We start from the raw sequence: 72,089 nt of genomic DNA, 5'->3' as shown, positions 1-72,089 counted from the left end.
TGGGTTCTGTTTAATTTTTTCTTCAAATGGATGCCTAGTTTTGACAGTGCCATTTGTTAAGTAGACCCATTTCTTCTCTGTTGAATGGACTTTGACCCCTTGTCAAAAATCAGTTATCCATAGATGGATGGATTTATTTCTGGGTTCTCAATTCTATTCCACTAGTCAGTATGCTTATCATTGAACCAGTACCAGGCCATTTTGATTACTGTGGCTATATAGTAAGTTTTGAGGTCGGAGAGTATGAGGCCTCCCACTTTGTTATTCAGTATTGCTTTGGGTATCTGGGGCCTCTTACCTTTCCCTATAAAGCTGGTGACTAGTCTTTCCATTTCAGTAAAAAATGTTGAAATTCAGACTGAGATTGCATTGTATCTCCAGAGCACTTTAGATAGTATTGACAGTTTCACAATGTTAAGTCTACCAATCTGTAAGCATGGGATGTTCTTCCATTTACGTAGGTTTCTTTTAGTCTCTTATAGTAGTGTTTTACAGTTTTCACTGTATAGTCATTGATTGTTTTTGATCACAAAATAATCACCCCCGAGGCCCTGAGCTCAGACCTGCTCACACTAGTTTTGATGGTAATGACAGCAAAGCTGAAGAAAAGTGATTCTAAAGTGTTAGCACCTTGTTCTTTGCTCTTCCCTAAGTAAGAAAGATAACAAGAACTGAAGCAATTACTTTAAATATATATATATATATGTATATATGGAATTAGGCAATGTATGCTTTTTCCTTTCAAATATACCAATGAATAAAAGAAGTTTGGAAGTCCACTGTGCTTCTTCTTAAGAAACTAAAGCAATGTAGATGCAAATGATGGCACTGAGACATTTCTCAACCAGTATAAAAGCAGATTTAGACTATTAAATACTAAAATCGAAGAAATGGTTTTAAACATTCCTTTTCATTAAACATTTGAGATTAGATTATATTAAGTTAATGTTTAACTCACTAGTTGCCATGGAGTCGATTCCTGCTCATGAAGACGACACTATGTATATCATAGTAGCACTGTTCTCCATGGGGTTTTCAGGGGTTGATTTTTCAGAAGTAGATCACCAGGCCTTTCTTCCAAGATGCCTCTGGGTGAACTCGATCTTTTTATTTAGCAGAAGAACACATTGACACCTCTTAGAGGCTCCAGATTAAAGTTCATGTGTTGTTAGGAGCTGTTGAGTCAGTTCTGACTCATAAAGTCCCATGTGAAACAAAACAAAACATTTCCAGGTCCTGTGCCATCCTCACAATACTAGGTATGTTCAAGGCCATTGTTGTAGTTATTGTGTCAATCCATCCAGTTGAAGATCTTCCTCTTTTTCACTGACACTCTAGCAAGCCAGATGTCCTTCTCCAGGAATTGGACCCACCTGATGATAGGTCCAAAGTATGTGAGATGAAGTCTCACCATCCTTGCTTCTAAGGATTCTTCTGACTGTACTTCTTCCAAGACAGATTTGTTCTTTCTTCTCAGTGTCCATGGTATATTTAATATTCTTTGCCAACACTAATTCAGTTGAATCAATTCTTATTTGGTCTTCCTTTTTCATTTCCCTGCTTTTGCATGTTTAAAGTTTAAAGTGACTAGAGATGACATTTCCTCTTAACTTGCTTTTTTTTTCCTAAAATAATTTTGATTTTCTTATATTTTTCTCCCATTTGAACTGAATCATACATCTTTCATCCTTATTTCTGTCTTATTTCTTATGCTTCCAATCTTTCTTCATACATTCCTTTCTTCTCTCATTTAGGCTTTCTTTCCTTTTGTTTCTTCCTTCAATTCCAAAATCATAAGGCATTAACCAGCTAACCAGCCATAGACCACTGTTTAGTCTGAAGATCAATCTATGTTCATAGGAACATGCTATAGAAACTCTTCAGGAAACCTGACCTCGCCAATACTTTCCATTAACTATATTCTTTTGAGTTGTAGTGATTGAATGGATTGAATGTAGTTATCACAATTCTTCTTTTATCTCCTCTAAGTTCAAGTCTGGGTCATCCCAACAGACTTCTCTTCTTAGTTCCTACTTATCCACGGGCTTTGTGTCCTCCTCACAGGCTTCTTTATTCTTTGTGGATAGAGGGGGTGGTGGGTGGTCTAGAGGTATTTCAGCCCTTAAAATCCCATCCCCATGCTTTCCAGTATCCAGGCAATAACCCTGTCATCACTCACCACACTCTTTCCCCAGCATGTTATTTTTCAGGTACACATTAATGATATCCTCTTATGGCAGACTCAGCTAATCCTTTATAAACTAAATGCTAGGGCATCATTTGCCATCGATATTCCTATCTTGCTTGATTATGGAATTTTATGCCACATGTCAATGATTTTTTCCCTCTAGGCTTTTCAATTTTGAGATTTATAAAACGTAGATCAACATCGGGCTGACAGATGGATTGATTTAATTTCTTCATTATAGGCATTTCTCCCTTATTATGCAAAATCCATATCAAATGGGTATGTTCTACCAAAAAAAATAAAATAAAACTCAAACCCACTGACTTTGAGTTGGTTTTGACTCGTAGCAAACCTATAGGACTGAGCAGAACTGCCCCATAGGGTTTCCAAGGCTGTAATCTTTATGGAAGCAGACTGCCACATCTTTGTTCTGTGGAGTGGCTAGTGAGATCGAACAGAAGAAAGAAAATATTTGTGAGAAAGGCAGATGGTTCTAAAATAAAAAAGAAAAAAGCATACAAACTTTTCAGAAATCATCCATCATGAAACTTAATATTCCCAGTCAGAATTGCTTTCATGGGGGAAGATAAGAAAGGAAAATGAAAATCTTTTATGGGGCTTACTTCATGGTTGAAAGGATGCCTCAGAAACAAAAAATTTCAAGGAGCTAAGCAGCATTTTAGAGGATAAATATATTCAACAGGTAGTAACAATTTAAGATTGCATTTTGAAATTAAAGGGCTACACAGACCTTAACTGTGCCTTTAAAATTTCACAGCCAGAATATTGGAGAGTCTTCAAGGTTTCAGTCAGTAGTTTTTAGCTAAGACCTAGGAGCCTGGATGAGCCTAAACGGTTTATATGGGTCATAAAGTGTTTTATGAATGAATGGCCTGATCCACTAGAAGACTAGGTCATGTTCACTGTTGTATATTTTGCCTATTTATCTTTTTTTTTTAATAAGTTTTTAGACACTAAATCTTGGTGTTAAAAGATGTGAGTTATGGAAGGTTATAAAGTTACCCAGCTGTTCTCAGAAATGTTTTATGTTTAGCGGGTATTTGTTTCTTTAATCATGTAGAAAGAGTTGTCATTGTACAGGTCAAACAGCTTTTCTTTGTCTTTCTTATGACAGGCTATTTAACTGCTGAAGACTGTAAGATGCATAAGCATTTATTTTTATTACTTGATGAGCAATACTAGAAGTTAGTGTCTGAAAAATATAGTCATATACACTTAATACATCCTCTTGTAACAATTTTACTACTAACTTTGCAACCTGTAAACTGCTTCATATTTATTCACTAAGTTTCCATATATAAAATTGTAGCCCAATTCTTTTTTTGCCCTTAATCACATGTAAGACAAAGTAGCATTTTCTATCAAACCGTGTAAAACAATGATTGTATAACACTCCTATTTTCTCTACTTTCCAAATAGAAGGCGCCTTTCTTTTCTATTAATACATTCTCCTCTCAAAATCTTTGTTTGCTTCCTTTAAATAAGCATTTGTTCTCTAACTTTTGTTTAATAATTTTTTTAAGACCTGAAATTCAACGAAAGCTCTAATTTAGAGTAAAGGGAATAGAGAATATATGATGTATTATCCTTTAGTAAACCGAGTCCTCCAAATCTAGTTTGAAGTAGACAATTTTAAACATAGAACAACACATTTCTGAAACTAGAATTTATATTTCCTTTTTCAACACAGAGGTTGTAAAGAAAAGTAGAATAATTAAATTAGAAATTCTTTAGGGGGGAAAAAATAACCTGAATACTGTCATCAATGAAACCATAAAACTGCAAGGAGCAAAGACCATAGGAGGTCAAGGGAAATGGAGTATGGGTCATGGAGAGAAAATTCCCCAAAGAATCATATTTCAGACAACAACTGTTTGGATAAAACCACTTTTGAGGACATGCTTGAAGTTAAGCTCTACTCTCTGTTTCATATTAGATCCAGGACTCAGGAGGCTGCAGAAGGTGATAATAGTACTATTGCTTCCATTAGATGGAATTTTATTATTTTAAGAACATTTCTCTAGCCATTAGTACCTTGATGCCAAACCGTTGAAAAATACTCAGAAATATTGTGCAGATCCTGCCACATTCTTCAGAAGGGAATGTGTATTTTTGTTTTCTCGTTTTACAAATAGGGAAATTAAGGCCCAATTGAATGTAATGGAGCCAAAAGGAGAAGCCGGTGAAACGACTCCCTGCACAGAGCACAGGTGGTGTATCAGCGCTCTCTCTTCTGAGCTGGTGCTCTCTTTCCTGGGCTGTCTGAATGCCCATGGACCTCAAGGGCTGTTGTCTTCCTGAAGTATGCTTTGCAGGGTAGAATCATTCTAATTAAAATGATTTTGCCAGGCATTCTGGTCTGCTTGTTGGCAGAATTACATCGGGAATTTGTAATAAGATGATTGCCAAAATGGTTATTACTGTATTGCTTTTCTGACCTCAGACGGGTATTATACACAGAGGGGATTATTACAAAAATACTGCGTGAGGGAGAATGAATTGGGAGGCACTGGAAAGGAATGTGGCGTTACAACAAAAGCACTTTCAGCGTCCCTCACTGCCTTCTGTCCTGAAATCGCTTTTCAGTGGCTTCCAGACAGCTGCAGGAGGCCCCAGGAGTTTTACTGAGTGGCTGTGACATGTGTGAGTAGATTCCATGTAATTTCGCATATGAAATGTGTGCTTGCCCCATGCTCAAATGAAGGATACACTTCTGTTTTGGAATACTGGTGATTGTGTATGTTTGGCTTTCATAAATTTAGAAAAAGCTGCTGATAGAGTTTATACCACCTTTAAATCTTGTAGAACTCTATACAGTAAGATTACTTACTGGATATTCTTTATTATTAACTGAATTAAACTCGTTGTTGTTAGGTGTTATCAAGTCAGTTATAATTCATAGTGACCCCATGTACAATAGAACAAAACACTGCCCAATCCTGTGCCATACCCACAATGTTTTGTACATTTGAGCCCATTGTTGCAGCCACTGTGTCAATCCATCTTGTTGGGGATCGTCCTCGTTTTCGCTGACCCTCTAATTTACCAAGCATAATGTTCTTTCCAGGGACTGGTCCCTCCTGATAACATGTCCAAAGTATGTGAGACAAAGTCTCACCATCCTCGTTTCTAAGGAATATTCTGACTGTATTTCTTCCAAGACAGATTTGTTCCTTCTTCTGGCATTCCATGGTATGTTCAATATTCTTTGCCAACACCATAGTTCAAAGGCATCAATTCTTCTTTGGTATTCCTAATTCATTGTCCAGGATTTGTATGCATACGAGGTGATTGAATATACCATGGATGGGTCAGGCACACCTTAGTCCTCAAGGTAACATCTTTTGCTTTTTAACACTTTAAAGAGGTCTTTTGCAACAGATTTGCCCAATGCAATATGTTTGATTCCTAGACTGTTGCTTTCTTTGGTGTTGATTGTAGATCCAAGTAAAATAAAATCCTTGACAACTTCAATATTTTCTCCTTTTATCATTTTATCGTGATGATGCTTACTGGTCGAGTTGTGAGGGTTTTTATCTTCTTTATGTTGTGGTGTAATCCACATTGAAGGCTGTAGTTTTTGATCTTCATTGATAAGTACTTCAAGTTCTCTTCACTTCTAGCAAGCAAGTTTGTGTCATCTGCATATCATGGTTTTTAATGAGTCTTCTTCCAATCCTGATGCTCCATTCTTCTTCATATAGGCCAGATTCTTTGACTTTTTGCTCAGGATACAAATTGAATAACTATGGTGAAAGGACACAACCCGAAGCACACATTTCCTGACTTTAAAACATGCAGTATCCCCTTGTTCTCTTCGAACAACTACCTCTTGATCTAGGTAAAAGTTCCTCATGAGCACAATTCAGTGTTCTGTAATTCCCATTCTTTACAATGTTATTTATAATTTGTTATGATCCATACAGTTGAATGCCTTTGCATAGTCAGTAAAACACAGGTAGACATCTTTCTGGTATTCTCTGCTTTCGGCCAAGATCTATCTGACATCAGCAATGATATTCCTCGTTCTACCTTCTATTCTGAATCTGGCTTGAATTTCTGGGAGTTCTTTTTTGATGTATTGCTGCAAGTGTTTTTGAATTATCTTCAAAAAATTTTACTTGCTTGTGATAGTAATGGTATTGTTCAATAACTTCTGCATTCTGTTGGACCACCTTTGTTTGGAATGAGCGCAAATATGAATCTCTTCCAGTTGGTTGGTCAGGTAGCTGTCTTCCAAATTTTTTGACATAGGCAAGTGGGCACTTTCAGCATTACATCTGTTTCTCGGAACATCTCAGTTGGTATTCCATCAGTTACTGGAGGCTTGCTTTTCACCAATGTCTTCATTGCAGCTTTGACTTCTTCCTTCAGTACGATCCATTCTTGATCATATTCTACCTCCTGAAATAGTTGAACATTGGACCAATTCTTTTTGGTATAGTAACTTTGTGTATTCCTTCCATCTCCTTTTGATGCTTCATGCATCATTCAATATTTTGGCCACAGAATCTTTGAAAATTGCAACTGGAGGCAAATTTTTTCTTTAGTTTTTTCAGCTTGAGAAAGGAACATATATAACCAGAATTTGGCGTTATGGCAGTGTTTACAAAATTGTATTGTATTTTAATAGATGGAATGGAAGTTATAAACTTTAAAACACTTGACAATTACAGGGATGTCCTGCTAACATTTCCTTTCTGGGTTAAGTTACTGGCTTCATAAATATCAAGCTTTTTTGGCTCCTTGTAGTAATTTTAAAATAAGCCAAATAAATACATTATCATGGTTTTTATACAATAGGTATGTATAAACACGTTGTGTATAATAGAAGAATTTTTTTTTTACCCTGAATTTCTTTGTGTTTAGCAGTTATTAAGTTATTCAAAGTCACCTGAGGAAATCTGTAAAAATATAAAGTGTAAGTAGTCTATTGTCAAAACCTTTGGCATAATGGTATAATTCCTTCAATTCAATTTTTTTATAGTCGTTGTTTTATGGTGGTTATTATGGTAAATATTTATTTTCATATGTACATTTTTTACATTACATGTACTTTTGAATAGAATTAAAATTTTTTTTGTAAATATGTTCTATAGTGGTTATATAATAGCGCACCACTGAGATGTTCAATTAATCTAAACACAGATTAAAATGGAAAACTGGGGTGTGTGTTGTTAGCCTTAATGTGTCATAAAGCTGTACAGCATAATGGCTCGCAGGAAGACTTGGAGTTGGACAGTCCTGAGTTTGAATCCAAGTTCTGCCACTCTGTTAACGTGGCAATTTTTTCTATGTCTCCTGAATGCTGATTATTCAGTCTGAAGGGTGGCAATAACCTTGGGTCCACTTCACTGGTTTGTTCTGAAGATTCAAATAATAATAATACAGTAACCCACCCAGCAGCACCATGGAAGAAAAACCTGGTAATCTGCATCCATAAAAAATCACAGACAACTGTGCAACAGTTCTACTCTGTAGCACATGCAACTGTCATGAGTCAGAATCAGTCCAATGGCAAAAGGTTTGATTTCTTGTAGAAGCAAAAGTTTTATGGGTGTAAACATAAGGTTTAATTTTCTCCGTTCTCTGTTCCAGCTGTGCTAGGCTGAATTGTTCTTTCTGTCTCTTTAACATTTGGGGTAGTGACCCTAGTCTGTGGCCATTTTCAGCTATTAAAATGTCAGTACAATTTAGTTTAAAACCTTAATCTTAACTTTCTCCCCCCAAGCTCCAGGCTTGCAAATAATGAGGAATGGCCTACATTTCTACTAATTCAGTTTGGGAGCAGGGAGGAAGGATTAGTCAAAGAACAAAAATTACTTTACTTATTTTGGCTTTGTAACCATCTTCCCATTTTACTTTCTCAGGCTGAGAAGGTTGACCACCATCCATGTCCTCAGTGACAGTAATTCAAACACTTGCTGTCTCAATGGGCACTCATGCACGTTCTCAATGCACAGTCAGGGTTTTCCCACTGCGTATTTTCTCTGACATCAGTTCAACCTCTTTCACCCCTCTTTAGCTCCCATGAATGGGTGATTCTTGGTAGTTTCTTGCTATTGGGATTCCCTTTCCTATTGGGAAAGACTCTAAGAAGAAAGGGATTGAGGAGACTTACTTCTGTGGTATTCCTTGATCAAAGTTATCCCCCAAATGATATTGCTATCGGGTCTCCTGGTGGATAGCAATGTCACAAAACTTGCAAAGGAGTGCAAATGAAAGAGAAGCCTCTACTGTTCCATTTGCAGATGGAAACTTCCAAGGAAGACAGACTGAAAACACTTGGGGTTTGTAATCTATCATATCTGACCTTCCACCCTAGTCTTTCCACTTCTACAAACCCTCTGGCAATCAATTTCCTGGACTCCTTAACCAGAACATGTGAATAAGGAGGCAAAGGGGTTAGTATAAGGATTAAATGATATATGGTATTCCAGTAAATGCCTGTTCCTTTCTTTTTCTTCTGTGAATTCTACAAAATGGCATGCAACTTAAGTTTTTCCCTTCTCTTCTTTTCTCTGTCATTATTATTATTGGGGAGAAAAAAACAGAGAGGTATTTGGCTATGGTAAATGGTATGAGTGGGGGATGCCAGAAGGAGAGTGCGAATGTCACTGTGCTGTAAAGTCAATCATACATATTTTATGGGCCCGAGACACAAAACTTGTCATGCCTTGACAAGAGTCTAGAGCTATATGGGTTTTTCATTTTGATGGGTTTTAATGACTGGGGAGATATGCAGAAAGGAGGGTTCATTACATTTAATCTGTCAGGATGTAGTTGCAAAATTAAAGGAAAAGGTGGCACAGACTCAGGAGAGAGGAGTATAGAATCCATATAAATAAATTCATAGATAGTCATTTAGTTTTCAAGTAATTCTTAAAGCAGCTTGAAATCTCCCTGTTTATCCACAATGATATGAAATTCAGAATCTTATGTTCACTCACTTTAATATTTATAAGAAATATGTATGGGAGGATTTTGAAAATAAAGAGCAAGAATTGAACCCTCGATAGTCTTAGAGTCACACTGAAGCTTTTATTAGCTGCCTCCACAATCCAGTTCTGATAGAAAAATCCAAGATGAAAGGTTTTTTTAAGTTGTCAAAATAACTGTAGAGGCAGTACATTTTAGCATCGTTTCCCCCAAGGGAAAAATATGCTGAGTTGATTTGGTATAATTTTGTATTGAGAAATTGAGAGGCATGAAGGTGGGGGTAGAGGAGGATAAAAAGAAGGGGGAAGGGATGATAAGCAGAAGAGTGAATTAACACGTAGCAGAAGCATTGAAGCTTTAACTTAAATACAGATGATTTTCAGACTGTGTTCTAGAATACAAGGGTGATAGTCATAATTGCCCAGCTGTTGTGTGGAGAGTTCAGCAGCTGCACATAAGTGAATACACAAATACAGAGTTTTTTTTGTCTTTTCTTCAATTCTTATGTCACGCTGAGGAGTGGGGGATATTATTTTACCCCTGAATGGAGGGAGGAAAAACCATGTTTTTCTAAGAGATTTAGACAAACTAAAGAAATAAAAGAATTCAATTCTATCTTGACATCATTTTGTTGAAGTATTGATTTGAAAAGCAATTAATTATACCTGACTCGGTAACACCATTTAGAGTATACTAAGTTTTTTAATGGCCTTAAGAGAATACTCTGTTGTGAGTGCTTTTTTTGTCTCCAGTGACCGACTGAAATGGAAATGTAGAAAGCTTATTTTATTTTCTTTATTTAAAGCAATCAGTACTTTATATCCTGCAGTCTATGTAGTATTAAAAATTAATATGTTGAATGGTGGGCTGCTTTACTTCATACAAGAATTCAATGGAAATTGTGAAGTAAGCCTCATGTCTGAATTTTTGAGTGACATGTTAGGCGTATATCATGGGCTAAGTTTACAAGGAAATGTAATGATTAATGTTGAGAGCTGATTTGTAGCAGAAACTCTAATATCTCTATAGTCCAATGATTAGAAAGCCTTAAAATACCATCTGGTTATATTCTGAGATCCTTATTCACTTAACCATTTTTTTGGGTTTATTTCTTTATAATTTTCTTTAATTCTTTAGTTGGAACCAAACCCACTCTGATTCTTTTCTTCTAGCAGCTTTCTGTGTCTAACTAGTAGTTTGATACCAGCTCAGAATTAGCTCTATGTTTTTCTTTTCCTCAGTCTGCAAAAAGCTTCATCTCTTTACTGATTCTTAAAAGTGATTTTATTACTTAAAAAAGGTAATTTAGGGTGCATCTACTGTTTTGCTGTTAAAATTATTAACATTTTTTGCAGTGAAACTTATAACACTCAGTTGTCGAGCACTTCCTCTGTGTTGGAGATGGTGCTATGGTCTTTATGTATAGTTTTCTCCAACAATCTTCCAACTCAAGTTTGAAGCTGTTATTATGATTATTCCCATTTTACAGATGAGAAAACTGAGGAATAGAGATGCTAACTTGCATGAATTCGTAGAGCTAGAAGTTGCACAACTGGGATGCAGACTCTTACTTTCTTCCTCTGGTTAATATCACATGTTGGGGTGCCCTATGATTCAGTTCTGGCCCTCTCTATTCTCTACCCTCCCTGTGTCCTTGGTAATAACCCTCTGATTCCTTGCTCTAAATATTAATTATGTGATTCCAAACTGTAATTCTGTACACCTGACCTCTCCTTACACTTCAATATTGTCTTAGGCTGGATTCTCTAGAGAAGCAAAACAAGTATCGCATATAAATATCTGTATAGAAAAATTTATATAAATGAAATGGCTCACACAGTTGTAAAGGTTGGAACATGCCAAGTCTGTGAGTCAGGATAGAGGCTTCTCCTGATTCACTTAGCCACAGGGGCTGGTGAACCCAAGATTGGCAGATCAGAGAACAGGACTCTTGTTCATAGGGTGTGAAGACCAACAGATTCCAAGACTGACAGGCAAGACTGCACGTAAGCTGCTAGCTCAAGTCCCAAGAACTGGAGGTCAGATGAACAGGAGCCAGCTGCAGGACACAGAGCAAGCAAAGTCCCACAAGCCTTGCCAGAATGTCCACTTCTATTTGATGCAGGCCAAACCCTCAAGGAAATTCCCTTTCAACTGACTGGCTACTCACAGAAGTTCCCATCATGGAGGTGATCATATTAGATCTCATCGTGGAAGTGATCACATCATCATATGACTGCCAAACTACATCATGACCTCCAAACCACTGAGAATCATGGCCCAGCCAAGTTGACACACAACCCTAATGATCATAGTCTACCCCTTGTCAACTTGGCACCTGTATGTATTTCCTTAGACCATACATAATCTCAGAATGAAGACAATTATAAAGTCATACTTGTGCCTAACATGATACAACAAACACACATACAACTGAAAATGCACTAGTCCTGTTTACATCTTATATTTTATAGGTGAAGAAAACAAAAATATTTGATGCACACATACAAGGCAAAAATACTCATAAGAATTACAGTCTTCATTTCTGCAACTGGCCGTGTGGTTGTAACTAGTATTTAGAACTACCTTTTTCCATCACCAATTCCGTTTTCCCTTTGCCCTGAGCAAACATCTCAGCTGGTCATTGTTCTTTGTGTAGTGGGGTGACCCAGATCTTCATTCCTGAAGGGCCTTAGCCATTAGTAGTCATGTCAGAATTGGGTTGCTATAGTTTCCCACTGAGTTTAATCACAGGGCATGGAGGTACTAAGAGATGCCCTAAGGGATCTCCTGCATTCCAGACATACTCTTCTTTACCTCCATTATGTAACATCAATCTGATTTCTTCTTGGTAATCAGGATGCATCACACCAGCCAGTGTGGTAACTCTCTTCTTTGTCTGTTGATCCAGAGGCATAAGGAGTCCAAAGCAGCCAGGTGGCATTTGTAACTGCCAGTTCAATGGAATCAGTGATGTGACTCCAGGTGGGAGCATTCCACCCTTTGGAACTAAAATTTTGTGAGTGGGCCACTAGGGGTAATAGTGAGTGGTGCCACTCCCATTTCCACTCCTTTATTCCTGGACCCATGAATCCTGACTATGGGAGAAACAGTACCACATACTGGATGCTGGTTTAGAGGGTATACAGCCTCTTGGAGTACATTGTACCAACCCTGCAAGGTACTGAGACCTAGCTGGTGCTGCAATTGTGTCCTTAGAAGGCCGTTTCATCATTCTATCAAGCCAGCTGCTTCAGGATTATGGAAACATGGAAGGCTATTGAATCCCATGAGCATGGGCCCCCTACCACACTTCTTTGCTGTGAAGTGAGTCCCTTAATCTGAGGTGATGCTGTGTGGGATGCTGTGATGGTGGATAAGGCATTCTTCAAGTCCACTGATTATAGTTTTAGGAGAAGAATTGCAAGCAAGGAAGGCAAATCTGTATCCAGACTCAGCGTCAAGTCCAGTAAGAACAAAACACTGCCCTTTCCATGATGGAAGTGGTCCAATGTAATCAACTTGCCACCAGGTTGCTGGCTGATTACCTTGAGGAGTGGTGCCATGTCAGAGACTCAGTGTTGGTCTCTGCTGCTGGCAGATTGGGCATTCAGTGGTGGCTGTTGCACAGTTGACCTTGGTGAGTGGGTCTATGTTGCTGAGCCCATGCATAACCGCCATCCTTGCCACCATGACCACTTTGTTCATGAGCCCATTGATCAATGATGAGAGTGGCTGGGAAAGGAGGATGAGTGATTTCCACAGAATGTGTCATCCTATCCACTTGATTGTTAAAATCCTCTGCTGAGGTCACCCTTTGGTGAACATTCATGTGGACACAAATATCTTTACTTCTTTTACCCATTCAGAGAGGTCTATCTATATACCTCTTCCACATACCACTTTGTCTCCAATTTTCCAATCATGTTCCTTCCTAGTCCCTGACCATCCAGCCAAATCATTGGCCACGGCCCATGTATCGGTATACAGCCACACATCTGCCCATTTCTCCTTCCAAACAAAGTGAAGAACCAGGTGCAGTGCTCGAAGTTCTGCCCATTGGGAGGATTGCCCTTCACCACTGTCCTTCAGGGAGGTCCCAGAAATGGGCTGTAGTACTGCTGCTGTCCACTTTGGAGTGTTGCCTGCATATTACACAGAACCATCTGTAAACCAGGCATGAGTTTCTCTTCCTCAGTCAACTGATCATAAGGAATTCCCCATGAGGACATAGGTTCAGACTGGGAGATGGAAGTTAATCTGACAGGAGTTGAGACCATGGGCATTTGAGCCCTTACTTATTCAACTTACTTGTGCCTTCAGGTCCTTCTTTGGCCAGATCTCATATATACCACTTCCATTTAATGATGGAGTGCTGCTGTGCATATCCAACTCTATGGCTCTGTGTGTCAGACAACACCCTGTTCAAAATGGGCAGCTCAGGCCACATGGTGACCTGGTGTCCCAAGGCTAAGTGTTCAGTCTCTACTAAGCCCCAGTAGCAAGCCAAAAGCTGTTTCTCAAAAGGAGAGTAGTTACTTGCAGAGGATGTCAGGGCTTTGCTCCAAAACCCTAAAGCTCTGTGCCATGATTCACCAATAAGCGCCCGCCAAAGACTCCAACAGCATCTCTGTCTGCCACTGACACTTCAAACACCACTGGATCAGCTGGATCATATAGCTTAAGGGGCAGAGCAGCTTGCACAGCAGCCTGAACCTGTTGCAGAGCCTTCTCTTGTTCTGGGCCCCACTCAAAATTAACAGCTTTTCAAGTCACTTAATAAATAGGCCCGAGTAGTACACCAAATGAAGAAGAAAGCCTACTAGGCATTGTGCCTCCTTTTTTATTGTGGGAGGGGCAAGATATAGTAACTTATCCCTCACTTGGGAAGTAATACCTCGACATGCCCCATATTACTGGACCTGTAGAAATTTCATTGAGGCAGAAGATGCCTGAATTTTTGTGAAATTAATTGCCCACCCTCTAACACACAAAAGCTTTACCTATAAGTTCAGAGTCTTTGACAGTTCTTCCTTCCTAGGTAAAATCAGTATGATGTCATCAATGCAATGGATCAGTGTGAAGTCTTGTGGAAGGGAAAGGCAATCAATCAAGGTCCCTGTGGATTAAATTATGATATAGGGCTGGAGAATTGATAAAGCCCTGAGATAGGTAACTGAAGTTGTGTTGCTGGCCTTGCCAGCTGAAGGCAAACTGCTTCTGGTGGTCTTTCAAAACAAGTATGGAGAAAAAGGCATTAGCCAGATCAGAGAGACAAGGGGACCTCACACCACCCAGAAAGAAGAACCGGGAGCACAGCATGTCCCTTGGACCTGGGATCCCTGTGCCGAGAAGCTGCTCGACCAGGAGAAGATTAGTGACAAAGACCTTCCTCCAGAGCGGACAGAGAAAGAAAGCCTTCACTTAGAGAAAAAAAAAAAATTTTTTTTTTTTTTTTCAGGATGCCCTGAATTCAGACTTCTAGCCTACTAGACTGTGAGAGAATAAACTTCTCTTTGTTAAAGCCATCCATGTGTGGCATTTCTGTTATAGCAGCACTAGATAATTAAGACAATATTTGCCCACAGAAAACTTTTTGAGGAGCAGTTCAACTGCACATATTTTGGGGAACCTGATATTTCATTGATCTCTCTGTCTGTTCCTGGACCAGTACCATAATCTTTTACCTTTATAAAATAAGGAGCCCTCATGGTTCAGTGGTTAAAATGACTGACTGCTAACTGAAAAGTGGGTGGTTTGAAACCACCGGCTCCACAGGAGAAAGGTGCGGCAGCCTGGTTCCATAGAGATTTACAGGCTTGGAAACTCCATGGGGTCGGTATGAGTTGGAATCAACCCCATGGTAGTGGGTTTGGTTTGGTTTTATAATGTATTGTATCCTTTGATAAAGTAAGTTTCTTCTCATTTTTTTTTTTTTTTTGGTCGGTATATCAGGGACTTCTTAAGCAGTTTACATACAGGACAGAGTATTTTACTTCAGTTATGCAAAAAAATAAGTCACAGGAATTTTTATGTTTCTGTGGGACAGACCTTGTCTGATGTTTTTCTTTCTTATTTGTTTCTTTTTCATTTCTTTCTCTTTGTTTAAGATTAGAGAAAGCAAGATCTTGGACAACAAGAAGGCTTTCCAAAGACTCACTAAGGCTAATCTGAGATTAGTCCAGATAACCCATTTAAAAGAAACAGAAATCCTCTGAGACTGAGAAAGAGCAGCTGATCAATAAGAGATGAACATATGGGACAATTTGACAACCTCAATTCTGAATATTGACTATGAGCTACAGGATTTAAGTTGAATAATAATAAATAATGGTTAGTGAAGCACATGTCACAAGGTATATCTTAAGTCATTTTTCCTTTTCAAAGTTGTTCTAAAAATATCTTTAAAGTCACACTGAATTTAATACATTTTAAAGAAAATTAAAGTCTTGGCTTAAGTAAAAGGTAGAAAGTTGATGTGGAGACTAGGCAGTCTTAGCTAGGCAGAGCTCAGCTATCTGACAGGTTAGGAAAAAATTACACCTATAGTTTAAAATCTTTGTATGCTGTATAGCATTGGAAGAATTAAGACATCTTTTTATTCGCTACAAATAGAACAACTTCCAAACTAGAACCAAGAAAACATGGGTTTGATGTTGATACTATCACTAGTTTTGTGACGGAATAAGTCACTAGCCTCTCTGCCTCTCTGACCTTCCTATCTCTAAAACAGTTGTATGTTGGAGCCAGCTCTCAAAAGAACTGATGGTGACAATCTTTTCCAAACTCCTTTTTTAGTGATGCAATGGCAGTATCTTGAAATTGGCTGTGGTTGGAGTTTTAACTCCAGTCAAATTAGCAAATAGTACATGTCAGGTATTTTATTTTGTTGCTTTGCAAATAGGCTATTTAGCAACACAACAGGGTCTGAATCCATACTGATTTCAAAGAATTGTTGGGGAAATCAAATGATTCAATAAATATGAAAACATAGTGTTAACTACTGTGTTTTTACGCAAATAACTTGCACCTTCTACATTTAGTTTGCCAACCTGCCAACCGCTGCCTCTCCCCATGAGATATTTCTGTAAGCACAGCTATGTTAACTTTTTTTTTTTTTTTACTGTTGCTGTAAAAATTTAGCATAGTGCATTTATGAAAATACCGTTTAGGGGAGGGAGAAGTTGGCAAATAAATGTAGAAGACATGTATTATTTGCATAAAAACATGACAATAACCTTACCCAACTGAAGGCACTGCATTTAACTTGATGATTATCTCGGAGTACCCCTCAGCATTATCTCAGATTGTCTCAGCAGTACATCTCAGATTATCTGATTATCCCTCAGATTATGTGATTATCGCTCAGATTATTTTAGGAGCATATCAACAGGGAGCTGCCAAAAATTCAAAGCAGATTCAGAAGAGGATGTGGAATGAGGGATACCACTGCTGATGTCAGATGGGTCTTGGTTGAAAGCAGAGAATACTGGAAAAAGAGTTTACCTGTATTTTATTGTCTATGCAAGGGCATTCAACAGTGTGAATCATAACAAGTTATAGTTAACGTTGCAAGTAATGGGGATTCAGAACACTTAATTGAGCTCATGTAGAACCTGTACATAGACCAAGAGGAAGTTGTTTGAACTGGACAAGGGGATACTGCATGGCTTAAAATCAGGAAAGATGTGTGTCAAGGGTTGTATCCTTTCACCGTACTTATTCAATCCGTATGACACAGTGGCTGCAACAATGGGCTCAAACATACCAAAGATTGTGATGATGGCCCAGGACTGGACAGTGTTTCGTTCTATTGTCCATACGGTTGCTATGAGTTGGAAGTGACTCTACAGTACCTAACAATAAAAACAAGAACCTTTTGAAGGTAGTAACTAAGAAGCTATGGATTTCTAAACAGAGCAAATTTTATAGCACACAACCATCAATCATTCATCGTGTGCTAATTTAAAAATATTTTAAGTACTTGCATATAGATGGTATTTTAGACATGTTTGTTTTTACATTGAAGTGAAAAAAATGGATTATTTTATACAGCATACTTCTGAAAATTTCACCTAACTGCTGTAGTTCAGGCATGGAAAACTGATTAGAAAAGTAAATCTGATGCTAAGAAAGCTCACATAGTGCTTTCCAAAATCTGGTGCCATTTTGCATTTTATATTTTTCACTCTATCTGATTATGGGCTATGTGATGTCACCCTTTTGCCACTCAAAAAGCTTTGGATCATATTTCCAAATACTTTCTGACTTTGGCCACCCTAGTTACATTAATGGGAAACCAAGCATCAGCTCTGGTCAAGGATACCGAATTCTGTCTGCTATAGTGGAAAGTACATTAAATTCAGAGCCAGGAATGCTGTTTTATAGTCCTTACTAAAGAGGGTGGGGAGGAAAAGTTGCTTTGAGGGGAGTTTCACCTCTACTTCAAATAGCATCCTTTCCCTAGTAATATTATACAAAGTGTTATCCTCTTCTTCTCTCCCCATTGTCCCCCCAAACCAATCTCCTGGCATGTCACTTCTCAAGATGCTTGAACATACTTTGTGAGTTGAGTGTTGGATTAGTAATATGCTTGACAAGCATTTAAGGAAATAAAGAAATTTATGAGAGATCTTTACAGTGAAAAGGTGGAGGCCACTCTGAGATCAACTAGTTCAGACAGCAAGGTGTGGTATCACCATACTAATTATATATATCAATTTGAGGATAATACGATTGATTCCAGAAGTTCTTTCTTGAGGTTTTAGATTGGGATTTGCTCTAGCTTCATTAAGGTAAAAACAAACAAGAAATGAACCCATTGCCATCGAGTCAATTCTGACTTATGGCGACCCCATGTGTTACACAGTATAAATACTCCATAGGATTTTCTTGACTATAATCTTTATGGAAGCAGATAGCCAGGACTTTTTTCCGTGGAGCCACTGGGTGAGTTCAAATCTCCAACTTTTAGGTTAGCAGCCAAATTAGTCTTTATCAATACTTTTTTTTAATTCAACCTCATATCTTATAAAAGGGAAGTTGGTATCTATTGCATAATACATTTATTTAAGTATGGCTGATAATGTAAATATTCTCAGTATGTACAGATGGGAACTTTAATCTGATTAGATCACCCTGTTTAAGACAAGTCTATTTCATTGCCCTCTAGTGGCATCAGATGGGTTAAATGTGTTTTTGATGTGTTAAATGTGTTTTTGATGTGTTAGATGGCCTTTTTAAGAATTGTCTTTTATTAACATCATAAAGTTCTTCAAATTATTGATAGGGTCAGAATCCTTAACTACAGTTAACGAAAGTCAAATTTCTTCTCTTCTCTTTCTTCTTTCTGTCTCTTTCTCTTCTTTGGCTGCAGTTGGTTTTGTTTAAGAATTTGACCCTTAGCCAGACTGATGTTTTGGCTTAAGCAGGAGATATTAGTAAGGGGCCACTAGACTAACGAAAGAGAGAGAAGGAGAATCCAAAATGGCCAACCGAAAAACGCCCTGACTTCTGTAGTCAGCGAACATGCAAAGATTAATGATATTGACAAATCTCTAAGTAATCAGGTAACAGAGACTTATTATGAAATCTCCATCTACTTACTTTGATGAAATTCTACAATGTTCTTAATTTTACACATAAATAAAATTTACTTTGATATTAGCAGTGGTTAAAGAGCCGGGTTATGATTTAAAATATGGACTCTTTGAAAATCTAGTCAGTTTAGGAAGCCTCATGCTTGTAAATAAATCTTTAGTTTCAGAAAATTCAGCCCATAAAAAAGAAAAAAAAAAAAAACCTCTTTGCAGCTGAGCCCATATAGGTTACTTTTATTCTGATACTCAAACTCAGCATTATTTTACTTTGACACATAAAATCGATGTTAAAATAATATAAAAACTATTTTTTTCTTTCCTTCAACGTTGCTGTTAGAATACTCAGAACATACCTGATCAGGATGCAGGAAGTACCAGAAACCCACCCAGAGACTGGTTTCTCTGAGACTGAAGGTCAACAGGGTTTTAATGCTATTGTGTAAGTGCTGTGATATTGGAGGAAATACAGAATTTCATCTCACCTAATTTGCTGACCACAGAGAAATATTTTAAGTACAAGAGTGATGTCATTTTTATAACTTAGCAAAAAAAGGTGGATGTTTTCGTGGCTAAAATGTTAAAATTTTACTTCACGTCTTTTCATATCTACAAGTATCAGTTGCTGTTGAGTTGATTGTGACTCATCTCAACCCCATGTGTGTCAGAGTAGAACTGTGCTCCATGGGGTTTTCAATGGCTGATATTTTGGAAGTAGATCACCAGGGTTTTCTCTGAGGTGTTTCTGGGTGACTTAGACATTCAGCCTTTCAGTTAGCAGCTGAGTGTATTAGCCTTTTGCTATCTACTCATCCTTTAGTTCAATTCTCATCTCAACTCTCCATATTCACTTCCAGGAGAGAACCTTTTCTCCCGTTGTCCCCATCATTGGCAGCATCTTTGTCACTTCTTTCCACTTGTCTATATCCTATCCATTTTTGGCTTCAAGTCCCCATGTGACGTTTCTTGACCATTCCAGCTCATATTGCAATTTCCCACCTCTCAATATGTTTATGAAGTACAGTCTATATTACTTATCTCACCATGAAATTATCATGAGTTTTTGGGGTTTTTTTTAATACTATTTTATTGAGTTTTGGTGGAAGTTTACACAGCAAGTTAGGGTCCCATTTGACAATGTCTGCACAAAGTTTTCAGTGACAGTACTTACATTTATCATTATGTGTCTACATTCTCTTTGCGTTCTGTTTTTTTCATTTGCAGTGCTCTAGTTTCCCTGCCTCCTTATCTTACCATTTTTGTGTTTGAGTAATTGTTGATCTTTTGATCTGACGCAGATGGTTTTTAAATAAAACACTGAGCTTAGTGGTAATATCCTTTATTTGTGTGCCACTCTGCTGTTTCGCTAAAAGGTGGTCTCAGGGAATAGGTTCAGTTCTAGGTTTAAAGAGTGTCTCAGGGCTCATAGTCTCAGGGAGTCCTCTGTTCCCTATTGTTCCAGCTTGCCTGGCCTTTTTTTGTTTTTTGAGAATTTGAGTTCTACTCCACATTTTTCTCCCATTCTACCTAGGACAATCTATTGTGACCCAGTTAGAATGGTCAGTGGGGGTAGCTGGGCAGAACCTAGTTCCTCTGGTCTCAGGTTAGATGAGGTTGTGGCTCATGCAGACTTATTTCTTCTCTGAGCTTTTGGCTGCCTTGTTACTGTTTTGCTCCTGGTGAGTAAAGACCTGTACTTATGCCTTAGATGGTCACTTGCAAGCTTTTAAGAGCCCAAACACTTATCAATTCACTAGGATGAAGATCATGATTTTTGTGAACTATGTTGTGTCAATTAACTGCGTAGTCCCATGAGACTACAGTCCTAAACTTTCAAACCCAGAAAACCAATCTTGGAAGGTGTTTACGTCTAAGAAGTATCCATATTTGTATCTTCAATGAATATATGTGCCTGCACCCACGTATTTGTATTTACATGTACCTATTTTTTTTTTTTTATAGATACTCCTGTTCTCACCCATGTACCCACGTGTACCTACCTGTATACCAATATGTCTAGACCCATCCATATGTGCTCAGACATTCATTTTGATTTGGTTGTGCTGTGCTCATTACCCCCATATTAAGTTCCACTTTTCCCATCACCAAAAATAACAAGTCTCTACAATCTAAAGTGTACTTTCCTCTGACACTCCCCACCTGCTTTAACCACTAGTGAATATTGGTCTGTCTGTGCATATCCTTGTCTTCTTCTAAGAGAGGGATCATATATTATCTGTCCTTATATACTTGACTTGGAAACCCAGGTGGCTTAGTGGTTAAGAGCTACAGCTGCTAACCAAAATATCAGCAGTTCAAATCTACCCGGCGCTCCTTGGAAACCCTATGGGACAGTTCTACTATATCCTTTAGGGTCGCTATGAGTTGGAATCGACTTGACAGCAACAGGCTTGGTTCCTTGTGGTTATGCTTGACTTATTTCACTTAGCATTATGCCTTCCAGGTCCATCAAATCAATGTTGTAATATGTTTCACCAACTCATGTTATATTAGTCTGTTCTATATGTTTGCACTGTCTGCACGTACCACCATTTGCTTATCCATTCATTTGTTGATGGAATGTCTTTTCATTTTTGCAGGTCTCTTTTAGTCTTTTGTAGTAGTGTTTTATAATTTTCATTGTAAAAGTCTTTTTATGTTACTGGTTAGGTTAATTCCTAGGTATTTTATAGATTCGTGGGCTATTGTGAATAATACTCTTTTCTTGATTTCTTTTTCCAAGTAGTCTTTGTTAGTTTAGAGGAACCCAACTGATTTTTGTGTGTTGATCTTACACCCTGCAACATTGCTAAATTCTTTGGTTTAAGCAGTTTTCTTGTGTAATATTTGGGGTCTTCTATGTATAGTATTATGTCATCTGCAGATACAGATAGTTTTACTTCTTCCTTTCCAATTTGAATGCCTTTTATTTCTTTTTCTTGCCTTATTTTGTGGCTAGGATTTCCAGTATAATGTTGAATAAGAGTGGCAATAATGGGCATTCTTGTCTCATTTCTGTTCTCAAAGGGAAGACTCTTAGCCTTTCTCCATTGAATATAACACTGGCTGTTTGTTTTGCCTCACCCACCCAAACCCAGTGCCTTAATTACATTGAGAAATTTCCCTTCTATTCCTATTTTGCTGAGAATTTTTATCAGAAAAGGGTGTTGAATTTTATCAAGAGCCTTTAATGCATCAATTGATATGATTGTATGGTTCCTTTGTTTTATTTATGTGGTGGCTTACATTGCTTTATTTTCTAACGTTGAAACACCCTTGTAATGCTTTTATGAACCCCACTTGATCACGGTCTAAGGTATTTTTGATATGTTGTTGAAGTCTGTTGGCTAGAATTTTGTTGAAAATTATTACATCTATGTTCATAAGGAATATTGGTCTGTAATATATTTTTTCGTGGTGTCTTTGCCTGGTTTAGGTATCAGGATTAATCTTGCTTTAGAGAAAGAGTTTGGTAGTGTTTCTTTGCCCTTTATGTTTTTGAAGAGATTGAGTAGGATTGGTGTCAACTCTTCTCTGAATATTTGATAAAATTCTCCAGTGTAGCCATCTGGTCCTGGGTTTTTTTTTTTTTTTTTTTTGCCAGTTTTTTGACCACAGCTTCAGTCTCTTGTAATGGGTCTGTTTAAATTTTCTTCTTCTGTTTACATTAGTTTGGGTAAATAGTGTGTTTCTAGGAACTTGTCCATTCATCTAGGTTTTCAAATTTGTTGAAGCATAATTTTTCATAGTAATCAGTTATTATCTTCTTTATCTCTGTTGGATTGGTTATAATGTTACCAATTTCATTTCCTGATTTTGTTATTTGAATCGTCTATTTTTTTTTTTTTTTCTTTTGTCAATCTAGCCAATTGTTTGTCTAGTCCACTGATCCTTTCAAAGAACCATCTTTGGTTTTGTTGATTCTTTTTATTGTTTTCTATTTTGTTTATTTCTGTCCTGATCTGTATTCTTTTCTTTTCTTTCTTTTTTTTTCTGCTAGCTTTTGACTTCTTTTACTTTTCCTTTCCTATTTCTTCAAGTTGCCACTTTAAGTTAATGATTTTGCATCTTCCTCCTTTTTTAAATGTAGGCATTTATTGCTATGAATTTCTATCTGAGTACTGCTTTTGCTGTGTTCCAAAGGTTTTGCTATGTTGTATTTTCATTTTTGTTTGATTCTAGGACTTTTTTAAAATTTCACTTCTGATTTCTTCTCTTTTGATTCTAGGACTTTTTTTTTATTTCGCTTTTAATTTCTTCTATGCCATGGTAGTTTTATAGTAGTATATTATTTAGTTTCCATGTATTTATTTAATTCTCCTGTTGTTGATTTCTAGCTTCATGCCATTATGATCAGAGAAGAGCTTTGTATGATTTGAAACTTTTTAGATTTGTTGAGATTTGTTTTGTGCCCTAGCGTATGATCTTTTCTGGAAAATGAACCACGTGCACTGCAGAAGAATGTGTTTGTTCTGATGCTGGGTGGAGTATTCTATATATGTTTGTTATACAAATGGCTTATGGTTTTATTTACATTCTCAGTGTCTTTAGTGATTTTCATTTTAGATGTTCTGTTTATAATTGAAAGTCGTATGTTGAAATCCCCAACTGTTATTGTGGAGTTGTTTATTTCTTCTTTCATATTAGTCAGTATTTGTTTCATGTATTTTGAAGCATTGCTCTTAAGTGCATATATATTTATAATTGCTATGTCTTATGGAAACCATGGTAGCGTAGTGGTTAAGTGCTATGGCTGCTAACCAAAGGGTCGGCAGTTCGAATCCTCCAGGCGCCCCTTGGAAACTCTATGAGGCAGTTCTACTCTGTCCTATAGAGTCGCCATGATTCAACGGCACTGGGTTTCTGGGTATGTCTTCTTACTGGACTGACCCTTTTATTATTATATTATGTCCTTCTTTATCTCTTGTAATAGACTTTGATTTAAAGGTTATTTTATCTGATATCAGTATGGCTACCCCTGTTCTTTTTTGTTTGCTGGTTGCATGGAATATTTTTTTCTCCATCCTTGCATTTTCAGTCCGTCTGTGTTCTTACATCTAGGGTGTGTTCTTGTAGACAGCAATATGATGGATCCTGGTTTTTTAAACACTCTGCCACTCTCTGCCTCTTGCATGGGGCTGTTTAGACCATTTACATGTACAGTTATTACTGAAATCAAAATGTTTACCTCACTCATTTTGCTATTTGCTTTTTGAATGTTTTGTATCTTTTTTTTAATTCTGATTTTTCTATTTTTGTTTATATTTGACTGCTTGCTTGTGATGAGCCATTTTACTTTCTTCCATCTTTTCTTCTGAATGTTTCTTCTTGGTGATTTTTTAATAATTACTACAAATATTACATTACACAAATAACAATTGCAACAGTGTTTGACATATGAACAACAGTTAACACACAATCTTAACATAATAGATCTATTCCTGATATGTTCCTCTGTCCCTCATTTCTGTTGGCCTGTCTTCATAAACATCATATATACAGCCTATATTAGATAATTTACTTGTACTTATTGCTTACAAGCTTGCCGTTGTATTATTTGCGAGATTTAATTATTGAGTTTATTCCCTGAAAATACCATAAACTATGTTCTTCTGATTGCCCATGTTGTTGCATTTTTTGGAAAGCCCTCTGTCTCTTATTTATTAATTTATTTTTCCTGTATATAGATATGCAGTGGGTTTTTGGATAGATAAGAGTATTTATTTAATGCTTTTGCCTTTCCATCTGTAGTACTCACTTGCGTAATACTCGCAAAGCTGGTCTTGTAGTGGCAAATTCCTAGAACTTTGTTTGGGAATGTCTTGATTTCCCCCTCATTTTTGAATGACAGCTTTGCTAGGTAAAGAATTTTTGATTGGTGGATTGAACTGTGTTCCCCAAAAATGTGTATCAACATGGATAGGCCATGATTCCCAGTATCGTGTGATTGTCCACCATTTTGTGATCTGATGTGATTATCCTATTTGTTGTAGTCCTAGCCTTTACAGCATTATTGAGGCAGGATTAGAGGAAGTTATGCTAACGAGGCAGGACTAAATCTAAAGGATTAAACTGTATCTTAAGTCATTTTCTTCTGAGGTACAAAAGGGAGATACAAGCAAAGAGGAGAGATACCTCATGCTACCAAGAAAGGAGAAACAGGAGTAGAACGTATCCTTTGGACCCAGAGTCCCTGCACTGAGGAGATGCTAGACCAAGGGAGGATTTATGACAAGGACCTTCCACCAGAACTGTCAGAAAAAGAAAGCCTTCCCCTGGAGCTGGAGCTATGAATTTGGACTTCTAGCCTCCTAAACTGTGAGAGAATAAACTCTTGTTTGTTAAAGCAATCCACTTGTGGTATTTCTGTTATAGCAGCATTAGATAACTGAGACAGTTGCAAATGTTTTTGTTCAGTATTTTACCTTTGTTGCTCCATTGTCTTCTGGCCTCCAGAGTGCCTGGGATGAAACCTGCATTGATTCTTATAAAAGACCCATGGTAGAGTATATTGCATTTTTCTCTTGCTGCTTTCAGTATTATTTTCTTGTTTTTGATTTTCAACAATTTTATTAGGATATAGCATGGAGTTGATCTTTTCATGTATGGGGTTCATGTAGCTTCTTGTATATGCAGGTTTGGTTCTCTGTTCAGGTCTGTGATATTCTCTGTGATTATCTCTTGGAAAGATGTTTCTATGCCTTTATTGTTGTCATGGCACTCTGGGGATTTCTACTGTAACAGTAATTCTACTGTTAGATTTCTTAGTTGAATGTCATATTTCCATTTGGGTTTCTTTGCTTTTCTTTGTTCTTTTCCCTTGTTCCTCTTGAGATTTGATAAGTTCAGTTATTTTGTCCTCTATTTCATTTATTCTATATTTTGTGTGTTCTACTCTATTGTTGAGTGTTTCTCTTCTTTTTCTAATTCAGTTCCTTTATTTTTCAGTTCCAGAAGTTCTTTTTTTTCTTTCTTTCTTTCTTTTTCTTTTTTTTTTTTTGAGGCTTTGAATTTCCTTGTTGAACCTCTCATTTTGTTTCTCTGTTTTCTGATCTCTGTCGGTTTGTTTCCTGTGATCTTTTTGCTTCCTTTAAAGATATTTATCACAGTAGTTTGAAAATTATTAATTCTTTCCATTAGTCTGGCCTCCTTAAGAGAAATTTCCTCTTCTTCATGTTTTGCTTTTGATTGGTCCTTCTTCTCTCATAAATTTGAGTATTTTACTATTTTGTTGTTGTTGTTGTTGAACGGGTTATTTTGTTATCTTTTTTAACTTTAATTTTTTTCTTGGTTTTCATGGAAAATTTTTCTGATTGCATGCCCTGGTGGTGCAGTGGCCAAGTGCCAAGTTGCCAACTGAAAGGCTGGGGTCTGCACCCACCAGCTGCTTCATGGGAGAAAGATGTGGCAGCCCACTTCTGCAAAGACTCACAGCCTGGGAAATTCCACAGGGAAACTCCAGTCTGCCTCATAGGGTCACTATGAATTAGAATTTTCCTAGCAGTAGTGGGCTTTGGTATCTTCTGAGAACCTCTAGAGGGCTCTCGTATCATTACGTTTTCTTCAGTGCTGATTCAGGAGTTCTGGATGCTTGGTTTCTGAAATTCAAAACACATGCACAAGGGGAGGGTATTTAAGCTTGTCACAGACACTGATATGACCCATGATGAAGATGGGAGGGCTCTCTATGTCTTTCCCTGATGGACATCCCTGCAGAGGCTCTCCCATGGTGTCCCACTGTAGGCAGGGATATAACCATTTCTCTCTGAGTTGCCTATCAGTCTGAAGTATTCCCAGTGCTCTGCTGCCCTTGCAATTTCTCCTGGTACTAGTGCCTTTCCGTCTCAGGCCTCGATGAGATTCAACAGCACTCTCTTTCAGTGCCACAGCTTCCCTTTCCCTCTTCCCCCCTTCCAATTTTTACCCCCTCCCAATTGCGTGGCCTGCAAACTCTTACAGTCAATCTGCGTCACCTTAAAAAATGGGCTACAGCTTCCTCACATTAGCTCCCTTTCTGTGTTCCCTGTTTGGGATATTGCCCAGCCCCATCCCAAAATGGCTATGATGAGTGAGCGCTCCAGTTGTTAGTGGGTACATTCTCCTAGCTTCTTTGCCATCTCTCCTTTTCCTCTTCTCTGCTTCTGGGCTCACAATGACTGTCCAACACCTCAGCTACCTTCCGGAGTTCTGAGATCTCAGTCTATGCGTATTTTTATTCATTGTTCAGTGTTTTAGTTGCTGGAGGAGTAAATGGGAGCATCCATTCATTTTGCCATTTTGCTCCACCCACTAATCATGAGGTTTTATAGTATTCTTAAAATGTTTTAAAAGCCTAACTTATGTTTACTCTCTCCTTAAAAGACAAGGATTTAAATACATGTTGAAACAACTTTGATAATTGCAATATGTATATTCATAGCAAATTTATGAAGTTTTTTTGTTCCAAGGATTTTCCTTTAAATCTAGTCATTCATTCTTTCACCCATTTGACATAAATTTATAAACTGTATATCTTTTAGATCACCATTATCATAAGCAGGGAAATATAATGGTGAATAGACATCTAATTCTATATTCTTGTTTATATGGAGAGATGTATATCAAAAAATAAATTAGAAAAATAATTACAGCTATGACAAGAGCTGTGAATGGAAGGAAATAAGCAAAATAATAGATTACAAGCAGAAGGTGGGGGATTATTTTTCTTTTTCTTCATTTTACACATAAGAACACTGAAGCAGAGAATAGTTAACCATATTTTTAAGGCCCCTGCCAGCTGGGATCAGCCCCAGACTGTTAGAGTCTAAAGCCCTTATATATCCTTCTATTACATGCTGCTACTGAAAAAAAATCAGTGAATAATTATTCTGGCACTAACAATTTTAACCTGGAGAATTTGGACTAAAGCAGTTTTTCAAACCTTCAGGTTATTATTTAGAAAAGTCATTAGCTGATACATTATTTTGCAACAAATGTTATCTGTGTTATTAACACATAGAGCAATATATTAATAAAACAGAAGACAGAATCCAGAAACAAGCAAATAATGAGAGCTTGGTATATAGCAGAGGTGCCTTTATAAAGCAATGGCAAAAAAGGCTATTAAGTAAATGGAATTTAGACAATTAGTTATCTATATGGAATACAATAAAATTTGATCTCTACGTGACCCTCTACTTACAAAATAATTTCCAAAAGTAATAGCAATATAGATGTACAAAACATAACTGTAAAATATTCAGAGGAAATACAAGCTTTCTTTATGGTGTTGGGATAACAAGGGATTGTTAAGTCAAAAAAGTAAAAGCACAAATGATGAAAATACTGATAATGTAACTATGTTGAAAAGAAAAATCAAGCCATGGACTTGGGGAAAATATTTGTAAAACATTCTGTTGAACAAAGATATAAATTACAAAGTTATTAAAGAATTTATATAAACATGAAAAGTAGAAACAACATGTTGAAATATGGCCATAGGGTAATGGAAGAGGTAATTCACAGAAGAACAATAACAGCCAATAACACATGCAAAGATGCTCAGCTTCATTAGTAATCAGGGAAATGAAAATTAAACTAGAGTGAAATATGTATTCTCATTCATCAAATTTGCAAAAAATGAGACAGACACTATGAAGATTGTAAGAATGTGTAGAAACATAAAGTGTCATGTGTTCTATCCAAGAAAGCATGAATTTTGCAAGAATTTTGGATGACAATTTGGTAATATCTTGTAAAATTGACCATGCATCAGCAATGATGCAACAACCCCACTTCTAGGTAGAACTCTTGCACAGGGACTCAAAAATAAGTGTATGTGGATGTTTTTGCAGTAGTGAATGTATTGGTGAAAAGTTAGAAATAATCAAAGTCCATAAGTTGTTCTTAGGTGCTGTCATTCTGTTCTAACTCATAGTGGCCCTATGTACAACAGAATGAAACACTGCCTGGTCCTGTGCCATCCTCACAATAATTGCTATGTTTGAGCCCATTGTTGCAGCCACTGTGTCATTCCATCTTACTGAAGGTCTTCCTCTTTTTTGCTGACCCTCTGCTTTACCAAGCATGATGTCCTTTTCCAGGGACTGGTTCCTCCTGATAACATGTCCAGAATATGTGAGATGAAGTCTCGCCATTCTCACTTCTAAGAAGCATTTCGGCTGTACTTCTTCTAAGACAAATTTGTTCGTTCTTTTGGCAGTCCATGGTATGTGTATTCAACATTCTTCTCCTAAACTGTGACTTATTTAAATAATGGATAGCTAGATTACATGTGTCAGCATGAATTCATATCAAACACAGTATTTAGGGAACAATGCAGGAGAGCAAGTTGCAATATGATTCCATACATAAATAAAAGGACTCACTATATACATGGGTATTAGATACACACTTTTGCAGTAAAAATATAAAATAGAAAGATGGACCCAATTTCAGCAAGTAACTAATCTAGAAATGGGGGAGAGCTACAAAAGGGGATTCAAGTATAGTGGAAACTCTATTAGTTTATTTAAAAATTTCAAATAAATATATAATGTAGACATTTGTTAAATTTAAATGGTGAGTAAATATGTTTTATTTTCTGTATTTATCTGTACATTTGAAATATTTTATAACAAAAGTAGTCATGATTTCACAATTCCCCTTGACATGTATTTTCTCACATCAGTCAGATACTGTGGTATTCATCATTTAGTCTTTTATATTCATCATTTAGTCTTTTATCTCTATACCTTCTACTTTTTTTTTTGTCTCATTCCATCATACACCGTGTAATGGTTTCAGAAAGAGAATTTGGAATTTTTCAAGCAAGGAAAAGTAAATACACACACACATATTCATTGTTTGTTGCTGTAAAGTTGACTCCAATTCATGTTGAACCCATGTACAACAGAGCAAAATGCTGCCTGGTCCTGGGGCCATGTCATAGTTGCTGACATGTTCGAGTCCATCGTTGTAGCATTTGTGCCAATCCACCTCACTGAGGGTCTCTCTCACCCTCGTGGGTCCTCTACTTTACCAAACATGACATCCCCCTCCAGCGACTGGTCTTTTCCAACGATGTATCCAGATAGTAAAGTTGGACAATGTTCTGTTGTGATCATTTTCTAATTTTTTTTGTCGTTGTTGCTGTTAGCTAATTTTTGGAAGTAGGTTTCTAGGCTTTTCTTCCAAGTCTGTCTTAATCTGGAAGCTCCACTGAAACCTATCCACCATTGGTGACCTTGCTTGTGTTTGAAGTATTGGTGGCATGGTTTCCAGGATCATAGCAACACATAAGCCACCACTGTACAACAGGGTATATATATACATATATGTATATATACATATGTAATATATATGTGTATATATGTCAGTGTATATATGTATATATATTAGTATATATAGCTAGTATATATACTCATACTGTTGTATACTTACACTGACTTTTATTTAGTAAAGAGCTATAAAATAAAACATCATTGGTGAAAATTCAGGCTGTTATAGACCAGGAATGCTTAAGATATAGTCCCAAAGTGACTATAAAAATTAATGGTGAATATGATTCTTTTCTCTGCATAAAGAAGAGGTAATTTTATGACAACCTTCCTTCTCTGTCCTCATGAGTGAAGTTGCCAATGTAGATGTTTTGCCTGTGTGAGTAGCAGTCTGGCTGTAGAGCCACAGCTGATGTTGAGGCAGTAGACAAGAAGACAGTGGAAACAATTCCCTTAGATTTTCCATGCCTCCTCCCCATAGGCCTGCTCTCCATTTTTTCCATTTTTGATGTACTAGTGCCCTGATGCTAACCAACTACAAGCTCTTTAATGTGGCTTTCATGAGCTGCCCTGTGTCTCACCCTTCAGTTTCAACTCCTGCTTCTTCATTCTATTGCTCAATACACATCATACTGTATTATACTCCCATGTCTGTGATTGTGTTACTCCCCCTGCTTAGGAAGCCTTCTGCTCTCTCTGACCCTCTCTTCCTTTGGGCAATTCTGATTGTTTTTTAAGACCTCCTACAAACATTATCTTCTACATTTGTTCTTGAACCCTTCATTGAACCTGCATTGCAAATTGTTCTTATGGTGGCACCAAGACTACAAGAAGATACAAGCTGTGTGCTTTTATCACTATAGACTGAGTTCAACAGAGAGAGTTTCATCAAATTCCTGGATCCAGTGAAGCATTGGAAACCCTGGTGGCATAGTGGTTAAGAGCTACAGCTCCTAACCAAAAGGTCTGCAGTTTGAATCTACCATGCTCCTTGTAAACCCTATGGGGCAGTTGTATTCTGTCCTATAGTGTTGCTGTGAGTAGGAATTGCCTCGACAGCAATGCGTTTTTTTTTTTTTTTTTTTTAAGTGAAGTATTGGAGGAAAGAATGTGGCCCCTGCACTGAGAAGTAGCAGAGAAAGCCACAGGACCCAGAAGTGCTCTGTGGACAGAAGAAAATAAGGAAGTATGTGCCCCATACGCTGTCCACTGCCCATACCTTGGTACATCAAAAACCTCCCAGATATTTGATACAAGCCCGGAGAAAGTGGAGAGTACTCAAAATACACTGATCTCTGCTATTTGAGGTAATGGGGCATGAAAAAGAAATCAGGTATTAATAGAGCAATTTCTAAAGTTCTATTTCTTTAACACTTGATTGTGAGAACAGATATTCTACCTCCAAAATTCTTGTTTGGTTGTGGAGACTGAGTTGCCCTCAGAGCTGTCTGCTTTCTTCCTCCCCACTTCCTCCCTTCTTCCATTTAATTCTTCTGTTGGGCTGATGTTGACATTAGAATTTGTTGGATTTATTTTCTTCTTTATTTTGATTTTCAGAGGTTTGAGTGATTCCATTTAGGAAGAAGTCTTTAATATTCAAATGTAGGGATCTTCCTCTTTATTAAATTTTATTTCTTCTCAGTTCTGCCTCCCAACTGTAAACCCATGCACTAGTCTATGCCATAACAGATAAGTACCTGGAATGCCAACATGAGTATACTTTGCTTTCCTGGGCAGGCATGGTCTCACTTTACACCATCTTGCTCAGAACACCTTCTTACTAACATTATCAAATGATTCCAGGAGCTCAGAACTCCTCGTCACTAATGTTACAAGTGATTTAGGCAATAAGTGACACATTGAAGCTAGAACTAAAGGCAGATCTTGAAATCAGAATGAGAGGTCATGCCTTTATCAGTTCTCTCTAATATGTCACAAAGATTACTCCACTGGGTAAAATTCACCTCTTTTAAAAGCTACTACCAAGCATTTTGACACAAGGTTATATGAATGAACGTATTAGACCAGAAATTTATACTTTGTCTTTTGAGTTATTCCAAGTTCAAAATGTTAAGTGCAAAATAGAAAGTCATAAACACCTGTCAATCAAGTGGCCTAGTTATTGACAACCATCCTTTGAGAATTCATTGAGCTCTATTTATAGCAGAAGAGCTAGAGTTGTGTTTCTGTAACTCATTATCATCACACCACAAGGTACAGGATGAAGACTGGATAAAATGCTAAAGAATCTAACTTGGCCCCAAATTATCTTTGAAGTAGTACAATTACATGGAAACATTACTGAACCATCTTTGGGGCAATTTTGGATTTTATGTAATACTGGGCTTTTAAACATTATTTGAAATATAATATTTTTCCCTTTACAGTGAAGAGGTATGTTCAGAAATAATTTCCACAGGCTTTATTTGGGTCATAGGGCTGACTTTATAGCATAACACATTTCATTTGGAAATGGTGGTCTGGCAGAATAATCGTGTCCTAAAAGAAACTGGGTAATACCATGAGATCACCCTTTCAAAATCTAATAGACTTTTTTCCTAATTCTCTGTGCCTGTACTTCTGACTGTACCCACTATTGTTTAGTCAGATTGCCTGCCAGACCAACACTTTTAAAAATGAACATTTTAGAAACTACAATTATTAAAATTACTTCTTTGGAAGAGTCATTTTTAACAGAAATTAGAAAATCTGAAAATATTTCTGACATTGTGTTTGAATTTAGTGTTATTGTGCTTCAGGTCTCCCAGGAGGAATCAGTCTCTTAAATTTTCTTCTCTTTCTTATGATAAGAGTTAGGATTATGACATTGATCACTGCATCTGCATAGTTTCTTTTATTTCCAGTCTTTGAATCTGGGTTAAACTAAGTGTGCATGTAGATCTCTTCAGTGAATACATTTTAAATTATGATATCCCATTAGTTTTACTAGATCTGTGACTTTGATCAATACATCCAGAATCTGGGTTGCAAGTAGATATTGTTCTGTGTCCATTCTTCTCCATATCACCTATATATTTCAGGGATCTTTTATGAAGAACTGTCCAAATGTTATTTGAAGTTTATCTCTTAAAGATATCACTAGGCTATATTTGTCACCAGGGGTGAAATTACTGCTGTAAGCCAATGACTGTACTTTTTTTCGGGTCTAGAAAAGGGTAAGTTCTCTCTCTCATAGCCCATCTTCACGCAAGGACTTCTGCTTTACTCTGAATTTACTGATTCATTTATATGCATAGGCTAACCTTTCCTTCACACATATAGAGACATATAGGTGATTATAGAGAAAAGGCGAAGAAAAACATAAATTGTGTAAAAGGCTCACAGTTTAAGTTGTCCAGATCTGCTGATTGTATGTAGCATTGAACTTTTATTTCAACCTGTACCCTATAATGCCTATCTTCTACCTAACATGCTGTTTGTATGTTTAAAAGGATAGGTCATGGCCCTCTTCTGCCTCTCTTTTAACAAAGTAATTAAAAAAAAAAAAAAAGTTACTGAGAAAACACTGGTACCTAGTGTTGTAGCCCTATCTTGCCTACTGAATTAAAGGAACATGAATTTGAGCTAAAATCATATTATAAATGATTGCCCTAAGAATACCAGCAAACATTTTTCTATTTCTTTTGAAACTTTAAATTTTTTGTTAAATCAGCCATGCTTTGATATGTTGACAACATAATGTGGTTAATACAGTATTCGTATTTACATTTCTAATAATAAAGAAAATCTCCAGAGTGGATGAGACAAAATACGATCATAGCCACTTGCTTCTGGGACCCATTTATCTTGTCTCCTGGGAATATAGTGCATACAACAACTGTTACTTTAAATTTATACAGTATTCTGAAAGAAACTCCCCTATATTCCCAGTAGGTCATCTCTAACGTGATATTTCAACTATGTCCTTAAGAGGTCATTCTAAAACTCTGTTAGATAGCAGTTTCTGGATTGTGTGGTATGTAGTAGGACCAGTAGATTCTATGGTTATGTACCTACTGTTGCACCTCCTTTGCAATAAAGTGGGCCCCTTGGGCCAAGGTGAGATTATGCATGATTGTCAGCAAATCAGATAATCTGTGAGCCCTTGGATATGGTACATGCCAAGCAACTGTGGTCAGGAAAGGCAATCTCTATCCTTTGTCAATCCTGATAAAGAAAAAAATTAGTTTTTGGTTTGTTATTCAGAAGGGGAGGTTGGAGCAGATCTTGAAGAGAATAGCACTTTTCTGTAAGGTGTCTGCCTGGATTGAGGCATCTGTATAATCTTTAAGAAAGTGGGGTGGGGGGATGGTGCTCTGTCCTTTAATAAGTTCAGAAGCTTCAGGTGAATCTGTGGATAATAGGTTCTCATATTCTTCTACCAGATATTCATATCCCAAATCTTAGGCTCCCAATATTTCCCTATCAGTTTCCTGATTTAGCAGTAAGAGACTTAGTGGTAGGCAGATTGTACACTCATTCTCTAAAGTTGTGCCACTTTACAGTTAAGTCCTATGCCAGCCATCAGTTTGGTCTCTCTTCCAGCTGCAGGTAATTTTTCTTTGAATGATGCTTTGGGGACTCTCTGATTTTGCCTTAAGTTGATAATTGACTAACCTTAGTCTTGTATTTCCTCTCTTCAGTATATCAATACCACTTAGCAAGAACCACCTAATTTCAGGCTTTATAAGTACTTTTTCCCTCATACCTCTCAAGTGCCAAAGATATTGCACAAGCTATTGCATACTCTTCCCCTGTACCTGTTCCTAAGTTCCTGAGAGGTACCTAGACAACAGCAATGTTTCTGCAGCCTATCAGTAACATTGGCCTATGAATGTTCCATGATATCTGGCCTGCAGAAGAACCAACTCTAGAATCCCATCCATTGCTTCTACTACCTAGAGCCACTTCATGTACCAAGTGCCTTAAGTTAGTTTCCTAGAAGCATATCCTGAGCCAAGGATTGGAGTAAAAGTGATTTATCAAACAAGTGCTCCCAGGAGAGCGCAATAAGAGAGTGGGAGAATTAGGATATGGAAGAAGAAGAAAATAAGGCATGGTGCAATTTCAGTTGAAATTCTAGGTTCAGCCTAATCCCAGGGTCATAAATATTTTGCATTAAAGTTAGTTTCCTCTGGATACAAGGGAACTAGGCTCTTGTACTCCTTAACTGGTCAGCATTGTTGGGTACTAAACATGCAAGACAATTGTAAACTTTCAGGCACTTCTGGCTCCCCATAGGGACAGCCCTCTGAAGTACAAATATTAGCAGAGGGCAGCAAGGCACACAAGAGCTGGGGGACAGGTTCAGTGGTAAAGGGGATCTGAAAGAATCCAAGTAGGGTACCAAGAGTATCCAATGCAGGAGAGTCTCTGACTTTGAGAGGTTTGCAGTAGCGCAGGGAAGGAAGCAAAGAATAAGCATATGATGTTTTTAGATTCCCCCAAGCCAATCTGGATGTCCCTAGGATTTCCTCAACACTTGATGTTCAACTCTGAGTTTGGAGAGAGACCAGAGTCAGACAAAATCATTCACATCAAACCCTTTGACCTATTCTTACTCTTTTTTCCAGGTTTTGCTCCCAGGGCCAGAAGGACTTTTCCATTTCTTTTCAGTAAACTGTCCTTATATCTTTCTTCTTCCTTGTTCTATGACTTACAGAAGAAATTCTATGATCTTAATCCCCCAAGGCATGACAACATTTATTATAAACCTATACCTGTATTTAAAAAACAAAAAAAAAACAATGCCTGTTTCAACCTGATGCCTTGTATTGGCTTTAAAAATTCTATTTTGAAACTTCAAGCCAACCAATGACTCATGATTTTGGCCAGGGGGCAACTGGAATTAGCAAAATGTTGCTTTGCTAGCTCAATAATATCATCCCTGTCAAATAAATTATTGAGCATTCATGATTTTTCGGTGGTATTATATTCTTATAATTTGGCTCATGCTGTTTAGATTTTCCTTCTTCTGCTCAGTCAGGCAGAGTTGTCTTTTCTTTCCACCCTCTCTCTCTCTTTCCTTCCACTTCCAGTAGTCCTTCTTAGTCCTCCCACTTCCCCAACCTAGTTTGTTGCTTCTAATTTGCTTTGAGTTGGGAAACCAGATACCTAAGCATGTTAGAATTATATGTTTAAGCTTTCAAAAATTTGGCTAAGCGCCTAAGTCTTCTCCCAAGACCTCACATGAATGACCTCCTTGTGAGACCTCATGACCTCCAGGTACTCAGAGGTGTGTGTGTTTTAATTTCTTCTAGTAACTTTTTAAATAGATTATTACATTGAGGTTGCTGGAAATATGATCTTTCATAAGTGGGAAGATTCTATTCTCAACAATATATTATCAACTATTCATCAAGTCTCCTCTATTTTTCACACACTAAAGAAACTTAAATATGGAAAATCCTGGAAATTTTCAGGCCAGTCTTTATACAACAACCCAGCTCACTGTGGGTCCTATGGATTTACATGACCCTTGAGATGGAAACCGTAGTGGCATAGTGGTTAAGAGTTAGGCTGTTAACCAAAAGGTTGGCAGTTCAAATTCACCAGCTGCTCCTTGGGAACCCTATGGGGCACTTCTATTCTGTCCTATAGGGTCGCTGTGGGTCAGAATTGACTTGAGATAGAAAAAATGATCTGGTATAACTGATGGAAGAGAGGCAAAATTAGGGTGAAGAAAAAAAGAAATACAGAAGACTCTGGGAATTAGAGAGGGTAAACCAGTAGGACATCAAATTAACAGGCCATGTGTGAGGCTGATTGTACATGGAGTGTCTATGGCTTTCAATTAACCAGACCACACTAAGACATCTGGTGCTCCCAGTGTGTTACATCATTACCAATGGTTTCCAAACTGGAGAACTCTATTTTCTCCAGTTTTTCTTTGAAAAAATGTTGTTTATATTATTCATTGGAAAGAATAATATCCAAGGTTATATCATGAGCCCACTGTTCCACCCCCACTCATATAAGGGAAATTACTGATATTATGTTGAATTAATTCCATTGATACTGCATTCCTGATACATATACAGGTTCTGACAAAATCAGAGTAAATTTAGATAGTTTTATGGCTAAAAATGTCATGCTCCTGGTTTTTGAGCAGAAGAAATAGAGGTCATTTTGAAGGTACAAGGGAGAGGAAAGGAGACTTTTGCTGCTATGGATCACAGCTCACAGACATTATAGGTAAGACAGTTTCACAAAAAAAAAAAAAAATTTTTTTTTTTTTTTTTATGGTAGGAATCCCTCCAAATGTATTCCTGACTGACAGGCATGCCTCTGCTTTAACCCTTCTAGTGGTGAATTCCATTGCCACCTCCCCCCACCCACACAAGCTGCTTATTTCACAGTTGGATGGCCATGGTTGTCAGAAAACTTCTTTCTACGGTGAGGCAAAATCAGTCCCTGTCTTAGTTACTTAGTGCTGCCATAAATACCTCAAGTGGATGGCTTTAAAGAACAGAAATTCATTTTCTTATAATTCTGGGGGCTAAAAGTGTTGATTCCTTCTGCAAGCCTCTCTCTTAGTTTCTGGTGTCTGCTGGCTATCCTTGGCATTCCTTAGTGTTCCTTGGCATCTCTTGGTGTCTCTTGGCATTTCTTGGTGTCTGTCTTCCCCCTGTGTGTGCCTCTGTGTCTATTCTGGTCTTTTTATAGCTCAGAAGTGATTACCTTTAGAATTCACTTTACACTGGTATGACCTCATTAACATAACAAAAGAAAAGCCCTATATCCAAACAGGATCACATCCACAGGTACAAGGAACAGGAATTCAATGCATATTTTGGATGGGATACAATTAAATCTCTAAAAGTCCCTTTACCTAACCCACCTCCTTTATTTCTCATATTCTTTCCCAGTTCTGGGCTGGAACAGCAGAGGATCAGCCTTCTCTCCTCAATCTTTCAATTAGTTAATAATGTCTATGATCTCCTTGTTTGTTATATATATATCTCAAAATATGAAACATGCAACAAGTCTAGCTTAGTTTGTTTCTTTTGAGATCTTGCGAGTGATTTGTTCGGTTTTGTAATGCTGGGCTATACTGCAAAGATTCAAGGCCAGGTTAACGAGTAGATACTCTGTGCCAAGAAAGACTGTTTGTAAAGACCTACTTGCCTTTTGTCATTTACTTTGGCCTAGACACCCCCTTTCTCATCTTAATCCTTTTTGCAGACATGGACCCCAGGCCCCAAAGAGAAGGTGGTACGAGCTTCAATTTCCTCTTACATTATTTACAGTTACCCATAGCGCTGGAAGCTGTGCAGGAAGAAGGGAATATTGATGTTCCTAGAAAGTTTTTCATGGCTCAGCTCAGAATCTTGCAAAACAAAATTAGGGGATTAGATACATTTAATGGAAAAGCTTAGCGTTCAACTATGAGAGATGGTTGAGACTGATAGTCTGGGATGTTAATATGTGAACATTAACCAAGGTGTTTATTTTGGTTATATTTCAAAACGAAGGAATGTTTCACGGTTATTCATTTAAAGAAGCATACTTGCTTAGGAAATACTTTATTTTTAGAGAAGGATCCGGGCAGTGATAAAGTACCTGCCTATTAGATTACTGAAAGGAAGTACAGATTAGTAGAATTCCGTCCCTTCATAACTTCTGTTTACTTTAACGGATCAGAAACAACAGTTAAATGAGTCATACAAGCTACTCTAGACATGTTGGGATCTGAAAGTATTAAATATAAGTACAGAGTATGACAACATTAGTTGTATGCACCCTTGGGACTTGGAATTGATTATCATGTCACAGACTTGAACCTGATATGTGTAGGTTAAGCTGATGAGACCTGTAAGGACCAGTATAAATGCTACAACCCCAAGAAGACAGTTGGATCCATCTACTGACTTTGGTTAGGACAGATATATGAATGCATATAACATTTTGTTTGCCAAAAGAGCCAAACTCTCTTCTGTTGCTTGACAGATCCATGCAGTTTAAAGTTAACAAACAACTTCAAATATTTTTGAATTGTACCAGTCTTGAGGTTCCTCTTGCCAGGTTTTTTTTTTTTTTTTTTAATGTATATATATTTTTCTCTATAATTACTAACTTCTTCTTCTTCTTTATCTCACTGATTTTAAGAGCTCCCCTTGTGGTTTCTTCTCAGAAAAGATGTTTATATTGGGGATCAAAGGAATCTTAGTTCTTCTAAATGGATGCCAATATATGTGTCTGATTTACCTAATCATGAGGCATGCCCAGAGAGGAAACTAGAACACCCATATTTTATGATGCATGGGTAAAAAAGATGCATGGGTAGATATGTCAAATTGCCTGGCAAACAATTAGAGTAAGTGTTCTAGGAGTCAAGGAAGAATTCTGTTCATTAGTTTTCCTCTAGTGCTTTTGAGGAAAAAGAAATATTCATTCATACGCATGTTATCGGAAGAGTAACCCAGGGACTGTCTCCACCTCGTTCCTTGTCTCCAAATGGGGATAATTTTTTGGAGTGAGAAGGAATCTTCCGTCTGTTGTACAGTCGCAAGGCCTGGATGCCACCTTTTTCTTTAGATTGTCTTCCTAGGTTATTCGCCATTAGTTTAAATTTTTTAGCTATCTCTGAATAGAATTGGCTCTCACATGTGTGTGGCTCTCTCCTTCGGATCTACGGGTCTCTTGAAATCTCCTGGGCTCCGGAGCTCACCCGCCTGCATCTGAGCTGATGCACTTCACAGTACTCTTGCTGTTGCTTCTCTGAGCTTGACAGTGCCCTCTGGGGCCCATCTGAGCCATTTCAACTGGGCAACTAGTGAAAAATAAATGCCACTTAAGGAGTAGTAAAAAGATTTGCTTTCTGAGTTTTTGGAGCTTAGATTGGAAGAAAAGGATTTATTATAGGGGTAATAAGGTGTGGAGATGCCCTTTAGGTGGAGCAATCAAACAGTAGGTAGGCCTAGATTTGCTTGTGAAACATGCTAACTATACATGAGGACAACAAAGATGGCTTAAAGGACAGTTCCAACCTCTGGAAAGCATCTTTCTTGTTATTGAAAGAAACATTTCCAGAATGCTAGCTTGTTAAAAATAGCATTGCAGGGAGGAGGTCGATATAGGTTGTAAATACTCTTCAGCCTTCACAGCTGCAATTGGGACAGGTACTTTCTCTGGCTCAGAAGGAGAGGGCTATGGGATCAAGCCTGCCAAGACAATTAAATCTTCAGTAAGGCTATGATCTGTTAGATAAACAATTTTCCTTCTGCTCTCCATTCCATAAATCCCGTGCTGACTTTGACTTATTTTTGTGTGTCTCTCAGAATATAAAATCTTTTATTAGCCATAAAGCGATGGAACATACTCATCTAATTGATCGCCCCATCCATAGTGCAAATATCTAAAGCAGTAAGGTAATGAACGGACGCAGAGCTGAGAAAGATTAGCAGAGCTGTTTAATTTGTTGAAATCAGTGAATAAGATGGTGGCTTTTTAAAGTAACATGCACTATTAGATTAAAAAAAAATGGTAGAATGGTTGATATTAAAGGTTTTCTTCACAATAACTCATTGCTTTTTTTTTTGAATTCTGAAAGGTACCATATTTTCCCCTTCCTAGGGTTTTTTCAGCATACTTATCTGTACCTGAGAGAGAGAGATAGAAGTACAGTACCTGGCGTGCATTAATGTGGAATGTTCTTCTTTAGGGTTTTATGTTTGCATTAAAAAAAAAAAAATTGCCAAGTTGATTTGACTCATAGTGTCCCTGTAGGACAGAGTAGAACTGCCCTATAGGATTTCCAAAGAGTGGCTGGTGGATTTGAACTGTCGACCTTTAGATTAGCAGCTGAGTTCTTAACCACTGGTCCACCAGGGCTCCGCTATATTTGGATAGACACAATTTATTGTAGTATTTTATAGCTATAAGAAGGCAGGTAAATGAAGTCTGTTTGCATAAAGAATGTCTTGGGAAGATTTAGCTGTGATGCTCACTGCTCATCTCCGATGCCTCCTCACGTCCTAAAAAATCAACTAATAAAATGAGACTTCTTTAGTCGGTGAAGCATTCCCACTAGCATTGCTACTGAAAATGAAAGATATTCAACTTAGACTCAATTTGCTGTCTTAAATGAGTAAAGAACAAAAGAAGAGTTTACCTAATTTCATTTTAGATTTTTGACATCTTTGTGAATATTTCCAAAATAAATAGATACTACAGGGCTTTTTTGTTTGTTTGATTTTAATACTCAAAGAATCCGGAAATTGTTAAATCTGCCTGCATATTTACGTTCTCCTACTGACATTCTTGGAAACCTGGTGACTTAGTAGTTAAGAGCTATAGCTGCTAACCAAAAGGTCAGCAGTTCGAATCCACCAGGTGCTCCTTGGAAACCCTGTGAGGCAGTTCTACTCTGCCCTTTAGGGTTGCAATGAGTCGATGGCAATGGGTTTGGTTTGTTTACTGACATTCTTTGGAGTCCTGGTGGTGCAGTGGTTGAGAGCTGTGGCTGCTAACCAAAAGTTAAGCAGTTTAAATCCGCCAGCCCCACTCCTTGGTAAATGTATGGGGCAGTTCTACTCTGTCTACATAGTTGCTATGAGTTGGCATTGACTAGACAGTTCTGGGTTTATTGACATTCTTCAGGCCAACAGAATACCACTGTTTTAAGATCTTTGAAACCCTAGTCACCTTTCAGTTTGCAGGCCACTTAGCCAGGTGTAAAATGAGTTGAAAGCCCAGCTATAAACTGTCTACCAAATAGGGAATATACTTACTAGACTCATAGTTACACCAAATAAATCTTCGTTTCTCTCTCTTTATTCTAAAGGGAGGGAAATGGCATATTTATGTTTTTTTAAGGCATGTGATTTCTATTTTCTTTAAATTAAAGTGTATCAAGTGAAAGAAAATGAAAATACCTACTTTATCAAAATAGGAATGTGAGATTAAGACTTGATTTTACAAGGAAGTGTTAAGAGAGATAGGGTGTGCTCAGCTAAATTTTGAATGTGTAATAATAGTATTTAAGTACAAGTTGACAAATGCCATGGAAATACATGGAAAATATTTGGTGAAAACTTTTGCTGAAAAAAACATCTTGCTTGGTTCTGTACTTCTGATTTTTTTCAGTCTTGTTGCATGTCCATATCCTTTCTGTGAGTCATGCCCTTTAATAGGATATTTTAAGATTAATTTCCTACACAACTCAACTTCAATCTCTGCCTCCTATACTTATTTGATTGTCTTCTGATTTCCAATTGCCCTTTTCTACATGTCGTACATGATATTAGACAGCATCAATAACTAAGTGTCTACTGTATGTTAGGCATTCTTTAGGCTCCCAGAGCCTCGCTTTTAGTGATGGGGAATAGATTTAAAAAAAAAGCTGGGGATGGGGGCTTTAGTTGAGGCTAGAGTCATAGTAGACATTTGTTCATGAAGGCAATATCATGTCATCTTGTGTTTTTCCTATAACCGTAAGCATTAACACCTAGTAGGTGGTCATTCTGTTTTTGTTCCAGAATTAACTTGGTGGCTAATGGTTTCTATAAACAAGAAAAGAGTTTAGCTTGTTATGTAAATTATAGTAGTGAAGAGTAGAGGTAGACCCAAAATGAAGTTGGCACAAATAATGTGGCCCATTATTTATTTCAAGAGTACATTTAGTTCTATTCTTCCTGTTCTAAATTAGTCCTTTTATTTATTATTAATCAATATTTATTAACCCTACTATGTGCTCTGCACAGTCCTTGAGATAGTGGGACACCCCCTTCTCCGCACACACATGCATGTAGTGTTTTACGTCCACTTGGGTAAAGAAGTTAAATAAGTAAATAATAGAGGGATGATAGAATAAAAGCTGGACCCCTGGTGGCACAGTGGTTAAGAGCTTGGTTGCTAATGAAAGGTTGGCATTTTGAATTCACCAGCCACTTCTTGGAAATCCTATGGGGCAGTTCTATTCTGTCCTATAGGGTTGCTATGAGTTGGAATTGACTTGAAGGCAACAGGCATAATAAAAACCAAAAGGCTTATAATTAAGAACTGCCTCAGTGGTACAGACAACATATTCTTTGAGTTTGTAGTAACAGGTAATCACTGATTGAATGGGCAGGAAAAATTTTATGGAAGTTATGAAGCTTGATGTGGGTCTCAAAACATAAGTGGAATGAGGAGGCCAATTATAATATCATCTGTGTATATAGTTATTTAGAGCTTACAGGTATTTTTAAAGGCAGTGACTGTTTTAATCCCCTCCTGTGTGCTGTGAGGTGGGTACTCTCACCTCACTTTTACCTATAAAAACACTCTCACCAGAGTTAAGGTAACTTTCCCCAAGATATACAGGAACCTGAATCTGCAACCCAAGACTTCTGACATAAACTTCTTTCCTTCTCCCCAGTTGCTTCCAGACATAAGGATGACATAGCGAAGAAACACATACTGTACCAACTTAATTTTGGGTCTACGCTTCACTATTACAATTTACATAATAAGCGAACCCCTTTTCTTGTTTATAGAAACCATTATCCTCCAGGTTAATTCCGAAACAAAAACAGATTGAGCACCTACTAAGTGCTAGTGTTTAGTGATGAAATAAGGGGCAGGGGAGTTGACATGGAGAAAGGTCCAGTGATTGGTTTGCATAAACTCTTGTAGTCATATAAGTCTAAATATAATGTGGAGATCAAAGCACTTAATAACGGATCTTTTATACAGACAAATTCTGTGATAAAAAACTAATTTAATTCCTTAATATAATGGAGTAAGTAGATGATCTCTAGAGCACACTAGCATAGAGCGTGGACTTTGAAGCCTGACCAAGTCAGGTTTAAAGACTGGTTGTACTTCCTAATTATAAGTTCATTTTCCAAGTTTGATGGAAGTGCATCCTTTTCCTCTTTAACTTTTCTTCACTTCTGTATGCAGAAACACTTGCTGTCTCATCAGTTTTCCTACTATAGATTTAATTAATAATACATATATACATATATACATATATATATATTTGGAAACCCTGGTGGCGTAGTAGTTAAGTGCTATGGCTGCTAAACAAAGTGTTAGCAGTTCGAATCTGCCAGGTGCTCCTTGGAAACTCTATAGGGCAGTTCTACTCTGTCGTATAGGGTCACTATGAGTTGGAATCAACTCAATGGCACCGGGTTTGGTTTTTTTTTTTTTGGTTTATGTGAGTGTATGGGTGCGTATGTATTCATGGATATATGTATATGTATATCTATACATGTATATATATGTATGTACATACAGAGAGAGATATAGATATACATATGAATATAGATATTCATGTTGTTGTTGTTAGGTGCTGTCAAGTAGGTTCTGATTCATGGTGACCCTATGTTCTACAGAACAAAACACTGCCTGGTCCTGTGCCATCCTCACAATCTTTGCTATGCTTGAGCTCATTTTTTGTAGTCACTGTGTCAATCCATCTTGCTGAAGGTCTTCCTCTTTTTCACTGATGTTGCACTTTACCAAGCACAATGTCCTTTTCCAGGGACTGGTCCCTCTTGATAACAAGTCCAAAGTACATGGGACGAAGTCTCGCCATCCTTACTTCTAAGGAGCATTCTGGCTGTACTTCTTCCAAGACAGATGTTTTTGTTCTGGCAGTCCATTTTATATCCAGCATTCTTCACCAACACCATAATTCAAAGGCATCAATTCTTCTTCTATCTTCCTTATTCATTGTCCAGCTTTTGCATGAATACGAGGTGATTGAAAATACCATGGCTTGGGTCAGGCGAAACTTAGTCCTCAAAGTGACATCCTTGCTTTTCAACACTTCAAAGATTTGCCCAATACATATATATTCATATATATATATATGTATTTTTTTATAGTGCTTCATGTGTCATGTGTCAGACCCTGTTCTAAATACCTTACAAATTGTTCACTCATTTAATTCTTGCAATAATTTTATAAGGTAGGTTACTTTATACCACCATTTACTGATGAAACAAAGCACAGAAAGACTAGGTAACCTGACCAAGGTCATTTAGTGTCATGGCTTAAATTTTATCCCCCCAAAAATGTGTTTATCAGTTTGGCTGGGCCATGATTCCCGGTACCCTGTGATTTTCCTGTACCTTGTAAATCCTGCCTTTATGATGTTAATGAGGGTGGATGGGCAGCAGTTGTTTTAGTGAGACAGGACTCAATCTACAAGATTGGATTGTGTCTTGAGGCAATCTCTTGTGATATAAAAGAAAGAAGCCAGTAGAGAGACGGGGGACCTCATACCACCAACAAAGCAGTACTGGGAGCAGTGTGCATCCTTTGGATGCAGCGTGCCTGTGCAGAGAAGCTCCTAGTCCAGGGGAAGACTGATGAAGGCTGACAGAGACAGAAAGCCTTCCTCTGAAGCTGACACCCTAAATTTGGACTGGTACTCTACTGTGAAGAAAAAAGCTTCTCTTTGTTAAAGCCATCCATTTGTGGTATTTCTGTTAATAGCAGCACTAGATAACTAAGACACTTAGCTAAGTGACAGCACCAGAATTCAAATACAATCTCATTTCATAATCCATGATTTAAATCACTATCCTATGTTGGTTCTCAAATTGTCTCTTTATGTTATGATTAGTTGAGTAATTTTTCCCAGCTATACTGTAAGCTTATAAATTTTTTGTCTTTTTCATGCTTATATGCTCAAAATCTGGTAGAGTATATGGAATACGGAAAAGGTACAATTTAATGGGCAAAAACATGGAGTGGATATTGCCTGCCTGAGAAGGGCAGGTGCCCTCCAATGTGATTCTGAAATGGAATTTCCAGAAGGTTGGGGTAGAAATGAATATGAACAAAGGGAAATAAAGGAAAGTATGCAGGTTGGTACTGTGAAGACTTTTTCTTCTTTTTGTGGAAAAAAGAAATGCTTGGAGATTTTCAGTAAAAAAATGTAATATTTCAGAGAAATAACTGAACAGTACATCTGAAAAAGGAAAAAAAGACTGGATGGTGGGTAATCAATGGGTATATTTTCACAATATTTCTGGAAGGAGATATTAAAAACTAGGGCAGAGGCAGTGAAGACGGAGAAGAAGCTACAGAGTTGAGGGCCATTTAGGAGATGGAATCAGCATAAGTTGATATTGTATTAGAAGAAAAGGAAAGAATTAGGATACCTCAGGAAATAGCTGTATTTCTACAGCTAAATAGGAGATATATCAAATTGGTTGGGCAGTAAAGAAGTTCTAACTTAGACATATTTAGATTGATGTACTTTAAGGAATTAGAAAATTATATAAAACTTTATGTATGGTGCTATGACATTTAGGAGAAAGATCTGAAATAAAAGTAAAATTTGAAAAATGTAATTTCTTGAGCTATAATTGAAGCTATAATTATGGAAGAAAGTTTACCTATAAAACTCATTGCCAGCAAGTCAATTACAACTTATAGTGACCCTATAGGACAGAGTAGTCCTGCCCCATAAGATTCCCAAAGAGTGGCTAGTGGATTAGAAATGCTGACTTTTTCGTTAGCAGTCAAGCTCTAAACCACTGTGCCATCAGAGCTCCAAAGAAAAGTTTATTCCTCAGAAAAGAAGTAGCTCAAGGAAAACTTCCTTTAAAAATATCAGCATTTATGGAGCAGATGAAAGAAGACCTACTAAGGGAACCTGGACTTTCATGTTTTTGGCCACCCCCTAAAAAACTAAAAAACACAGGAAAAATATCTGTTCAATTAAATATTCTAGACCAGAAGTCAGCAAACTACAACCAGTGAACTAAATCTAGCTAGCCACCTGTTTTTGTAAATACAATTTTATTGGAACATAGACATGCCCATTCATTAATGTATTGTCTGTGGCTGTTTTTGCACTAAAATGGCAGAGTAGACTAATTGTCTCTGTCCAAATACCCTGTATGGAGACCTGATGGTACAGTGGTTAAAGTGCTGGGCTTCTAACCAAGAGGCCCGTGGTTCAAACCCACCAGTTGCTCCACAGGAAGGACATAGCAGTCAGCCTTGGAAACACTGTACGACACTTCTGCTCTGTCACATAGGGTCACTATGGGTACTTGTTGGCCATAAAAAAAGAAACAAACCCGCTGCTGTTGAGTTGATTTTGACTCATAGCAGCCGTGTAGGGCAGAGTAGAACTGCCCCACAGAGTTTACAAGGAGCGCCTGGCGGATTCGAACTGCTGACCTTTTGGTTAGCAGCCATAGCTTTTACTCGCTATGCCATCAGTGTTTCCTTGCTGGCAATAGGTTTGGTTTATTTATTTATATTTTTGAGACCATATAGCTGTAAAGTCTAAAATACTTACCATTTGGCTCTTTACAGAAAAAAATAAATTGTCGAGTCTTGTTCTAGACATAAAACAACAGAAAAAACAAATATTAGATAAACCTTCATTCTTAAATTTTCAGAATTATTCTCTATAATACTTTTATAAATAAAGATTTCTATAATAAAAGTCTGCTACTTCACATAGTAAAGCAACAATAACAACAAAAACAAAATATATATAATCCTGCAGCATCGTCTTCGAAAATAGGAGGGAGGCTAAAGCATTTCAGATTTACTCTGTGAGTGAGGCGCTGCTGAATTAAAGAGGAGGGGACAAGGTCAGATGGCTCCCTCCACAAGAAAAGTTGAGTTTTATTATCTATCCATGTCAGATTCTTGAAATTTGCACTTGTTCTTGGCTCCTTTCTTGTAAAGACACTGCTTCATTCAGTTTCATAAATCACACTAGGAAAATACAGTCAAGAGAAAGGTTTGCATTATGGACTCATTCAATTAAACATTCTGGAGGGCATGATTATTTTAGGCCTGAAAATAGAACTACATCTCAGTAGAAATTAAAAACATAAAAGAGTGTGTTCAGGTAATTGCTTATTAAATTTTCAAACCCCAATGACGATAACAAGTTTAAATTGATTGCTCAATATGTTTAAACTAGATGATGCTGCATGTACAGCCAGGCTCCACCAGTGAGGCCTAACAGTGAACCTTACTGAACTGGTAAGTGCAGCCATACCTTTTTGCCTCTGGGAGCTTGGAACGAATTTGACAAGGCTGACTGAGGCAGTCCAAATTAAATCGGTTAGTAGCAAGTGCAACTAGTTGTAGTGTGTAGTGATCCCTTAGCTTGGAAGGTTTTCAAATCAGCTGTGGGCCTTAACCATAGAAAACAAAGACACTAATATTCTTGCTCTGGAGTACACTTTCAGTGTCATTTATTGTCCTCTTCAGAAGTCTCTCCTAAGTGCTCCCTTTCTTCACCTCACCACTGACCTATGCATTGAAAGTCTACAGTAGTTTAATTATGTAATGAATTTGTCTGGACTCTGAAATGCCTAATCAGCATACGTGTTGGCTTTAGCAGGAGACTTGTAAGTCATTATTAGGAATAGTTCCGTAAATACTCCTATTAGCCTGCATTTTGGGAATGCATTTCCTCTTAGTATCTAAAAGAACTCTCTCAACTTTAATTCAAGATAACCTCATTTGACTTTTTAAAATTAAGGCTCTCTCATAATCAGATTTTTGTTATAGACTCTACATGCTCTCTAATTTGTAAATTATAAATAATAACCCTTTGCTGTTGAGTCAATTCTGACTCACAGTGGCCCTATAGGACAGAGTAGAATTGCCCCATAGGGTTTCAAAGGAACTAATAGTGGATTCAAACTGCTGACATTTTGGTTAGCAGTCAATCTCTTAACCACTGCACCACCAGGGTTCGTAACAACTTAATGTCTGATATTTCGTCTTGACTCTTCCAGGAGTAAATACATATTTAGATAACTTTTTACACCACTTCAATCTCTAGCTATAGTACCATGCACTATTTAATGATACCAACAGTGGTGATCTATGGCAGTTCTAGCCAGAGCAATAAGGGTAGATAAAGAAATAAAGGGCATCCAGATTGGCAAGGAAGAAGTCAAAGTATCTCTGTTTGCAGATGACATGATCTTATACACGGAAAACCCTAAGGAATCCTCCAGAAAACTACTGAAACTACTAGAAGAGTTCAGCAGAGTAGTAGGATACAAGATAAACATACAAAAATCAGTTGGGTTCCTCTACACCAACAAAAAGAACATCAAAGAGGAAAACACCAAATCAATGCCATTTGCACCCCCCAAGAAGATAAAATACTTAGGAATAAATCTTACCAGAGATGTAAAAGACTTATACAAGAAAAACTACAGTACACTTCTGCAAGAAACCAAAAGAAACTTAGGTAAGTGGAAGAGCATACCTTGCTCATGGTTAGGAAGACAACATTTAAAAATGTGTATTCTACCAAAAACAATCTACATATTTAATGCAATTCCAATCCAAATCCCAAGGACATTCTTTAATGAGATGGGGAAACAAATCACTAATTTCATATGGAAGGGAAAGAGGCCCCGGATAAATAAGGCGTTACCAAAAAAGAAGAACAAAGCGGGAGGCCTTACTTTACCTGATTTTAGAAACTATTATACCGCCACAGTAGTCAAAACAGCCTGGTACTGGTACAACAACAGATACATGGAGCAATGGAAGAGAACTGAGAATCCAGACATAAATCCATCCACATATGAGCAGTTGATATTTGGCAAAGGCCCCAAAACAGTTAAATGGGGAAAAGACAGTCTTTTTAACAAATGGTGCTGGCATAACTGGATATCCATCTCCAAAAAAATAAAACAAGACCCATACCTCACTCCTTGCACAAAAACTAACTCAAAATGGATCAAAGACCTAAATATAAAATCTAAAACGATAAAGACCATGGAAGAAAAAATAGGGACGTTAGGAGCCCTAATACACAGCATAAACAGTATGCAAATCATTATAAAGAATGTAGAAGAAAAACTAGATAACTGGGAGCTCCTAAAAATCAAACACCTATGCTCACCCAAAGACTTCACCAAAAGAGTAAAAAGACTACCTACAGACTGGGAAGAAGTTTTTAGCTTTGACATTTCTGATCAGCACCTGATCTCTAAAATCTACATGATACTGCAAAAACTCAACTGAAAAAAGACAAATAACCCGATTAGAAAATGGGTGAAAGATATGAATAGACACTTCACTAAAGAAGACATTCAGGTAGCTAACAGATATATGAGGAAATGTTCATGATCATTAGCCATTAGAGAAATGAAAATCAAAACTACAATGAGATTTCATCTCACTCCAACGAGGCTGGCATTAATCCAAAAAACACAAAATAATAAATGTTGGAGAGGCTGTGGAGAGGTTGGAACACTTCTGCGCTGCTGGTGGGAATGTCAAATGGTACAACCACTTTGGAAATTGATTTGGCACTTCCTTAAAAAGCTAGAAATAGAACTACATACGATCCAGCAATCCCACTCCTTGGAATATATCCTAGAGAAATAAGAGCCTTTACGTGAACAGATATATGCATGCCCATGTTTATCGCAGCACTGTTTACAATAGCAAAAGGATGGAAGCAACCAAGGTGCCCATCAAGGGATGAATGGATAAATAAATTATGGTATATTCACACAATGGAATACTATGCATCAATAAAGAACAGTGAGGAATCTGTGAAACATTTCATAATATGGAGGAACCTGGAAGGCATTATGCTGAGTGAAATTAGTCAGTTGCAAAAGGACAAATATTATATAAGACCACTATTATAAGAACTTGAGGAATAGTTTAAACTGAGAAGAAAACATTCTTTCATGGTTACGAGAGGGGAGAGGGAGGGAGGGTGGGAGGGGACAATAACTAATTAGATAGTAGATAAGAACCACTTTAGGTGAAGAGAAAGACAGCACACAATACAGGGGCAGTCAACACAATTGGACTAAACCAAAAGCAAATAGGTTTCCTGAATAAACTGAATGCTTCGAAGGCCAGCGTAGCAGGGGGCAGGGGTCTGGGGACCATGGTTTCAGAGGACATTTAAGTCAACTGGCATAATAAAATCTACTAAGAAAACATTCTGTCCAACTTTGAAAAGTGGCATCAAGGGTCTGAAACACTAGCAAGCAGCCATCTAAGATGCATCAATTGGTCTCAACCCACCTGGATCAAAGGAGAAAGAAGAACACCAAGGACACAAGGTGATTACGAGCCCAAGAGACAAAAAGGACCACATGAACCAGAGGCTACATCATCCTGAGACCAGAAGAACTAGATGGTGCCCAGCTACAACCGATGACTGCCCTGACAGGGAACACAACAGAGAGCCCCTGAGGGAGCAGGAGAGCAGTGGGATGCAGACCCCAAATTCTCATAAGACCAGACTTAATGGTCTGACTGAGACAAGAAGGACCCTGGTGGTCATGGCCCCAGACTTTCTGTTGGCCCAGGACAGGAACCATTCCCAAAGTCAACTCTTCAGACATGGATTGGACTGGACAATGGGTTGGAGAGGGATTCTGGTGAGGAGTGAGCATCTTGGTTCAGGTGGACACTTGAGACTATGTTGGCATCTCCTGCCTGGAGGGGAGATGAGAGGGTGGAAGGGGGTTAGAAGCTGGTGAAATGGACATGAAAAGAGAGAGTGAAGGAAGAGAGCAGGCTGTCTCATTAGGGGGAGAGTAATTGGGAGTGTGTAGCAAGGTGCATATGGGTTTTTGTGTGAGAGACTGACTTGATTTGTAAACTTTCACTTAAAGCACAATAAAAATTATTTAAAAAAAAGAGTGGTGATCTAGAGACTTTTGATCAAATATGAAAACAATGATTAAGTTTTATTAGTATAATCTATAAACTAAAGCAGAGAACTGAAACAATATATTTTCAACATTAATTGTAATGAGAGAAGATTATCTATATGCATAAATGAGAAAATCGAGAGCATCCCATTCTCCTTGGTTAAGCTGGAAGTGAGTACCTTGAATTTTTTCATATCTTTTTTTATAGCTAGAGAAATGGAAATCGAACTGTGATATATACAGAAGTTTGCTCTGTGTATAGCCTCTGTGATGAGAAAGTCTACTGTACACAGTTGGAGACTCTTAAAGGCTGAAGAATGAAAACATATCAAAGGGAAAAGGAACGGGAATAAGAGTGGGCTGGAGAATGGATGAAGGGAAAACAGAAAAGCAAAATAGGTGCTTTAAGTAGTAGAATTGTGATACACACAAAACTTCTGAAGAGAGTTTGAAACCAAAACTGGCCCTGATGGGGTCTTCTTTTATGACCTAGGGCCTGTTTGTAAGCACATTTGAGCTCAAAATTCTTAAGGATCAAATTCTTCTAGGTGCGAAGCTTCTTGGCTTCGTCACCTTTCTTGTAGATATTTTCTGGAAGCTCTAAACATAATTGGTGACTTCATCTGATTTTTGCTTTCACCCATGAATCACTATCGTGATCCTGTACAGCACATACCTGCTGTACATTTTTATTACTCAGATAGGCGAGTTGTAGTGACAAACAACTCCCAAAATCTAAGTGAAAAATTGCAAAGTTTTGTTTTTCTTTCAGGCCTACCATAGGTCTTCTCCACGTGGTCTTAGCTCCAACACCCAGATCTTATCTGGACCTTTGTCGGAAAACAATAGCAGAGGAGAAGGACACAGTGGTAAACTGTGTTCTCCTTCTTAAACCATCTACCTGCAAAACTGTCACTTCTGCTCATATTTTATTGACCACAGCTGGTCATAATGACCATATCAAAATAAAAGGGAATTGTTAGGTACAATCTTCCCATGTGCTTTTGAAAACCAGAAATATCTGTTGGGCAGTATAGCTGAATATCCTACATACCTATTACGTACAATGCACTGAGAAGGGATATCTGCTTTTAAAGACATTATGATTTATGTAAGCTGATGGACATTTATATATGTACAAATACAAGCTAGCCAAATTTTGATGAGATAGGGACCTCTCAAGGAGACCTGGTGGTGCAGTGGTTAAGTACTCACCTGCTAACCGAAAGGTTAGAGGTTAGAACCCACCAGCCGCTCAGCAGGAAAAAGATGTGTAAGTTGGGTTCCGTAAAAATTTATAGCCTTGGAAACCCTGTGGAGCAGTTCTACTCTGTCATAGAGGGTCGCTATGAGTTGGGATTGAAACAATGGCAATGAGATTGTTTTCTTTTCTTTTTTTTTTTTTTTAGGTGTATCTCAAAGAAGTCCTGAGGAGGAAATGCTACAATGATGTGGTTAGGGTTTGAACACTGGCTCTACCACTTAATTTGTTGTTGTTGATTCCAACTCATAGTGATCTCATGTTACAGAGTAGAACTGCCCCATAGGGTTACTCAGGCTGCAATCTTTATGGAAGAAGATTGTCAGGTCTTTTCTCCTTCAGAGCTGCAGGATGGGTTTGAACCACCAACCTTTCAGTTAGCAGCCAAGTGCTTAACTATTGAGTCACCAGAGCTCCTTACCACCATTTAATAACCATGTACAATAGACAAATGACTTAATCTTACAGATAACTCATTTTCTCATCTGTATAGTGGGATGGCTGATAATGCTTTTTTTCTTAGGTGTTTTGTGAGAATTACATAACACAATGTGTATACTGTGCTTAGATAACACTATCGAGCAGAAGCAGGAGCCAGACAGTTGGCTTATGTAATTATCACTGAGGACCTGCAGTGAGAGTAAAGACTTTTCAAGCAGATGGGTTGAGCTTGTCCTTGAAGAGAAGGATGAATTTATTTAGCAAAAGAATTGAGGAGAATGTGAACTAAGACTCAGAGTCAGGGTATGACAGGAGTGTTTAGAAAGAGTAGGTAGACCTGTTTCACTGGATCAGAGGAGTTTCAGAGGAGCCTTCTCTTGTGACAACTGAGGAACCCGTGGGAGTTTTAAGCATAAAATTCCAAAGCAGAGTGTAATTTGACAGGAGCATATGGGATAGATCGGCCATGCGATGGTGCAAGGAGGGACCTGTCTGTTTAGAAAATAGGGTTGAAAAGGAGAGCAGAAGATCTGCAAGATATTTCATCTAATAGGAAAATATGAGGCCTAGTTAACTATGGTTAACTGATTTTAAGGTAATTAGAAGGAAAGGTAGAGGAAGAAAGAGAAAACCTTGAGGAGCAATGCCTAAGAACAACAAGGCATGTTAGAGCTGAGTGATTAAAAAAGAAAAAAAAAATTTTTTTATCCTACCTTAATTTCCTATCCATAGGTGACATCACAGCTCTAAATACTAGCCAGGTGCCATTTTCCTTGTGTATTGATGCTACACAGAAAGTCAAATTGAGCCCACGAAGTTATGTATGTTGACTTGTCTGTTCCTTGGAGAAAATACCAAATCAGAGGCTGTCAAATAAATATAACAAAAGCTAGGAAAGAAGTAAACACAAGTGCAGCCAAGTAAACAATCAGCTTGAAGTCAACAACCAATGTGAATTTGGTTGTTACAGCAGCAATAATTCCATGGCTGTGAACACGCCAATGACTAGATGCTTTGGCAGGTAATGTGAGCTATAGCCTACTGCCGGCTGCTGTATTTAAGGCTGCTTTAGATTAGGATGCAGATGTACAACGTTTAAAATTTATGGTTTAAACATGGATTCATGGATCACTTTAAAGGCAGCCCAACCTGTAAAGCTACAGAACAGCTGTAGACTAAATTACACATTAACTTGAGCTATAAGATGTGCTAGACACTGCCTTGCTCAGAGGCACTGGAGACAAAACCTTTTCAGTACTTTGCTTCCAGGGAGGTTCCTGACAGATGAACATTGTGAGTGTGTGGGCAAAAGTAAAATAAGAAGATGATACTGTGTTTTGCATACCCAAAGGAAGAATAAAGCTCAAGTTAGAGGATGACAATGAGCATACCATTTAAGAGAGTTAAACAGATTCCTCAGTGGTAGAAACAAGTCCAGATCTTTCTACTTGTTTTATTTCCCTCTGATAAGGATCAACTAGGAAAAGCCCTGTTCAACCTTGGGACTTCATAGCTGACATACCAAGGGATCAGTTAACTCTTTTTATTAACATACATAGCTTTGAGGAAAGAGAGACAGAAAGAGAGAAAGAACTTACTCTGGAAATGAAAAGATTCAACATTCTTATAGAAGCCTGGAATACTTAACTGAATATTCATAAGGGACATGATTTAGAGAGTATCTAAGATTGTCTGAAGCCACAAATTTTCAACTGCAGAATAGTTGGCGGTTCCTTAGATTTACTCCATTCCTGAAAACCTCTTCTAAAGCTTCCAATTTTACACTTGCTCGTAAACCCAATTCTGTCTTCTTCTTTAACATTAGAAGTTGCTTTGCTTTCTCCTTCTTTTTACTTTGATGGACTATCTTGAAAAAAAAAAAAAATTAGTGATGTTCTCTCATCTTACAGACCTCTGTGTCATCATGATTTTTCCTTTACAAATTAATTCCATTCATTTTCACTGACCTCACTCTATCCAAATTTTTCTCTCCCCTGGTATTCATGTCAGAATAAGAGCTGTCTCCCCCAACAGTTTCTGCTGCGCTTAGGGGGCACATATCTCATCTTCCTATCCTCCTGCTTTAGATTCTAGTTTCTACTTATTTTCATTTTTAATGTGGCCAATCACTGTGAGATTTGTGAGTCTGGACAAATCTCATTCAGTCCATTCTCCCCTTGTCAAGACATCTGAGGCAACATGCCTCAACCACATGGGTACACTATCTGGTATATTGTGTCATGTTTATTGTTTAATGCCCATGCCTTTTAAATGGTATGATTCCATCTGAGCAAACACAGGTGTAGCATACATGGACATTTAAAGGAAATGAATAGATAATGTTCTGAAATGATTTAACCCTTTCGTTACTACATTTTTTTCTTCTTTTTTTTCTTTGATGGCGTATGTTTTCAGTATGGGGATACACGCTTACTGAGTGTGTTTAAATTTTTGGTTGGTAATATGGATTTTTAGAAACATGATATAGCAATACAACCTACAAATGAGGCTAGTAGCACTGGGGCGCCACCGATCTGTGGCATGACGGTATGCCAAAGGAAACTAGAGACATAATTTCCTGTAGGAGCCTTTCCATTAGGTTACATGGGAAACCTCTGGTTTTTAAAATATGACACAGAAAAACTAAACAAATTTATTAGGGCTCCTTAACTATCACACAGGAAAGCCATAATTATGCTTGCAAGCGTTATCTCACAGAAATAAAGGAAAAAAAAAAAGTCAAAAGTTTATAAAACCAACACATCCAGGAAGCATCTTCTAATAGAATGCTCACCCTACACAATAATGAGGCTCCAGCTCTGGTCTGCTGAGCTTCACACATTTCAAAAGGGACCCACTTTGATGCTAAATGCATTACAACTGAAATAACGCTTTACCACTGAGATCCAAAGGAATAAAAAGTGGCTGGCATATTAAATGAATAATTTCTTTTATAAGGATCAGCACAAAGCTAGTTCCAAAGAGATGGAGGTTAAAGATGTCCCAAATGTCCAACTTTTCCAAGCTGTTGTACCACTCCATGATCTTTAACATCAACTACTTCTTTTCCCCTTAGTGTTCTCCCTTCCATTCTTGGGTTCCCTAATTTGATGCAATGTCTCACAGAACTCACAGACTTTATAAAGGAAATGACTCATATGGTTGTACAGGCTAGCAAGTCCCAAATTCGTGTGTCAGGTGTAGGTTTCTCCGGACTCACATGGCTGCAGGTGCTGATGAACCCAAACCAGCAGTTCAGACCACAAGCTGCTGGCTCACAAGGCTATGGAAGCTGGGTAATCAGGTCACACAATTGGCCACCTGCCCAAGTGGCTGTGGAGGCCACCAAATCCCAGAATCAGCAGGTCAGACAGCAGGCCTCTGGGGAGGTTAATTGATCATGAACTGGACACAGGATCCAGATGGAGAGAGAGAGAGAGGCTCGCCAGGATGCACACAGATATCTTAGATGTAGGTCACATTCCAGGGAAGGGTGTAACTTCAGTAAGGGTGGGACTTAAATCTCACCTTCCTGCAAGGCTCTGACCCAAGACACACCTTACACCAATCCTGCCTCAACATCTTGTAGAGATCGGGATCTACAACACATAAAATGGACGGCAACCACATAATATTGAGAACCATGGCTAGCCAAGCTGATACAAAACCCCAACCATCACAGCTTCCATATACCTTATTTGTATAGTCTCACTCATTTCATTGTGTGCAAGTCACAAAGACTATGGCTAGAAGAGCCATATTAAGTAATTCATTGTACCACACATACGTTTTAGGCCTGTAGTAACGAAAGGATTTTAGAGTGCAGTTCTGGGCAGAGATATAAAGGGAGGCCTTATATATTTTCTGAAACTGACAGCTTGTGAGTTCTTGTTCTTGTTGTTGTTAGGTGTTTTGAGTCCATTCTGACTTATAGCTACTCTAAGTACAACAGAATGAAACACTGCCTAGTCCTGTGCCATTCTCACAGTTATTATGTTTGAATTCATTGCAGCAGCCACTGTGTCAATCCATCTCATTAAGGATCTTCCTCTTTTTCATTAACCCTCTAATTTACCAAGTATGATGTCCTTATCCAGGGACTGCTCCTCCCTGATAACATGTCCAAAGTATGTGAGCTGAGTCTCACTATCCTCACTTCCAGAGAGCACCTTGTCAGTATTTCTTCCAAGACAAACTTGTTCGTTCTGGCAAATCCATGACATATTCAATATTCTTCACCAACACCATCATTCAAAGGCATCAGTTTTTCTTCAGCCTTCTTTCTTTCTTTCTTTTTTTCTTTATTCATTTTCCAGCTTTCCCATGCATATGAGACAATGCAAAATATCATGGCTTCGGTCAGTCGCATCTTAGTCCTCAAAGTGACATCTTTGCTTTTTAGCACTTTAAAGAGGTTGTTTGGGGCAAATTTGCCCAATGCAATACGTCATTGGATTTCCTGGCTGCTGTGTCCATGGAAGTTGATTGTGGATCCCAGTAAAATGAAATCCTAGACAACTTCAGCCTTTTCTCCCTTCATTATGATGTTGCTTATTGGTCCAGTTGTGAGGACTTTTGATTTCTCTATGTTTAGGTACAATCCATACTGATGGTTATAGGCTTTGATCTTCATCAGTAGGTGCTTCAAGTCCTCTTCACTTTCAGCAAGTAAGGCTGTGTCATCTGCGTATTGCAGGCTGTTAATGATTTTTCCACCAATCCTGATGTCACATATTTCTTCATATAGTTCAGCTTCTCAGATCACTTGCTCAACATATAGATTGAATAAGTATGGCAAAGGAGGCAACCCTGATGCACACCTTTCTTGATTTTAATCCATGCAGTATCCTCTTGCTCTGTTCGAATGACTGCCTTTTGGTCTTTACATAAGGTTCCACATGTGCACACTTAAGTGTTCTGGAATTTCTGTTCTTCGCAATGTTATCCGTAATTTATTATGATTCACACAGTTGAATGCCTTTACATAGTCAATAAAGCACAGGCAAATGTCTTTCTGGTATTCTCTGCTTTCAGCCAGGATCCACCTGACTTCAACAACAATATCCCTCGTTCCACATCCTCTTGGGAATCTGGCTTTACTTTCTGGCAGTTCCTTGTCAACGCAGTCCTGCAACCGCTTTTGAATGATCTTCAGCAAAATTTTACTTGAGTGTGATATTAATGATATTGTTCAATAATTTGCCCATTCTGTTGGATCACCTTACTTTGGAACTGGCACAAGTACAGATATCTTCGTCAGTTGGCCAGGTAGCTGTCTTCCAAATTTCTTGGCATAGGAGAGTGAGCACCTCCAGTGCTGCATCCATTTGTTGAAACATCTCAATCTGTATTCCGCCAATTCCTGGAGCGTTGTTTATCGCCTATGCCTTCAGTATAGCTTGGATCCTTCTTTCAGTACCATCAGTTGTTGATCATGTGCTATCTCCTGAAATGGTTGACTGTCGGCCAATTCTTCTTGGTACAGTGACTCTGTGTATTCCTTCCATCTTCCTTTGATGTTTCCTGCGTCGTTTAGTATTTTCCTCACATAATCCTTCAATATTGCAGCTTGAGGCTTGATTTTTTTCTTTAGTTCCTTCAGTTTGAGAAATGCTGAGTGCCTTCTTCCCTTTTGGTTTTCTAACTCCAGGTTTTCGTACACTTCATCGTAATATCTTACTTTGTTTTCTCAAGCTGCCCTCTGAAATTTTCTGTTCAGCTCTTTTACTTCATCATTTCTTTCATTTTTAGTTACTCTACATTTAAGAGCAAGTTCCGGAGTTTCTCCTGACATCAATTTTCATCTTTTCTGTCTTTTTAATGACCTTTTGCTTCCTTCATGTGTGATGTTCTTGATGTCTTTCTACAACTCATCTGGTCTTTGGTCATTAGTGCTCAAGGAGTCAAATCTATTCTTGAGATGGTCTCTAAATTCAGATGTTACATACCCAAGGTCATATTTTGGCTCTCGTGGACTTCTTTTAAGTTTCTTCACTTCAATTTGAACTTGCTTATGAGCAATTCATAATCAGTTCCATAGTTGGCCCCTAGACTTGTTCTGACTGATGATACTGAGCTTTTCTATTGTCTCTTTCCACATACGTAATCCATTTGATTTCTGTTTTTTCTATCCAGTGAGGTTCATGGTATAGTCACCGTTTATGATGGTGAAAAAAGATATTTGCAGCGAAGAAGTCACTGGTCTTCTGAAATTTCTATCAAGTGATCTCTGGCATCATTTCTATCACCAAGGTCATATTTTCCAACAACCAATCCTTCTTCTTCATTTCCAACTTTCGCATTCCAATCACCAGTAATTATCAATGCATCTTGATTGCATGTTTGATTGATTTCAGACTGCAGAATTTGGTAAAAATCTTCAATTTCTTTATCTTTGGCATTAGTGATTGGTGAGGAAATTAGAATAATAGTCATATTTACTGACCTTCCTTTTAGGCGTATGGATATTATCCTATCATTAACAGTGTTGTACTTCAGGATATATCTTGAAATGTTCTTTTTGAGAATGAACGTGATGCCATTCCTATTCAATTGATCATTTCCAGCATAGTACACCATATGATTGTCAGATTCAAAATGGCCAACACCAGCCCATTTCACCTCAATAATGCCTAGCATATCAATCTTCATGCAATCCATTTCATTTTTGATGGTTTCCAATTTTCCTAGATTCGTACTTTGTACATTCCAAGTTCTGATTATTAACGGATGTTTGCAGCTGTTTCTTCTCATTTTGAATCGTACCACCTCAGTAAATAAAGCCCCAGAAAACCTGACTCCATCTATATCATTAAGGCTGGCTCTACTTTGAAGAGGCAACTCTTTTTCAGTTGTATTTGAGTGCCTTCCAACCTGAGGGGCTCATTTTCATGCTGTGTATCAGACAGTGTTCTGCTGCTATTTCCTAAGGTTTTCACTGGCCGATTTTTTCAGTAGACTGTCAGGTCCTTCTTCCTTGTCTTAGTCAGGAAACTCCGCTGAAACCTGTCCATGAAGGGTGACCCTGCTGATATTTGGAATACCAGTGGCAAAGCGTCCAGTATCATAATAACATGCAATCCACCACAATATGACAAACTGACAGATTCATGGTGGTGTGGATACTTAGATGCACTTTATCCAGAAGCTATTTTGTTGTGTTGTTGTTTTTATTGCTCTTTGGCTTTCTGAATTGAAATTCCAAGGCTTAAAGCTGGGTCTGTTCTCTCTAGATTTCCAAGGAGTGAAAGAGCCTTCACATGACCCCTACCAGCTGACCTGCTTCACACATCGATGTTCCCTGTCTGGCCTCTACAGGCATTTTAGTTTGGCATTTGCTCCAATTATCTCTATACTGTTTTGACCTTCCATATTAAGACTGTAATTAAGAATAACACATGATAAATAAAAGGTAAAGAAAAAAAATACAGATGTAGGAATGCTCATGTTCTGCTTCAGTCATTCATAGGGAATGATCACCAAGGGGAAGGCCAGGGAGATTTTCCAAGAGGGAGCACACAATAACTGCTTGATTGAAATGGCTTGGTCCCTCCTTGTTGTCTAAAAGTCATACTATCTTTTCTAGCAAACTGAAAGCAAGTAGATCTGTCAGTCTTTCTATTATGTTAACCAATTTTAAGAATACAGTGTTAACCGTGTTCAAGTGATTAAAATGCGATGAGTGGTAAAAATCTCAAAAGATCCAGAACATTCTCGTTATGTGAAGACCAATATCTCCCTATAGTAAAACAGGGAAACTTGGAGTGTATATGGTAAGATGGCACCATCTCTCCACCAGTTCTCCTTATTATCATTACCCCTTCCACCCACCTAAGTAGAACAAAGGGTGGAAATGTATTAAGCAAAAAGGCCATTGCCTTTTGAAAATGCATTATGGCTGAAAGTGTGTATGTTTGTTCTTCTGGGGAAATCCACCTGTTTATATATATATATATATATATATATATATGTGTGTGTGTGTGGCAGAGAAAAGGCATGTTCTATCTACTTTGTTCTCTCACTCCCTCTCCCTATGCTTTTCTAAATCATTTCTTATTTCCAGCTACCTTTTTACTCATCACATTTTGTTCCCAATTTCATAAAGGGATTTTATAAATACTCTGACATACATTGCCTCTTGTGGAGAAATAACTGGAGTGAGTGCACAAGTCTAAACACCAATTAGAGTGGGAAATGCTGAGCACTAATGTTACTCTTGTTATGTGCTTCTCTCCACTGGCCACATTCTGGGTGAATAGAAAGGTAAGTTTTGCCGTGGATTCACAGTTCATCTCTTACTTCTTCTTGTTTATTATGAAAAAAGAAAAAATTCCTTTATTAAAATGAGTATAAATTCTAAGGCAGTGATCAATGTAATGCAAACGTTCTTTGAGTGAGGGTTGATCGTGTACTTTTGATTGCTCTCTTTCCTATGTGGTAGAGCTTATTCTCTGCACACAGGCTGGGTTGTGTATGTGTCAGCTGAAAGAGAGTCAGTGCTGAGGCTTCCAGGAGTGGCAGGGGTGCAGTGGCACCCTGCCTCCAACAGTTTCGTTGAATGCAAGTCTGGGAAGCCTCTAGTCCTCTCTCCAGCACAATTATACTCAGTCTGGTGTCTTTAAGACTCAACTATTTTCTTTATATCTTTGACATGATCTTGTCTCCAACTCAGAAAACAATCCTGGCCTGAAAGGAGGCCTTTTCTCTTTTACATCTGTGCGCTATCCTGAATACCACCTTGGTCAGTCTGTTTCTTTTGCCTGGGATTAAAATACAGCCTTCACTGTTTGCACAGGGAGGTCGTTAGGCCTCCTAATGGACATGAAAGGAATTTTATTAACTAGAAATCCCGGTGGCCAGCGATTTTAAGATGGCAGTATGTGGTTAAATTGGCCTTTGCTAGCGTTAAAAATATAACAAGTAAACATCACACCAGAATCGACAACAATGTCATCTGCCATCTTCGGGTCACACTCATCGCACGTGGCAGCAGGAGGGGCCCCACCTGCCAGCTCTCCGAGTGGAGACAGCAGTCATGAACAAAAGGAGAGGAAAATTGGAAGTGCCATCCTTTGAGAGTGACAACTTGCACAGGCATTTCTTTTGAATCTGGACACAGTATTTAAAAATCCTGCTTATGAAATCTGTTTCCGGTGCTATATTACATCTAAAAAATTTTTCTTTGCAGTTTTTCTAGAAAAATTCTGTGTTTTAGGCTTCAGATAAATGACTGTCCACAGTAAGCAGGGGGCTGGCAATACCTGCTTCTGTGTCCTGACTGGCCCCATCTGTCCATGGTCGGCGAGTTGGAAACCGTATTTCTGGTTATATTCATGGCTGGTTAGCCCACAACTGAAGGTGGTAGCGGGAAGAGCTGCAGACAGTCAGATAACAGTGCTGACAGAGTAGACTTCTGTGGCTTTTCTTTGCAGGACACTCCCTGTTTAGCTCTTTCCTTTTTATTCTTCGTGGTTATTCTTTCTGAGTCGAGCAAGAAAGAACTATTTCTGAAGTCTATTTAGGGCAGTTAGAATGTGAAATCAGACTCCCCTGAGGAGGAATCAGACATAGCAGACAGTGTGAACTATAAGCCCCACCACAGACGTAGACAGAAAAAGATCAAATATCTTTGACATATGGTGGGAGGATTTTCAGGCCCTGATATTAGAAGTGCTAGCGAGGGGGAGGAGGTGCCCTTGCAGAAAGGGGGAGGACTTAGGAAATTTTTATTTATTTTTTGCTTACAGATCATTTGCCATATGTATTTTTGAGCTTCAAAAGTCTCCATTGTTAAGTACATTAAAAATAACACCGGATTTGACTTAGATCCGCAGAAAAAGGGAAAAGTAAAGTCTGAAACTGCATTAGTAATTCTCTTGTGCTTCAAAAAAAAATTCAGGTAAGGTACAAATTAAGGTAAATGTAAGTAAAACAAAGATCAGTCAGAATAATGTTCACAGTGGAGGGCAATACCTTGTTAAAACTATGCATCTGGAACCATTAGGAGACTGACTGAAATGTACAGTGTCAACCCTAATGGGTATATTTTAAAGTGCTTTAAAAGTACACAATCTTGATATAACACATTATAATGATTCAGTGACCCTAACTATGCACCCTGAAAAGTTAGAACTAATAAAATACCTCATCATTAGGACAGAGGACCTATACTGTTTTCTTTTTTAACTCTATCAAACTGGCATCGTTTGACAAGTGAATTGTCAAAGAATCTCAAGAATGTTTTTCTCAGATATGTCTTATAAGAATCCAAGGCACACATCTTCAATTAGTTTATTTCTTTTCTTTCTTTCTTTTTTTTTTTTTTTTTGGTTATTGTTTTGCTTCTTGGCTATTTTTGGAGAAATCTACAGAAAATAAAGATATAAGTTTTTTTTTTTTTAATTTTTCCAGTTTGTATGCAGGGTTCAAAATTACCTTGAAATTTGTGTGCTTTTTTAAAAAAAAAAATAATAATCATGCATTAATAAATTCTGGTCTAAAAACTTTTCTAAAGCCCAATATTCTGCTTCAATTTATAGGAACTGTTTATTGCAATACATAAAGTAAACTGTAATTATTTGTACATCAAAGCAAGGCAAAGTCTTAAAACAATAGGTTAGGGATAAACTGTCATACTTTTTAGCAATGCTTCTGATTTATGTTGAGGGCAGTAGAGCAAATCTTCCCTATTGCTTTCTGTTCCATGGAATCTCTAATCTTTAATTAAACCAAGGTTTTCCTCTCATTCAATTGCCCGTTCACAATGAACTTGCATAATGTGTCATTGTTATTTTTCTATTTTGCCAAATCCTTCTCCCCAACGCTTACATTTTTTCACCTAATTTGTCTATTGGTCTGCAATTCTGCTGATCAGGTGTCTTTTTTCATCAAAAATCACCTACTTTAGTGATGAAATGGATTATCCTTCAACATAACACAGCCTCAAGGCAGCAATTGGATAGTTTTTTAGGTCCGACCCATCACAGGGTCATATGTTGGTGTGGTGCTCAAGAGTAATATTTAAAAGATTTAGTAGCCAATTCAGAAAGGCTTTGACCAATCAGAATGGAAAATAAACCAACAGTCTGAAGGAGATTCCTGGAGGTTCTCTAATGGGCCAGGTATCAACATTTCAGTTGCTGAATTGATTGTGAAATGCAAGGCTTTCTGGGAGTGGGTCCAGGCTAGCTGGGTGGGAGAGCTCAGAGCCATGGCCAGTAACCAAATCGGTATGAGTCTTTCATTATTTTAACAACTGGAATGCCTATCCAGGTAAGTGCCAGCTGAATGTCACCCCTGAGGACGCCTCTCCTGAGACCCACTCCTTCCTTAATACTTCCAGCAGGCCACTGTCCATGAGTGAGTTAGAATTTTTCTGCTTCAGGTGTGGTGGGTGGACCAGCAGCTTCAACATCACCTGGAGTGTGTTAGCAAAGCAGAACCTCAGGTCCTACCCCAGACCTACCAAATAAGAGTTTGCATTTTAGCAAGATGTTATATGTGCTGATCCGTACGCACATTAATATTTAGGAAGCATTGGTTAACAGCTGCATCCCCACTGGCCAGGAGGTGAAGATGACTTTCCTTAGCAGTTCTTAATATCCAGACCTCAGATTAGAAGCACTTGGGAAGCATTTAAAAATACGTATGACTAAGCCCTATCCCAAGGAAACCTGGCACAGTGGTTAAAGCACTCGGCTGCTAACTGAAATGTTGGTGGTTCAAATCCAGCAGCTGCTCCACAGGACAAGATTTGGCAGTTTGCTTCCTTAAAGTTTACAGCCTTGGAAACCCTATGGAACAGTTCTACTTTGTCCTATAGGGTCACCATGGTCAGAATCCACTCAACAGCAGTGGGTTTTGTTGGTTGGCTTAAACCCTTTCCTGGGAGAATCTGGTTTAATTGGTTTGGGATAATAGTCCTTAAATCCTCATTTAGATGATTAATTTTGCATAGCTTGTGTTGAGGACAACTGTTATCACCATCTAACATAACTTCAGTGGGTATAATTTAATTGTTTTTATCTGAGGCAAAAACGGTCAGGAATGCATGGAAAGTTTCCTTATGTTTGCCACTGGGCTTGAAAATCGAAGTTGAATTCAGGCCTCTCTGATAATTGTACTATCGGTAATATTAAGCAACTAGTACATGTGACTTCTTTGACTATAAATTTATCTATGAACTGTGGTTTTATGCCTAATTTCTTTAACATGGAAAACTCTGAGACACACAGAAAGAATCTCTTTTTTTAGTAAGTCTGATGTTGTTGTCGTTGTTAGGTGCCGTCGAGCAACTCATAGCAACCCTGTGCACAACAGAACAAAACATTGCCCAGTCCTGCACCATCTTTACAATTGTTGTTATGCTTGAGCTCATTGTTGCAGCCACTGTGTCAATCCACCTCGTTCAGGGTCTTCCTCTTTTCCGCTGACCCTGTACTCTGCCAAGCATGATGTCCTTCTCCAGGGACTGATCCCTCCTGGCAACATGTCCAAAGTATGTAAGACGCAGTCTCGCCATCCTTGCTTCTACTTCTCCTAAGACAGATTTGTTCGTTCTTTTGACAGTCCATGGTATATTCAATATTCTTCGCCAACACCACAATTCAAAGGCATCAACTCTTCCTCGGTCTAATAGTATTAGGAATTAAAATTTCATCTTGTAAAATGTACAACTGGCCTCCTATGTGAAATTTTCCTCACAGGCCCTATCAATTTATTCCTGTGTCCTCTGTTTCTTTATTTATTTCATCTTTCATTCCATATGTAAACATTAACCTTCTGTCTGTCACCAGTGGTGTAACTGGTAAGAAGGATCTTATTCAATGTCTAATGCTGGGCTTACCTCTGCTATCTGCCTCTCTTAGTGTGAAAAAATGGTCATCTTCATTTCCCTTCAGTCTGGAAAAGGAGAATTGGCTAAATATGGACCAAATGTATTTTTTTTTCTTAACAATGTAGAGAAATTATCAAATATTAAAAGGCAATTTCTTCAGTAGCATAGATTTTGTCTAGTTTCCATAGGCATTTATCAGCTTCCTGAGATGTGAGATGCCAGAGGATAAGACCCACTCCCAGCAAGCTGTTGGTCAAACTCTACAGTCCAGCTGCTGGAACATTGAGCTCCCATTACCTAGAGAGGGATGGGACAGGAAGGTATTTTAATTTGTTAAATTTTTATTTATTTATTTTTATCGATAGCGAGAAAGAGAGACCAGCAAACCAAATTACTAGTGGTACCCTAGTAGTTTGTGATTTCCAACCCTACACAAATCTTCTTGGACTGTTTGTAGTCTGTGGCTCTGGAGCAGTGGTGCCCAAATAATTGCATTTCATTTATGTATGCGTGTATTCACTCAACAAACTTCTATCAAACTCCTACAACGTGGGATGCACTCTGCTGAACTCAGAAGAAACAACTAAATTAAGAAATGTTTCCTACCCTCACATTGTTTCTAGCCGGGGTGATGGCTTCTATTAAAACTTCAAGTATTTTACGTTATATGTAATCATTTCCATGTTTCTCTTTCCTCTACCAGGCCGGAAGTTTCTTGATGGCAAAGGTGGTATCTTATTAATTTGTGCATCCCCAGTATTTAACTCAATTCGTGTGCTCATTAAATATTCTGTGGAAATAAATTCACGAATAAAATCTTGGATTCTGAATGATGTAAGAACGCTTAACATTCTAGTTGTATGTATGGTTGTATCTCCATACATTCTAGATAATTCTAGGTTTTTATTTATACTTCAATTAATTAATTATTATCCAGCGAGATAGATTGCTGTGCTAGAGTCTCTGCAATTCGTAATCACTAGAATATAAAGTTATAGAAGTAAGAGGATGGTGAGACTGTCTCATCTCCTTTGGACATGTTATCAGGAAGGACCAGTCCCTAGAGAAGGATATCATGCTTGGTAAAGTAGAGGGTCAGCAAAAAAGAGGAAGCCCCTCAATGAGACGGATTGACACAGTCGCTGCAACAATGGGCTCAAGCATAACAATGATCATGAGAATGCCACAGGATTGAGTAGAGTTTTGTTCTGCTGTACGTAGGGTCACTATGAGTCGTAACTGACTCAATGGCACCTAACAACAACAACAGAATTATAAAAATATTTTCAGACAAGTTTGGTGCCCAAATTATGAAGACTGCTTCTCTTATGTAACAGATATGGAAAACTATGCAACATTGTGTAACATTAACAAAGTCAGACCCACCCCAACTGATCTCTTGATCTCTCTGTGGTCTGTTCAGTTTAGAGGTTAATTTGTGGTAATAGCATTCTCTTAGGCAGGCCCAAGATTCTGGCTCTGTGTTTCCAATATAGTGCATAATTAATATATAAAAAGAGAAAGAATAAATTAGTAACTCAGTGATCCCCTCAGAACATCTAGGCCTCTTTCTCTGATTGAGAAGTTGACTCTGGAACTACCTCAAATTCTTCAGAAGTGACTGGGTCATATGCTTAGCTTCAATTTCTTGTCCTTTGTGCAGATGATGTTGCGTTTTTGATTAAACACTGGTTCCCACAAAAGGGGTTGTTTCTAAGTTTAGCCACCATTTATTGAGATCTTACCCTTTGCCAGCAACTATAACAAACAAACAAACTCGTTGCTGTTGAGTCGATTCCGACTCACAGCAACACTATAGGAAAGAGTAGAACTGCCCCAAAGGGTTTTCCAAGGAGTGTCTGGTGGATTTGAACTGCTGACCTTTTGTTTGGCAGCTGTAGCTCTGAACCACTAGGCCACCAGGGCTTCCCCACGGTAATAAGCAGTACCTATATAACCCTAAAATATTCCTAGGAAGATGCAGTTATAGTTCCCATTTTTCAGATTAAAAACAAAACAAAAGACTCAGAGAATTATTCCACGTCGCCCAGCTACTAGTAAGTGGCAAAACTGAAATTCGAACTTGGATTTTTCTGATTCCAAATTTTGTTCTGTTATGTACTGCCCAGGTGGACACACTTAACTTTACTTCCTGGTATACTGAGGAACACAATGGGCTAGAATTCACTGAGGGATCTACCACTTTGGAGTATTTAGCCTTCAAATTCTTTCTTTCTCTTAGTTTTGCAGAGGGAATACAGCAATAATAATCTGGTTAGTCTCTCTTTGGTTTCAGGCAACTTGATGAAATCCCAGCATATATGTTCTCTAAATATAAACTACTGAGTGACAAGGTCAAGTGTTTGTGTAAGGAAACCTGTCTGAGCGACTGTTGACATTCTTTGTGACCTTCAGATAGGGATAAATGTCCACTGTGTGTAACGGAGCATGCATGGGACCAAGAAGCTGATGATGTGGACTCCGATTCAGTTCTCTAACATACTAACGTTGCCATCTAGAAACAAATCATTTTTCTCCTTTCTTGTACCTCAGTGAGAATGAAATGAGAAAATGAACGTGAACATGCTTTGTAAATCAAAAAACACATTAAGGATTAATGTTATAGGAATATTATTGTCTGATATGTAGCCGAGCATAAAATGTGCTGGGTTCCTTGTCAAGCACACCAGGCCTCAATCTCTCTCCCTCTCCTCCACCCCCTAGAGCCCACCTGTCCAAAGTCCTGCCAAGTTTATGTTCTAAATGCCTCTCGAATTCACCCAGTTTTCTTCATCTCTACCACAGGTCACTAATTTGGCCTCCCAGTGTCTCACACCAGGACCCCTAAATAGCCTTCTCTGTAGTCTCCCAGCAACCATTTGTGTTTCTTCTAATCCATTCTTCAAACTCTAGCCAGAGTAAATTCCTCCTAAAGCAAAACTGGAGCCCTGATGGTATAGTGATTAAAGGTTGGCAGTTGAAATCCATCAGCAGCTCCTTGGAAATCCTACATGGCAGTTCTACTCTGTCCTGTAGGGTCACTATGAGTCAGAACCAACTCGATGGCACCTAAGAACAACAAAGCAAAACAGCTTGGGTGATGCTGCTTGGATCCTTCAATGCTTCCTCATCACTCTTAGAATCTATCAAATATACCGATATCACCCACCAGCCCTGTGAGGCCTCGCCCCTGCCAGCCTCCCCAGCCCCATGCTGCACCTATCTCCTCTTGACCCACAGCAGTCAGCCACCCTGGTCCTCTTTCACTTCATTGAACATGACATGCTGTCTCCCACCACAGGGTCTTTAGCCCTATGGTTCTGCTTGCCCCTCTTTGCTAGTTAACTCATTCATTCTTCAGGTTCCAGCTCAAAGTGCACCCTCTGCCTTGGGGATGTCTCCTCTGACCTAGTTAAGCCATAGTTGTCTGCTTTGTACTCTCATGAAATCAGTTTCTTTGCTTCCTGGTCCTCTCTCTGTATGTGAGATTTTTCAATTAACGTCCATTTTGGCTTGAGAAAAAGAACTAGTTATGTTTTTTGTTTACTTTAATATCTACTAGCAAAGTGCCCAACACACTGTATTTGCTCAAAAAAAAAAAAATGTTGAATGAACAACTGAATGTAGAAATATATTTAAGGAAAGTATGGTCCCATCTCTAAAGAGATCTTAGTTTAATTATGTGGACAAAACAAAGTCATACAGGTAAATACAAATACAGGGCTTTAAAAAAGTAAATAAAAGATGACCACTGATAACACTTATTTAGCATTCACTGTGTCTCAGACATTATGCTAACCACTTTAGAGGTATCTAATTTAATTCTTACAAAAAATTAATTTAATTCTTATAACTATTCTTGTAGGTAAGTAATATGATTTTCTCAGTTTACCAATGATGACGGTCAGTGACTTGGTAAGGTCACCAACTAGTCAGATATGGGACTGTGTTGAGTGTTTATTAGAAGGATAACAGGTAAGTCACGAAATTGAAAAGAAAGCTGAAGCAGGAGGCTAGGAGCTTAGCTGGGTCATTCTAGGTAACAGAAAAGCACAGCCAAGGCCAGAGCACAGGAAAGATTGTTTAGGTGCTATGCTTGGATTTGCTGCCCCAGAGCACTGAGCAGCCCCATGGCTGTCTTCTCCATCCTATTGCCTTTGCTATGAATAATTTCTGTATTTGTAGCATATACTCCGGGTTCTAAGTTCTGAGCAGATGCACCTCATTGATTGATTCTAGGTCATATGTCTGTGCCGTAGCTGCCATGGATGAGTATGAGTCAGATCCCTTATTCTTTCTAAGATTTCAGAAATGGAGGATTCTCCAAGATAGAAAGGGAGTTCTCAAATGGGCAGCAAAATTTCACACATATCAGTACTTTTCTGTGCCTCTCTGCCTCTTGACTTGTGCCAAAAGCATACAGATACATGTTCTGTTCCGGTGTCAATATGCAGCTACTAAGTCTGCCAAACAAGCCACACTTCATCAATGCCACTTTCCAAGTGGCATCTGAGAGCATGTTGTTGGTAACATCAAAGTCCTTCAGAACTCGAAGGAACTGAGAAACCAGATTAAGAATTGCTAGGGCCTGGGGTTAAGAGGCAAAGGCTTGTTTCTGGGCAGTATGGCACAGTGTACGAGATAATGACTTGGAGCCAGGCAATTCTTGCACACTTCTCTCTGAAGCTATACCTGATCATCACGCAGAACTCCTGCGTGGAAAGTCACAGCAGGGAAATAGCCTACTGAGCTGGGGTAATCAAGAGCTGCCTTCACAGCAGAATAGAGACTTTAAAATAAGGCAGTCTGAAAAAGCAGAGAGGACCTCTGAGAAAAAGTTCTAGAGGCAGTCAGGTTCAGGTTGTCTTAAGATACTCATGCATGGACCAGTATAATCCCAATGAAGAGCAAAAATATTTTCTTATGACGAGACATATAGAGGAGACTCTGACCCTAGGGAACCTCCCACATAAATGCATTGAAACTTATAATGAAGCAAACCAGCTTAAAAATAACAACCAATGATTTTCAGAAATAGCACCATACCTTGCGAACTCAGCCTCCTGAAGATTTACAACTCATGGATAAGATGAACTGGTTCCGAGCAGAGGCCATTTGTTCTTGTTCTTTCATGTGGGGAAAGACTGTGACTTATTCCTGCCCCAAACACCTGGGATCCAGGAAGCAACAACAGTAGAAACGGCTGTTTACTGATAGCTGACTCATTATACTATTAATTTTCCAAAATTCCTTGCTTCTCTTTGAGAACTTTTAAAATGAAGTCTTTGGACATGCACCTACGGAAACTCTGGCATCTCTTAACCTTGAAATACTTGAATATACTTTCTTATTTTGTACTTGCACCTTTCTCTTTTCCTTCCTTTTGTCCTGCACATCCCCCTTTATGTTTTCTGTTACAATGACCTGTTATTCAATCTGCCTGTGATGTGCAGTGTAGGGAATGAGAAGAAGCTAGGAGAATAATCTTTTTGATCCATACTTACAGATAACATTAATAACATTTATTTATTTAACATTTATCTTATTTTTACTTCTTACCCCCACTATGAAGCAGATACCACAACCAAAATTATATCTAATTTACACATGAAGAAATTCAGAAGCTGAGATTTAGGTATCTTGGTTTATGTGATTTCTTGAAGCTACTTGGCTTTTTTTTTTTACTTGGCTTAGGTGGTAGGTATTTAAACTTGTGACGGAATCTTAAGAAAAAGCATGTACTACACCTGTCTTGTCACTCGCACACTTATCTTGGAGTAAGTTTAGGGCCAGGAAGGACTGAAGTTTAGGATAAGGAGAAATTCTTCCCACTCCCAGCAACACTTACCACCTTGCCTGTTAGGGTGTAAGTAACTGTGTATGGAGTGAAAGGGACCCCAACTGGGAATGAGGAGGCCTGTCCA

The sequence above is a fragment of the Loxodonta africana genome, chromosome 2 (genome assembly GCF_030014295.1).
Source record: "Loxodonta africana isolate mLoxAfr1 chromosome 2, mLoxAfr1.hap2, whole genome shotgun sequence".
NCBI lineage: Eukaryota > Metazoa > Chordata > Mammalia > Proboscidea > Elephantidae > Loxodonta > Loxodonta africana.
This window is presented reverse-complemented; position numbering follows the sequence as displayed.